The sequence below is a fragment of the Benincasa hispida genome, chromosome 12 (genome assembly GCF_009727055.1).
Source record: "Benincasa hispida cultivar B227 chromosome 12, ASM972705v1, whole genome shotgun sequence".
NCBI lineage: Eukaryota > Viridiplantae > Streptophyta > Magnoliopsida > Cucurbitales > Cucurbitaceae > Benincasa > Benincasa hispida.
Window position 1 is genome coordinate 80,585,373 of NC_052360.1, and position 72,089 is coordinate 80,657,461.

The 72,089-nt window shown below is 34.0% G+C and overlaps 2 protein-coding genes and 2 non-coding genes across 5 annotated transcripts; 3 read left to right on the top strand and 1 right to left on the bottom strand.

Annotated features, from left to right (window-relative positions):
• Window positions 1-21,464: 21,464 nt before the first annotated feature.
• Window positions 21,465-21,579, top strand: LOC120068701. The gene has a single exon (XR_005479329.1). It is a non-coding gene; the product is annotated as a U5 spliceosomal RNA (small nuclear RNA).
• A 1,615-nt stretch (window positions 21,580-23,194) lies between these two features.
• On the top strand, window positions 23,195-23,313 carry LOC120068700. Its single transcript, XR_005479328.1, has one exon. It is a non-coding gene; the product is annotated as a U5 spliceosomal RNA (small nuclear RNA).
• A 23,191-nt stretch (window positions 23,314-46,504) lies between these two features.
• On the top strand, window positions 46,505-50,814 carry LOC120068489 (probable 26S proteasome non-ATPase regulatory subunit 3). 2 transcript variants are annotated; one of them, XM_039020275.1, is made up of 9 exons: window positions 46,505-46,658; window positions 46,757-46,849; window positions 47,038-47,228; window positions 47,345-47,473; window positions 47,781-47,917; window positions 48,091-48,145; window positions 48,225-48,335; window positions 49,433-49,672; window positions 50,086-50,814. In XM_039020275.1, exons 2-9 carry the CDS (start codon window positions 46,768-46,770, stop codon window positions 50,596-50,598), a joined length of 1,458 nt encoding a protein of 485 aa, XP_038876203.1. In that variant the 5' UTR covers window positions 46,505-46,658; window positions 46,757-46,767; the 3' UTR covers window positions 50,599-50,814. The 2 variants fall into 2 exon arrangements, with proteins under 2 accessions (XP_038876203.1, XP_038876204.1); XM_039020276.1 differs by having other exon boundaries at window positions 46,511-46,658; window positions 46,737-46,849.
• A 1,419-nt stretch (window positions 50,815-52,233) lies between these two features.
• LOC120092716 (40S ribosomal protein S13) lies at window positions 52,234-54,853 on the bottom strand. The gene is made up of 5 exons (XM_039050870.1): window positions 54,716-54,853; window positions 54,524-54,596; window positions 53,961-54,099; window positions 53,674-53,860; window positions 52,234-52,459 (listed from the first exon to the last, which is right to left on the bottom strand). Exons 1-5 carry the CDS (start codon window positions 54,736-54,738, stop codon window positions 52,426-52,428), a joined length of 456 nt encoding a protein of 151 aa, XP_038906798.1. The 5' UTR covers window positions 54,739-54,853; the 3' UTR covers window positions 52,234-52,425.
• Window positions 54,854-72,089: the final 17,236 nt, after the last annotated feature.

Sequence of the window (72,089 nt, forward strand, 5' to 3'; positions counted from 1 at the left end):
AATATAATGTATTTGATACATTATAATATAAGGTAATATGAGAGTAATTTGAATATGATTCAAATACTAATTATATGAATGAGATTCATATAATTAAATTTTATATAAATATGATTTATGTTAAATAACATAAATAAGTTTAGAGGAATTAAATATTTGTATATGATCCAAATATCAATTATATGAATGAGATTCATATAAGTGAGTTTATTATAAATGTGATTTATATTAAATGTCATGTATGGTTGAGAGAAAATACATCTGTAGATTATATTATATTTGATACAATATGTAACTATAGATAATGTGTTATATGGGATATAACATATAGTTTATATACATATAATAAAGTTGTTATCATATGTATAATTATTATTAATTTAATTTTATTAAATTAAAATTAATTAATTAAAGGGAGGGAGTTACAACTCGTTCCCCCTAATTTCTCTCAACCAAATACATGATGAGAGGGGTTAGAGAGAGGGATGGTGCAAAATTTCATCTTCCTCCATCAGAGCCCACACCTCCTGCGATTCTCAATCCCCTAGGAGAATATAAGAGGCTTCGTTTGGTAGTGTCCCTTTTGGAGAAGGAGATCTGTTCGTGACTTGGTCGAGGGATTATTGAAGAAAGGGTACTTCAAAGGTAAGGGTTTCTAAATCCCTAAGTTTTTTCTTTATTAATGCATGTTATAATTTATGTAAATGCATATCTTGTTCTTGATTTACTGTAAAACTTACATTCAATGAAAAATGGATTTGGGATGATCTTGCTTTCGCTCAAGGTTCTCTCCTCATAGAGTTTTTTCAATTGGTATCAAAGCCAGGTTGCTGGTTTTCTAATCTCAAATTCTATTTTTTTATTGAATCGATTTTTACAATGTTGGTGGGTTTTACTGCATTCTATTTAAAGTTCATGCAATGAATGGTTTCAATATGAATGTAGTTTTTTTTATGGATGTTTTGGGATAGGATACTTAGTTTTAAGGCTTTATTTCATTTACAAATTTGGTTTGTAAAGGACTCTGTTTTGAGTGTAATTTTGCTATAGAGTTTGTATTTGTTGTTTGAGTCGCTCGTGCTATTCTCGAGAAGCTTCAAAGATATTTTCAGAGCACTGCTTCGATGAAGAAGACGAAGCAATTTTACAAGATGAAGCTTTTGCTAAACGATGAAGAAGACGAAGCTTTTGCTAAACGATCATGTAGCTTTTGCTACATGATCGTGTAGCATTTGCTAAACAATCGTGTAGCTAATGCTACAAGATCGTGTAGATTTTGCTACACGATCGTGTAGCATTTACTATAAGATCACACAACAAGTTTGCTACACGATCACTGTAGAGAGTTCATTGAAGAGCGGTTCAGTTCGAACGGTTCAAGGCTTGGTTCACCTGTCTCGAACTAGATGACTCTTATTTTGAAATAGTTAGCTTTTTAATTTTCCTTTAAGGTGTCCTATCCCGGTCCATTAACTGTTTATTTTAAATATACATATGATGTATGTTATATATTATATGTCGTATTGTATGTCATATAGTTTTAAAACCCACCATAGGTTATGCATTTATATTCATGTATCATTTTATATTATAAGTGTTATAATATATGTATGTGCATGATTTAAATTATATAGCATGCTTATGCATCATATAGTATAAATATTATAGTATATGTATGCATGCATTATAGCATTTCCATGCATCATTTATATTATAATTGTTATAATATATGGTTAAATGTATGTCTGAAAAGTATGCTTTAGTATGATTCCTTACCTAGTTATATAATTGTTATATATAATAGTAAGGAATGGAGATTGCATGAAGCATGACATTACCGTAGGTTAATTTATAAATGTTATGATTAATTGAAGTATGTCAAGTATGAAATGGATGTTTTAATTGTTTCATTTATTTATAATCATTATAACTAAATTAAATTAAAACTAAAATCAATAATTAAGAGTTGCATGCAAACCTTAAGTTATAATCATTTTTTAAAATTGTTTTAAAATATGATTGAGATAGACCGAAGTTCACAAATTTCTAATGAGATTAGAAATTAGATTAATCTTTTTTAATTAGTTTAATAGGATTAAATTGATTTCAATAGAATATTAAATTTGTAGCAAACATATCTATAAGGGACCTTTTGTCTAAGGTGGGTTCTGTCGAGCCTGGGGTACTTAAGATGACGGAAACGTCGCACTCCTACCTGAGACCTACTTGAAAAGGTGAATTAGATAGATTTGCTGCAAGCATGCAATTGTTGATTAACATTTGTTAAAGTGTTTAACGGATATTAATCAAAATTGTTTAAATTTCCAAAGTAAATGTTACTTTTGGGTAAACTTAAACAATCACTTAGTAAAAATAATTGGCCGTATTTTTCCTAAGTAAATTAAACCCTAGGTTGTTAAAATACTCGGTAGGAGGAAAAGATGTATATGATACGTCATTTTTTTCCACTCACATTTCTCCCTTAATATTCACATCGTAAGACTCATGTTTGGCCTTGAGGTGCCTTGGGAGCATCCCCCTTCGGATGGTGTTTGCATGGGTCAATATCAAGGTACATGGAGAGAGTATTTATAGTAAATGGGAGAGGAATGTGTGTCAACATGTCCTATGGTTCTTTCATTAGTTTGCACCATGAGATCTTCTTACACGGCCTTGAGGCGCCCTGGGAGCATCCCCCTTCGGATGGTTTATGCAGTAGGTCAATATTAAGGCAAACTTCAAAAATGGATAGGATCGCTTTAGTTTTTGCCTCAGTCAGTTTTTTCCTTTGATTGGCTCATTGGGGCAGAACTCTAAGGTCTAAAATGGAGGGTCACACTTATGGGAAATTATTAAACAAGTTAATGATTTCTTGACCAAATAAATGATGATTGATTGTTATAGGAATAAGAGTTATTCTGGTGTAATGATTGGGTGAGAGTGTCTCAATTCAGTGAAGGGACAACCGACTATCCTTCGGTGGCTTTTTTTCTAAATCACTGAAGCGTCATTGCAAAATTAGATATTAAATGGGGTTCATTTAGATTTTTCTAAAACTGATTGGATTTTTTTAAGAGTTATGCTAAAATCTAATGTAGATCAATGTGTTTATTTTTCAGCAAATATGTCAAATTGTGTTTTTTCGTTAGTTGCCTTTTTTAGTTTGAACGATTTCAATTACACGACGTGGAAAGAATCCATTAAAACGTTTTTTGTGTTAAACGACTTCAAAATTATCATGACTGTGGATTGTCCTCAAGTATCAACCCTTGATGCACTACGAAATATTCGTGATGCATATGAGGTGTGGACAAAGGCTAATTTAAACCCCCGAGTACACATTTTGGAAAGCATACCTAATGCGTTGGCCAAAAAGTTTGAGAACATGGTCATTGCACATGAGATCATGCAATCAATGCAAGAATTGTTTGAACGAAAGTTCTCACGATTCAAGCAAAACGAGATTTATGACAATGAAACCAGTAGTGTCAATTCCTAAGATAATCTCTAGTCCATATTAAATGTCAAGGGACTAACAGAGAAAACAATTATTGCCAACTCTGATGAAGTTCATCAACAAGGATTGTCCTCTGAGATGAAACTAGGAGTTTATGACTTGGGTTGTGGAACTGATCCCACTACTCTTCAAAAAAGGAAGAACTCTAAAGAAAATAAGTCTAATTTATTTGTCTTGGAGATGTGTTTAGTAGAGAATGATGATTTTGCCTAGATAGTTGATTCAAAAGCTACTAATCACGTGTGTTCTTCCCATCCAGGATTTAATTCCTAGAAACAGTTGGAAGCTGGAGAAATGACTCTTAAAGTCGGTACTGATGAGGTTGTTTTAGCTGTTGTTGTAGGCAGGCTTAAGTTATTTTTGGACAAGAAACAATATATGTTATTAGATGACGTATCTATAGTTCCTCATATCAAGGAAAACCTAATTTTTGTCTCCTGTCTAATTGAACAAAAATATTCCATATCCTTCTTTGAGAATAAAATGTTTATTTGTAAGAATGGAATGGAGTTTTTTTTTTTTGTTCAATGGAAAATAGCTTATATGATTTAAGGTCATTAGTCATAAAAGCCATGCTCAATACTGAAATGTTCAAAATAGCAACAATTGTAAAAAGACCGAAAATTTAACCTAAAGAAATGTCCATCTTTGGCGTCTAAGGTTAGGTCACATCAATCTCAATAAGATTGAGAGGTTGGTGAAAAGTGGAGTTCTAAATGGTTTAGAACTCTATACCAGTATGTGAGTCATGCCTTGAAGGTAAAATGACCAAACGAACTTTTACTAGAAAATGTTATAAAGCCAAAGAAACCTTGGAGCTTAGACATTCAGACCTCTGTAGTCTGATGAATGTAAGAGCACGAGGTGGGTATGAATATTTCATCTCTTTCATAGATGATTATTCTAGATTTGGGTATCTATACCTAATGCAACATAAGTCTTAAGCTCTTGAAAAGTTCAAGGAGTACAAGACTAAAGTTGAAAACTTGTTAGGTAAAAAGATAAAAACACTACGATCTGATCGTGGTGGAGAGTATATAGACTTAAGATTCCAAAACTATATGATAGAACATAGAATCACGTCCCAACTCTCAGCCCCAGGTACACCTTAACAGAATGGTGTATCAGAAAGGAGAAACATAACTCTGTTAGACATGGTTTGGTCTATGATGAGCTATGCTCATCTTCCAGACACATTTTAGGGATATGCATTAAAGACTGTAGTTTATATTTTGAACAACGCTCCCTCAAAGAGTGTTTCTGAAACACCTTTTGAGTTCTGGAGAGGTCGTAAAGGTAGTTTATACCACTTCAGAATTTGGGGATATCCAGCCCATGTGCTAATGGCAAACCCCAAAAAGTTGGAACTTCGTTCAAAAGTATGCCTATTTGTAGGCTACCCAAGGAAACGAGAGGTGGATACTTCTATGATCCAAGTGAGAATAAAGTGTTTGTATCGACAAACGCTACCTTTTTGGAAAAAGACCACATGAGGGATCATAAGCCACGAAGCAACATTGTTTTAAGTGAAATTTCTAATGAATCTACTGAGACTTTAGCAAGAGTTGTTGAAGGGGTCGATACATCAAAAAGAGTTTTTGATGTCATTTCATTGAGTCATCCATCTCAAGGAGTTGAGATTGTCTCGACATAGTGGGAGGGTTATGAACCTGCCTATACGCTACATGGGTTTAACAGAAGCCCAAAATATCATATTTGATGATGGAGTTGAGGATCCATTGTCTTATAAACAAGCAATGGAAGATGTTGACAAGGATGAATGAATTAAAGCCATGAATCAAGAAATGGAGTCCATGTACTTTAATTCTGTCTGGAGCTTGTAGATCAACCTGATGGGGTAAAACTTATAGTAGGTGTATCAACATGAATCAATCAGAAGGATTCATTGAACAAAATCAAGAGCAAAAAGTTTACAAGCTTAATCAATCCATTTATAGACGGAAACAAGCATCTCGATCTTGGAATATAAGATTTGATGTTGTGACCAAATCTTATGGTTTTAATCAAAATGTTGATGAGCCTTGTGTTTACAAGAAAATCATCAATAGCTCAGTAGCTTTTCTCATGTTGTATGTGGATGATATCCTACTAATTGGAAATGACATAGGTTTTCTGACTGATGTAAAAAAATGGCTAGCTACCCAATTCCAAATGAAATATTTGGGAGAGGTGCAGTTTTTTCTAGGGATCGTAAGAACAAAAGGTTGGTTTTGTCTCAAGCATCGTATATTGACAAGATGCTTGTTAGATATTCGACGCACAATTCCAAGAAGGGTTTCTTATCTTTTAGGCATGGAATTGTATTGTCTAAGGAACAATGTCCTAAGACTCCTCAAGAGGTTAAGGAAATGAGACGAATTCCCTATGCATCGGCTGTTGGCAACCTTGTGTATGCAATGTTCTGTACTAGACCTAAAACTTGCTATGTTATAGGGATTGTCAGCCGAGATCAGTCCAATCTAGGATTAGATCACTGGATGATGGTCAAAATGATCCTTAAGTATCTTTAGAGAACGAGGGACTATATGCTTGTGTATGGAGATAAAAATTTGATTCTTACAAGATACACAGACTCTGACTTTCAGACTGATCAGGATTCTCGGAAATCCACATTAGGGTCAGTGTTTACTCTGAATAAAGGAGCTATAGTATGGCGAAGCATCAAGCAAGGATTCATCGCAGACTCCACTATGGAAGCTGAATACGTAGCTATTTGTAAAGTTGTTAAAGAAATTATTTCGCTTAAGAAGTTCCTTACTGATTTGGAAGTTGTTCCAAAATATGTCTTTTCCCATCACACTTTATTGTGATAATAGTGGAGCTGTGGCAAATTCTAAGGAATCTAGGAGTCACCAAAGAGGCAAACATATAGAGCAAAAATATCATTTGATTCGGGAGATTGTGCATCAAGGTGATGTGATTGTCATGAAGATTGCTTCGGAGCACAATGTTGCTGATCCATTTACAAAGGCTCTCACGGCTAACGTGTTCGAGGGTCATCTAGAAAGTCTAGGTCTACGGGATATGTAGCATATTGTCTAGGGCAAGTGGGAGATGTTACATGTTACTGGGTATAGTGTATGCCCTAGTTTTTTGTGATGTTGTACTTTATTTGTATTGTACATTAGGCTCCATAAGCTTTAGGACAATTGAGAGATTGTTGGGATTGGTGTCCTAAATCTCCTTGTAATCTTGTAGTTTGTAAACTTTGTATAAACATATTATTGTTAATAAAATAAGTGTTATTTTATAAGCATATACTCAATCCAATAAACTAAGATCCTATGTTATTTTATGTAATTTAAACAAGTATGTAGAAACATATAAGTGGATCTTGTTTAAATAATAACCTAAATGGTCTGTAGTAAATGGATAATGTTGGGTACCTTATCCTAGTGACACTACGGATACGACCCGTTTTGTAGGTGTTATAAGTGTTGTAAAGTGCTACAAACGATCTGATCCTGATCATTTATGTAGAGACATCTGAGCGGGGGTATCCTATACAAAGAGTTTGTATAAGATCGGACCACGAAATGATTAGTTCCTTTATATAATGTAATTAATTATAGAGACTTACATTTTACTAGGATGACCATAGGTGACATGACATGAATCCTGAGTGAGTTATGAATTCCTACTCAGGAAGGCGGTCCTTTGATTTGTATGGGTGAGAGTGTCCAGATTTCCAACTCAATAAGCCTACCATTTTGGAGATTCGTCTGACTGGGGAGCTGGGAACACAGCTACACGAGACGGAATTCACTCATTCCCCGATGCAGGGGAAAGTAGATAAATTGCTCTTTTAAGGGCTGATTCTGGGGCTTGAACATAGTGGCCACACCCTCTCCTAGCCCGAGAGGGACTTGGTCATATTCGACTATGACTTATTGTTCATTAGAGAGATCATTGATACTTAAGGAGTTAGATGTAACTATAGGGGTAAAACGGTAATTTTGGCCCAGTTGTACTTACGAGCAATTTATGAAGGGTCATCATACTGTTGATTGGTTATATCCAATGGACACCAAAATTTATCTGTAGTTTTAAGAGTGCAGTTGTCGGTCTTTAGTTGAATGATCAACAATTAACGGATGTTGAATAATTTAATTAAAAAGTTTAATTAATTTCCCAAGTACTATTGTAGCTTCAATCTATAGGTCCATATGATCCCCTCTGTAGCTCAACAAGGATTTAATTAAGAATTATTTTTGGATTAATTTGAAGTGTTCAAATTAATTGAGGGATATAATTAATTAAATTAATTATATATGTAATATAATTAATATAATGTATTTGACACATTATAATATAAAGTAATATGAGAGGAATTTGAATATGATTCAAATACTAATTATATGAATGAGATTCATGTAATTAAATTTTATATAAATATGATTTATGTTAAATACTATAAATAAGTTGAGAGGAATTAAATATTTGGATATGATCCAAATATCAATTATATGAATGAAATTCACATAAGTGAGTTTACTATAAATGTGATTTATATTAAATGTCATGTATGATTGAGAGAAAATAGATATATAGGTTATATTGTTTTTGATATAATATGTAACTATAGATGATGTTATATGGCATAAAACATACACTTTATATACATATAATAAGGTTGTTATTATATGTATAATTATTATTAATTTAATTTTATTAAATTAATATTAATTAATTAAAGGGAGGGAATTATAACTCCCTCTCCCTAATTTCTCTCAACCGAATACGTGATGAGAGGGGTTAGAGAGAGGGATGGTGTAAATTTTCATCTTCTTCCATGAAACATTGAGAGAATAATTCTTTCTGGAAAAAAAAAAAACAAAAAGAGAAGAAAAGTTCTTCTCCTCCATCTCCTTCTCTCCATCTCCTTCCTATTGGAACGTACCAATACACAGCAGAAGTTACCAGGATCAATAATCACTTTAGTTCATTAATTTTGGCAAAAATGAAAGCATGCTTCAACAAAAATAAATGGGTTTCATGACATACCTTTGAAGAACTTTCTCTAGGCTTGAAATCAGTTGCTAATCTCCTCTGAATCTTGTTGTAGACCACCCCAAGATCTTTCATACTATCCTCTTGGTACTCTAGATTGAGTAATGAGACTCAAAATAAGCCTGAATTAAGGGAATTTGGAGGCAAGCTCACTGCAGCAACCCGACAGAAGAACAGCTTCTTTTATCGAATTTTTCTGAAAAATTTGTTCGGTTGCATTCTCTTCAAAATACTCTATTCTCTTCAATATATTGCAGACATTCATGCAAAGAGATTTGCTGCATGAGATGCAGCTCATGCTTGGAGTTAATGAAGGTTGAAGAAGTGGGTTGTTCGTGAGCTACTACATGAAGACAATGGAAAATGCTTGATTTCCATTTTGTGTTTTTTCTTTTTTCCAATTTCTCAAATATTGATTTCATAAATCAATTTCTTTTAATAAAATTGAAAATATTATTAATTTTACAAAATTATTTTCATAAATTATTTTTCTTAATAAAATTAATAAATAATTATTTAAACAATTTAAATAATTCTAATTAATTTCATATCAAATATTAAATTAATTTTTACACAATTTCATCTTCAAATATTTAAATCATATTTAAATATATTTCTAAAATTTCATTTAATTCTAATTTGAACACTTCAAATTAACTTATCATGCTATTCTAGAGTTAATCCATTTACGAGCTAATAGGGCGACCTTACGAACCTATAGATCATGAGCTCCAACGATCTGAGATTAATCGACTAAACTCATTAAACCGATCTAACCCTCATTTGTTAATTAATGGGTGATTCCACTAAAACCATAATTGAACTCCCCTCACGGTAGATATATTATGTCCACTCGATATAACCATGATTAGTAAGTTAACCCTTCACCGATTTTTCATATAACGGTTAGGTCGAATCTCTGTTTTACCCCCAAAATTACCTCTTGTTTCTTAAGTCCCACTAATTCCCTAATGAACAATTGATTTGTGATCCAATCAATAAATCGAATCCCTCTCGGGCCAATGAGAGGGTGAGACCTCTTGTTCAAAATCCAGAATCAGCACTTGAAGGGAACAACCTCTCTACTATCTCTAATTGGGTAGGAGTGAATTTCATCTTGCACCCTATGTCCTCAGCTATTCATCCGGGCTTATCCCCAAAATGGTAAGCTTATTGAGTAAAGGCAGTTGGTCTACTCTCATTTACAAGTGGACTGGTTTCGTGGTCCGATCTTGCACAAAACTCATTTGCATAGGACACCCCCACTTCTCATTTCCCAACAAGAACGAATTAGGATCACTTCGTTTGTAGTACTTTACAACTCTTTGTAACAACTACAGAGTAGGCCACATCCAATAATGTTACCAGAATAAGGCACCCAACCTTATTCATATACTATAGATCATTTTGACTATTTACTCGAACCTAATCCACTTGTATGTCTCACATAAAGTTCAAGTACTCATATGATAGTCAAGGACTTAGGTTTATTGGATTTCTAAAAAGTAATATATTGAATTTTCAGAATAAGTTCTATTGTTTACAAACCACGAGTTTTAGGACATAAAACCCAACAAACTCCCACTTAGACTAAAACTCCAGTGATAACTTATATATCTGATATATAAGACTGAGTTTCTAAGTTTTATATAGAGAAATACAATAAACTAGGGCATCCCATACCCATGATTTACCATTTGGTATCCTATACCCGATATTTCTCCCACTTGCCCTAGGTTATCTAATATTCCTAGTTTTACTAGGTGATTCTCAAACACTTTCACCGAGAGAATCATTGTAAACATATTTGTGTACAAATAGGCTTCTTATTAAACTATATGGAGAATGCATCTAATTCTCAATAATGGCCAGGAAGTACACTTTCCTCCCACTACATTTAGGTACTCTCAACTCTTTGATTAAGATGCGTCTGACCTGCCTTAACAACTCTTGTTAACAGTAAAATCTAGAAATCTTTAAACTTATTATACTTCGATCTTAGCCGTTAAATATCTGAATATTTGTAAATGAATTTTAACAATTTGATTCTTAACAGAAGTTTCTATGAGATAGAACAAACATATTTCCTGAAAATGAACATTTCATTAAAAATATGTACAATATGTTCATTACATGTTTACAAAAGCAGGTAATTACATATTCAACAATAACTTCTCCCACTAGATGAGCTGAGCAAATGGTCTCCAGGAACTAAGTAGCCTGTTTACCTTTCTCTGCTCTCTTCTCTGCAAGATATTTAGAGCAATTTCTCTTCCAATGCCCTTGTTTGTTGCAGTGGAAACATTTTCATTTCTCTGCAGCGGTTTTCTTGCTTTTCTTGCCAGTAGGCTTCTTCTTCCCTTTCCCTTTGTCTTTCTTCACTAGAATACTCTTACCTTGCGAAGAGGAGGCAACATCAGGCTTGGAGGACGTTTCTCCCTTCTCAGCAGAAGCAACATTTACTTCTGGTTCCAGACCCTTAGTTCTCTACATAGTATGAAAAGCCTACGGCTCATTCAATAGAGTGGTCAAGTTGTATTCAATTTTATTCATCAATGCATTCATATAGAATTGCAGAAAACTCTTGGAAGAGATTCTAGAATAAAACCAACTTGGCTTCTCTTGTCCATCATAGCGTCGTTTACTTCAGCCACATTAAAGCAGACCATCATGTCCAAGACATGTTCACGAACATTGGTCCCCTCTTTCATGCGATTATTGTAAACGTATTTGATAACATCATGCCTCAGAGTGAAGGACAGTTGTCCAAACATCCCTCTCAAAGATTCTATAATCTTTTTGGCAGTACTCATATCCTCGTGTTTTTTTTGCCAAAACATCAGACAGGCTGGCAAGAATATAAGCACGGGCTTTATCATTTGCCCTGATCCATCTATCAAATGCTTCCCGAACAGTTCGGTTGGAATTAGAGTTAGGAATGGGAGGACATTCCTCCATTAAGACAAATCTCAAATCATCTATTGTAAGTATCATGTTCAAATTCGATTTCCATGTGACATAGTTATCCCCGATCAGTTTGCCCGAAGCCAACAATTGTATAATTGAACTCGTCATTCTGAAATTATAAACAAGTTTTATAAATGAATTGCTTTTAAATCCAATCAAGTTTTAGCAAAGTAATAATGTACCCATAATCATTATTTTTGCAACGATACTTAAGTGATTTAGAACAAATGCTACCATGGGGTAGTCAAGAATTCCTTCACAAAAGCAAGACAGTTCTTTACTAAATATTATCTCCAGAATAACTTATATTCCCATAGTCATTTAGTTATCATTTTTTGTCAAGATCATTACTAACACTTAGTAAGTCTTGTAAGTATAGACCTGCCATTTTCAGATCTTACAGAACGGTATGAGTATGCCTCCGAAATAAAAGACAATACCCAAGATGGAACTATAAGACCTTATTCATTTTACTGAAGCCTATGTTGTTCCAAATCCTATGTTACAACCCTCCGTAGGGATCGTTGCGGTCAACGACTAGCTAGTGCTGCATAAAAACAACAGCAGGCACAACATAGGAATCTCACAGTTCAAACTAATGGAGGAGACCGTAGGACAATGTTGACAGATTTCCTTCACCCACTTACTATGAACGACTTCCCCCATTCATCTTGTTATTGACCCATACAAACACTTTCTGTATGGATCAGTCGAGGTAAAATCGACAAGAAGCCAAGCATGGATCTCACGGTGTGAGCTCTTGAGAACGTGAAAGCTAATAACTTTTATTCTCCCACTGAAGTGTTCTAAATGTTTGGGTAAATTTATACTTAGGTTTTTTCGGCTAATAAAAAACAACCCTAAGTCTAGGTGGTTTCTCCAAGTATAACATTTATAAATGGATTTTAAACCTACAATGTCTAGATGATAAACCGTTTTTATTACCTCATACCACTCACGAATGCTCATAAAACCGGTTACCAACACTCAATTATTCGGCTATAATCCCCAGGTAGGAGGTGTTTCGTAGACTGTCAACTTAAGTACCCCCAGCCTTCGATAGGATTATATATCGGTTGGGTTTGTAACCCTAGTTTTATAAGTTTTAACAACCTATTTTAACTATTAAAACAAGTGGTTAACCTAAGTGAGCATACAACTATTCTTTGTTATGGATTTTAAATGTCTAACCCAATTTTATAACAGCTTACAAAATTTTAGACATGCTAAACATCCACGACAAACAACAAAGGCATTCAATATCTAATATAACTATTATATTAAATAAAAGGAACCCTAACATGCATACTATATATTATAACATTTTATAATATACTTTCAATGCATGTAACATGCTTCCTACGATGGGATTTTAAATCTACATGGCATACTATATGCACATACAAGATTTATTTAATTATAACATACATCATATGCATAAATAATTAAACACAACTGATATGGCTTTAGTTTTGGAAAAAACAAGCAAACAAAAACCTAATTATTACAAAACAACTTCTGAACCACTTCCGGATCGCTCCAAAAATGAACTCTAGTAGCTTGAACTAGACCCAAACCATCTGAACTGAACCAGACAAGTCTAAACCAAACCAGCTAAAAACCATTTAAGGCTGAATCGGACCGGACCTCAAGAAAACCGGTCGAACCGATAACTCTCGCTAATGTTCAACATCTCGCTAAGTCTCGTTGTTTAGCAATGACGACCATCGTCATGCATTTTGCTTGATCGTTAGTGTTTGTGTGATCGTTTAGCAACTATCGCATAGCTCCTGATCAAACTACACGATCGTGTAGTGTCCTCGTACTATCGCATAGTGTCATCGTCTAGTGTCGAAGGAAGCTACACGATCGCTTAGTGTCCAACACTATCGCGCAGCTCCATCGTTGAGCACAGACAATTTACTACACGATCGCTTAGCGCCATCGTCTAACGCCTGAAGTGATCGTTTAGCACACACACAAGGTAAGTGATCGCTTAGTGCTATTGTATAGCAATTGACACATCTCCTAGCTACTGCACATAGGTAAGCGATCAAGTAGTTCTATCGCTTAGCATCTCAACGCATCATTTAGTTCCTGATCAAAGGTAAACGATCGTGGTAAGCGATCGTGCAGCGCTATCATATAGCTCTTCACTGCATCGCTTAGTTCCCACCCGAAACTACACGATCGTGTAGTGCCATCATATAGTAATACAACACATTGCTTAGCCCCCTCAGGTACACGATCATCTAGTGCACAACACCTCAATGATCAATGCCGGAAGCTACATGATCGCTTAGCTTTTCTTCATATCATTTAAACGATCGTTTAGCTACTGAAGCTCAACGACAATATGAATAGAGGCTGATTTTCTGAAATCTGCAACTCGGCCTCTTCATTTGTTTCTTCGATTTACAGCTTAATTTCAACTCTAATGACTCCAAATAAATTACAGACTTTTGGGAACACATAAGCTCATCAAGTAAGAGCCAATTACAAATTTAAACGAGAAATCAAAGAGAAATTAAAGCCAAAACTCAAAGAACCATATCAGTACATCAGTTTCATATTACTCATATAAAACACCTACCAAACCAAAATTAAACTGAATTGAATGCTTATATAATGCTCTGATACCAGTTGTTGGAACGTACCAATGTGCAGCGGAAGTTACCAGGATCCATAAGCACTTTAATTCATTAATTTTGATAAAAATGAAAGCATGCTTCAACAGACATAAATGGGTTTCATGACATACCTTTGAAGAACTTCCTCTAAGCTTGAAAGCCAGCTGCTAATCTTCTCTGAATCTTGTTGTAGACCACCCCAAGATCTTCCCTACTATCCTCTTGGTGCTCTAGATTGAGTAGTGGGGCTCAAAATAAGCCTAAATTAAGGAAATTTAGAGGCAAGCTCACTACAGAAACCCGACAGAAGAACAGTTTCTTCTCTCAAATTTCTTTGAAAATTTTGTTCGGTTGCATTCTCTTCAAAATACTCCATTCTCTTCAATATATTGCAGACATTCATGCAAAGAGATTTGCTGCATGAGATGCAGCTCATGCTTAGAGTTAATGAAGGTTGAAGAAGTGGATTGTTAGTGAGCTACTACATGAAGACAATGGAAAATGCTTGATTTCCATTTTGTGTTTTTTCCTTTTTCCAATTTCTCAAATATGGATTTCATAAATCAATTTCTTTTAATAAAATTGAAAATATTATTAATTTTACAAAATTAATTTCATAAATTAATTTTCTTAATAAAATTAATATATAATTATTTAAACAATTTAAATANTAATATATAATTATTTAAACAATTTAAATAATTCTAATTAATTTAATATCAAATATTAAATTAATTTTTACATAATTCCATCTTCAAATATTTAAATCATATTTAAATATTATTTCTCCAATTTCATCTAATTCTAATTTGAACACTTCGAGTTAACTTATCACGCTATTCAAGAGCTAATCTATTTACGAGCTAGTAGGGGGACCTTGTGGACCTACAGCTCATGGGCTCCAATGATTCGAGATTAATCGACTAAACTCATTAGATCGATTTAACCCCCATTCGTTAACTAATGGGTGATTCCACTCAAACCCCCCATAGCTGAACTCCCCTCACTGTAGATATATTATGTCCACTCGATATAACCATGATTAGTAAGTTAACCTTCATAAGTTGTTCGTAATAACGGCTGGGTCGAAACTCTATTTTACCCCCGAAATTACCTCTTGGTACTTAGTCCCGCTGATCCCCTAATAAACAATTGATTTGTGATCCAATCAACAAATCGAATCCCTCTCGGGCCAATGAGAGGGTGAGGCCTCTTGTTCAAGACCCAGAATCAGCACTTGAAGGGAATCTCTCTACTATCCCTAATTGGGTAAGAGTGAATTCCATCTTGCACCCTATGTCCCCAACTATTCATCCGGTCTTATCCCCAAAATGGTAAGCTTATTAAGGAGAGGTAATTGGTCTACTCTCACCGTTTGCAGATCAAAGGATAATCCCAAACAAACAAGAGTTCATAGTTAGCTCAGGATTAAGGTCAAGTTACCCTGGTCATTGCTTTGAAATAGTCAATTTTAAACAGTAAACAGCGTTACAAAGTAAGAGTGACTGGATTTGTGGTCCGATCTTTCATAAAACTCATTTGCACAGGACACTCCCACTCCTCATGTCCCAACATGAACGAATTAGGATCACTTTGTTTGTAGCACTTTGCAACTCTTTATAACAACTACAGAGTAGGCCGCATCCAATAGTGTTACTAGAATAAGGCATCCTTGGTGGTGTCCCTTTTGGAGAAGAAGATCTGTTCGTGACTTGTTCGAGGGATTCTTGAAGAAAGGGTTTTTCAAAGATAAGGATTTTTGAATCCCTAAGTTTTTCCTTTATTAATGCATGCTATAATTTATGTAAATACATATCTTGTTCTTGATTTAATGTAAAACTTACATTCAATGAAAAATGGATTTGGGACGATCTTGCTTCCGCTCAAGGGTCTCTCCTCATAGAGTTCCTTTAGAGTCATCAAGTATCTACAATGATGAGGAGAATTATTGAGAATTCAAATAGACACTCATTGAAGAACTAAAAGATTCTTCAATCTAATGAATTATCATGTGATGCTTGCTCTCAAAGCAAATTAATAATTAGATCATCACTAGCTAAAGTGGGGACTGAATCACCTGCATTTTTAGAATGAATCCATGCTGATATATGTGGATCTATTAACCCACCAAGTATACCATTTAGATATTACGGTATTAATAAATGCATCTAGTAGATGGTCACACGTGTGCTTATTATCAAGTTAAAATCTTGCATTTGCAAGATTACTTGCTCAAATAATTAAGTTAAGAGCACAATTTCCTGATTATACAATTAAGACCATTCGTCTAGATAATGTTGGTAAATTTACATTCCAAGCTTTTGATAATTATTGTATGTCAATTGAGATAAGTGTTGAACATTCTATAGCTCATGTTCATACACAAAATGGTTTAGCAGAATCATTTATAAAACACTTGCAATTAATTGCAAGATCATTACTTATGAGAGCTAAGCTTCCTTCATTTGTATGTGGACATGCTATTTTGCATGCTCGTCACTTGTACGCATTAGGGCAGTAACTTATCATAAGTACTCACCATTACAATTAGCTTATGGTCATGAGCCAAATATTTCTCATCTAAGATTTCTTGGGTTGCAATATATGTTCTAATTGTTTCACCACAACGCACTAAGATGAGTCTTCAAAGGGGGTTAGGAATATATGTTGAATATGATTCCCCATCAATTATTAAATATCTTGAACCCCCTAATAGGTGATGTATTTACTGCATGATTTGCTGATTGTCATTTTAATAAGACAAATTTTCCAAAATTAGGGGGAGGAATTAAGAACTTGGAAAAAGAAATTACATGAAATGCATCGTTATTGTCTCGTTTAGATACCTGTCCAGATCAATGTGAACTTGAAGTTCAAAAAATAATTTATTTGCAAAATATAACAAATTAATTATCATATGCATTTATAGACGCAAAGAAAGTAACAAGTTTTCACTAATGAGTCTAGAACACAACAAGTTCTAGACAACACAACAAGTGATAAAAAATTGATGATGTAAATACCCATAAAAAATTGATATCCCAACACAACAAGTTTTCACTAATGAGTCTAGAACACGCTAGAAGCGTGGTAAACCAGTGGGTTCCAAAGATAAAAATTTTCAAAAACAAAAAATAATTAATAGTGAAAAAGACTTAGTTGATGATGTAAATACCCATGAAGAAATCTTCGACATGACTAGTGAAGAAGGTGAAATACCTAAAGATAATAATGAGATTTCAATAAATTATGTCATGACAGGAAAAAGATGGAATCGAATTAATGTAATTATTAACAACAATTTTGTGTATAATGTTTCTCTTTATCTTAAAATGAGGATCCTTAACCAAAATCGATTGAAGAATGTTGAAATAGAAAAGACTAGCTTCAGTGGAAAGAAGCAATCGAGGCAGAACTAAACTCACTTTCAAAACGACAAGTTTTTGGACCAGTAGTCCGAACACCAGAAGGTGTCAAACCTGTGGGATACAAATGAGTATTTGTGAGAAAAAGAAATGAAAATAATGAGGTCACACGATACAAAACAAGACTAATTTCACAAGGTTTTTCACATACACCTGTTATTGATTATGAAGAGATATATTCTTCAGTGGTGGATGCAATTACACTAAGATATTTACTTGACTTGACTATGTATGAAAGTCTAAATATGTTATGGATGTAGTCATATTTATATGAATCTCTTGATAATGATATTTATATGAGAATCCCAGAATGATTTAAGGTATTTGAAACATATACATCAAATTCCCGGGAATGGTATTCAATAAAGTTACAGAGATCACTATATAGATTGAAATAATCGGGACGGATGTGGTACAATCGTCTAAGTGAATAATTATTGAAAGAAGGATATTAAAATAATCCAATATGTTTGTGTGTTTTTATAAAGAATCACAATCAGGATTTGCTATTATAATTGTATATGTTGATGACTTGAATATAATTGCAACTCCTAAACAGTTATCAAAGGCAATAGAATATCTTAAGAAAGAATTTGAGATGAAAGATCTTGGAAAAACAAAATTTTGCCTTGGTTTGCAAATTGAGCATTTAGTAGATGGAATACTTATTCATCAGTCAACTTATATAAGAAAAAATTTGAAAAGATTTTATATGGACAAAGTACATCCATTAAATATTCCAATGGAAGTCTATTCATTGGATATAAGGAAAGATATATTTCGACCTCAAGAAGATAATGAAGAACTTCTTGGTCCTGAAGTACCATATCTTAGTGCAATTGATGCACTTATATATCTTGCTAATAATACAGGACTAGATATTGCATTTTCAGTAAATTTATTAGCTAGATATAGTTTTTCTCCTACAAAAAGTCATTGGAACGGAATTAAGCATATATTCTGTTATCTCCGAGGAACAATCAATATGAGTTTGTTTGATTCAAATAAATCAAATTTTGATCTAGTTGGTTATGTAGATTCTGAATATTTATCTGATCCACATAAAACTAGATCTCGAACAGGTCATTTATTCACATGTGGAGGAACTGCTATATCATGGCAATCGGTGAAATAGACCATAACGGCCACTTCCTCAAATCATGCTGAAATTCTTTCAATTCACGAGGCTAGTCAAGAACGTATATGGCTAAACTCAAAGACTCAGCACATTTGTGAAACGTGTGGCTTATCTTCTAATAAAAATCTTCCAACAATATTATACAAAGCCAATACAACTTGCATCGCCCAAATCAAAGGAGGATATATTAAAGCAGATAAAACAAAGCATATTTTACCAAAGCTTTTCTACACTCATGATCTTGAAGAAAATGACGACATCACTGTACATCAAATTTGTTCAAATGATAACCCGATAGACTTATTTATAACGGCATTACCAACCACAATTTTTGAAAAATTGGTGCACAACATTGGAATGCGGCAACTCAGAGATCTTAAGTAATGTTTTCGTGAGGAGGGGTAAATATATTGTATTCTTTTAGGAGTATGTATTATATGAAATATGTACTTTTTTCCTTTACTAGGGTTTTTTCCTCATTGGGTTTTTCCTAGTAAGATTTTAACAATGCATATTTCATATATATATATATATATGGGCATCTAAGGGGGAGTATTATAAATATCATAAAAATATATGCCCAATGCTTAGTATCCTAAAAGCCAGGTGTCATTTTTCATGCGGTCCATGTGGTTTGTAATAATTCATGCTTGGTGTCCCATGTCAGTTCACATCCTACTTATCACTTTGCATATAAATAGTGGCATTTGGTGGATCTTAAAATTATGCACATTGATGAGAATAAAAAGAAAATTTCATATATTTCCTATTTCCATAAAATCATATCTATTATTTCTATTATTCCTATTTCCAGAAAATTATAATTTTAGTTATTTTTAATTTAGTTATTTATAAGTTTAGTTATATTTTATTATTTTATTATTATTATATTATATTTTATATATATATATATATTATATTTTTCTCCATATCCGTTGTGTTTCATTGTGCTCCTCAATTTCACAACAAATGGCTATATTTCATTAACCTAAGGGGGTGTTTGGTTCACCAACATGAGTTGAGTTGAGTTGGTATGTTTTATCAATTCACCTCAACTCACCCCAACTCTCTATTTTTCCAATATTTTAATGGCTTCACCCATCGCCCTACCACACTCTGGGAACTAACTCTGGCGATCAACTTTGGGTTCCGACAACCACCTTCGATGACAACTCTGGCGACTAACTCCGAGTTCCGAAACCACTTCCAATGACAACTCCGTCGATGAAATCTAGACTCCGATAACCACCTCCGATGACATCTCCAACGACTAGCTTTGACAACCTTCGTGTGACCAACTCCGGCAACCAATTCCGAGCTCTAACAACTACCTCTAGTGACTCAACTGCGACGACCACCTTCGCGCTACCAACTCTGATGACCAAATTCAGACTCCGACAACAAACTCCAATGAAAAACACATTCAATGACCACCTTTGAGCGAGCAACTTTAGTGACCAATTTGGGGCTTCGACAACCACCTCCGATGACAAACCTCGAAAACCAACTCTAATACCACCTTCATGTGATTAACACTCGGGCTCTGATAGCCACCTTCGACTACAATCTCCGACAAAAATCATCTTCAATGATCAACTTCGACAACAACCTTCGTTCGACCAACTCCGGGATTTGAAAACCACCTCCGATGACAAACTTTGACAACCAACTCCAATACCACCTTCATGCGACCAACTTAAGGCTCTGACAACCACTTCCGACTACAAATTCTAGTGAAAGCATCTTCAATAATCAACATCGACAACCACTTTCAACTATTATAAGATTGATGACCGTTAAAGTATGTTGTAAGGTTGTTGATGATATAAAAAAATATTATTTTGTCTACACTAAGTTCAATATTTATACGTAAAAATTGTAAAAGTGTATTTTTATTTGATTGAATTCACATTTCAAATGAGTGTTAAGAATATTTAGATGACAAGTAAGTATGTAGTTGAAAAGTATGTAACATATAAAAAAAACATAAAATGAATTTTTTTTCCTGAAATATTTTCCAGTAAGAATTAGTGAAAAATACAGATTTGTTCTCTGATGATCCTCCAAATTTAGAGGAATTGAAAGTGAAATTGTTGAAGAAATGTGGTGACATTACATTGGCGGCTAAGATGATGAGAGATATTTAATAAAAAAAAATCATTATATAGTAAAAATATAAAGCAACAATAGGAGGAAGAAGAAGAAAAAAAATATATAATGAAATTCATGGAGAAAAATTAAGAATCAAAAGTTTTGATTTCTCTTTTTGGTTTCTCATTTTATTTAATCATATTTCTACAATAAATGTAATGGGTTAATTGTTGTTCATTGCCCAAAAAAAAAATAAAGAAATAAAAGTTTTAACCATTAAAAGAAAAAATTTGCAATCCATTTTTTATTCAAATAAAGATGGGTAGAATTACTAAATTAAAATGTTACAAAATAAGAATATTAAAAACATATTATTTAGAATTCAAAAAAATTGCATCACATATCTCAAACCTACGAACTCAATCCTACGCTCCAAACACAGATATAAGAACTTAGGCTTTAATTAAAGTAGCTATGTATTCCAATTTTCCTTAAAAGGGTAGGAAATAGTATAAAATGGAAAAGTGGAATTCTGTTTTGGCCATCAAAGTAGTTGGCCCGTTAACAATAGTAAGCCGAGTAGTTCCCACATCGGCAAAGTTGTAAAATGGGACACGCGTTGGACAGTATAAAATGCCGTTGCAGCGGCATTAATCAAATTACGGAGGCGGGCGGTGCACACAGAGCGAACTACTCTTTCGCCTTTTACTAAAGAATACCGTGTGTTCGACGCATGCACCGGTATACGCCTTTTTATTTCAATTAACTTATTTTTAAAAGGATAAAATCATTATTAACGCCTCGAGGGCAAGGAAACGTAGAGTCCATAGAGGACGGATTTGGAATTTGGATCCGATTGTGCTTCCTTGATTATTCTGAGTTTTCATTTATTTTTCTGTTGTATGTAACTCAATTGCTATCTTATATCCTAAATTCAAGGTTAAATCCAATATATTAAACTCCATCGTATATAACTCATCTCCAATGTATTAAACTCCACTCAATAGGTCAAATACTTTTTTTTTTCTTTTGAAAATTCCATTTTAAATTAATTGATGGATGGATATAAAACTAATTTAGTGAAACAGGTAAAATTTCAACATTAAATAAACCAAATGGAAGGACTTTTTTATCTCCCCCATCTATAGCAATGACATTAGATAAATAACCTCATGTCAGCTAAATTTGTGAAAAAAAAAACATTATCTAAGTTCCTCTCTTTAATTTTCAATTCTTTTTGGCGGCCACATTCTTCCCTTTTCATCAAACTGTAACTTAAAATATAGGTTCTTAATGTTTCATGGTATTGAGGAAATTAAGGTCGATTCAAGAAATAGTTTGGATTCATTACTAAAGTAAATGGCTCCACTCCCCTTTTGTACTTGAAGGCTAGGTTGAAACTTTTGTATGATATTTATGAGATGTTTAAATTATATACTATTCGGCTTATGTATGTTTTCTATGTAACATTCTGACGGATCACGATCACATTTTATTAGAAGAAACCGATAGTTACCCACTTTCATCATGTTGATTCATACTTTTATGAGGGATTTTGTTTGGAGGAATTGTGTCACTGTTACAACTTCTCAATCTTGGGCCAAGCAATTTGTAGGAAAAGATTGAACACCACATATAATCTTGAGCACGGTCTAACTTCCACTTATATTTTAGAATAAAATAGTTTTATGTGAATAGAGACTATTTGAAAAGAAGTACGTGAGTAGAGAAAATATTTAAAAATAAGCATTGTCGGTCACAACCAAAAGAAAAAAAAATCACAACTCTACAAATAGAGAATTATGTATGTCAAGTGACCATGGAAACTTTTTTAAGTGATATCAAGTTGAATATAGGGATCTTGATAATGCAAACCATATTAGAAATTTCATAGATTATGAGCCAAATTATTACATTTCTTGATTAGTGATTTTTTTTTTTCAAGTCTGAACTAATAAACTATACAAGTGATGAAACTATGTAACTAATTAATGTAAAGGAACTTAAGCCAAATTTATTAAAAAAAAAAACATAATCTATCCATGCTAATCTGAAAAGTGGATATCATTTGATTACATGTGTTGTTGACATGTGTTTTATAATCATAATGAAATGTGAGGTTATTAAATTGAATATAATCAAATAATAATTTACATTATCATGGTTAGACCTCATAATTTTGTTGCCTTAATAAATACCATTTTTTTAAAAAAAAATCTTTTGAAAAAAAGAACAATACAAAATTTAAATGATGAATTAACTTGATAATTATAAAATTATTTTGAATTTTAGAATGATGCGAACATGGACACTAAATATGGTTCCCACATCGGTAAAGAGTTCGGACACAACTGATGTGTATAAAAATGTGTTCCCTAGTAAATATCATTAAGAAAGTCGGGCGTTGAGCGCAAAGCGAATTGTTCTTTCACCTTTTACTAAAGAATACCGTGTGCTCCACAAAATCATCGACATACCCCTATTTTTGAAGGAGGTTGTCTTATCTGAGAAATTCCTATAACTTAAATCCTACAAATATTTGTGATCTGTTCTTCCATCTTCTTTTTTATTGACTTCATATTGATAAATGATTTTGATCTGACTAATGAATGAAGGGTGAGTAACACGGTCGAGACCCAATAATACTTTTGAGGAAGATGATCTTGGAAGTGTTGTTGAAAATAAAAGAAAATTTTTGTTTAAAAAGGTAAATTAATTAAAAAAAGTAAATGGGGATTTTTCTCGGGGAATTCCCACCCTAATCCTTAATGGGGTGATGGGCGAGAATTCCGTCTTCATTCCGGTGGATATCTCCACATAGATTATTAGATATACTCCTTTTCATGTATTACAAAACTAGTTAATAATCTTAATAGTTGTCTTTATCGAAGACAATGTCTGTTTCATTTACGTAATTCATTTATATATATATATACACATACCAATCATAAGAAACAACAATGATAAGATAAAATCAGAAATAATAGATAAATGAACTCAGTGTATCAAATAATATAATCATAGTATAAATAGTAGTATCTACTAATGCTCATATGTCCACATGTACATTGAATATTTTTGCAGCCTTTAGTTAGTGATTCGCTATCATAAGATTAGTGTTAATTTGCTCGATTGACACCCTACTATCGAAGGAAATCTATTCACGAGATAAATGAACATCTCTATAAACTAAGCATACTTTTCTAACTACTTATGATGTAACATAAGAAAATGTATAAATTCGATCCTTTAACATTAGAAAAAAAAAACTATAAAAAAGTTATCGAAAGTGGAGCCATGAACCTTACAATACTTTTCAAAATGATTTGATTTTATCTCAAATGGAATCAACATGTGCTCTCTCCCTAGAGATCGGATGTCCTCCATCCTCGTAGTTGTGGTAATAAGAAAAAAGAAAGTAATATTTAAGGGACTAATTCATTGTTTTTATCGAATATTTTTTTGTAGATAATAATGTTGAATTAATCTACATTTAAATATTATCTAAAAACATTCAACAATTGCAAAAGGAGGGAGTGATTCTTGATCTCAAAAGAAGGATAAACTTACTTTGGCATATAAAATATTAAAATTGGCATTTTTCTTGTTGAGTATTGTAGGGATGAGAAATCTTTGACTTCTAAAGAAGAATACCTTTTATGTGTCAACACATTAATACATTTTGGAATGAAAAAGTTATATCAGTCCACCATTTTCATACATCTTATGAAAATCACCCACCAAACTAAAATTAATACAAATTGGGTGCTTAAATCATGCTCTGATACCAATTGTTGGTGGAAGCAATAATCAGTAGAAGAATTCAGGATCATTAAGCACTTTAATTCATTAATTTTAGCATCAAAACAAGCATGTTCATAGAATGTCAAAAGGGTTTTAGAAATACCTTTGAAGAACTCCTTTGATCCACAAATTCAACTCCAATTTTCAGTCCAAATGTATAGTAGACCACCAATAGAACTTTCCTACTATTCTCTTGGATCTTAGATTGAGTTGTGGGACTCAAAATGAACTGAATCGAGGGAATCAAAGAGATGAGAATATTGTGTTTTCTGGTTTCTAAAGAAGAACATTTCTTCAAAAACTTCAATTCTAAATTGATTAGATGGCCATCCATTCTCAGCATTAAGGCTGTCTTTTATTCCACTTCTTCATGCAGTCAAAATGCATAAGAAATGGACAACACCTCCTAATTTGTGAGTGGAATTTGACTCAATTTGTTTTTTTTTAAAAAAAAAGGATAAACCCACTATAGTGGATTTTTCCAAACAACAATTTCTCTTAATTTTGAAACTCTTTTCAAAAATAAATTAAAAATCAGTTTTTAATTCTTTATTAAACTAAAATCTTATTAGTTTTACAAAAATTAATTTAATAACTAATTTTTCAAATAAAATTAATAATTAATTATATTAATTTAATATCAAACATTAAATTAAACACCAATTCCACTATCATGAATCTCTATTCATGAAACTAATATTTGAATCATATTTAAATATTAACCAATTCTCCAATTTCGCTTAATTCTATAATTAAACGTGTAACTATATCACATATAATTACTAATTCCCTTAATTCTAATTTAAACGTTTTAAATTCACTAATCACGCTATTTTAAGGTTTATTTTGTTCGTGAGCTAGTAGGGGACCTAATAGATCTACAGATCATGGGCTCCAATGATCCGAGATTAACCAGCTAAATTCTTTAGACCGAATTAACTACCATTCGTTAACTACCGGATCACTCCACTAAAGCCCAAAAGTTACACTCCCCTCACTATATATATATTGTGTCCACTTGATATAACCATAATTAGTAAATTAACCCTTCTCACGTTGTTTTTAATAATGGTTGGGTCAATAGCTATTTTACCCTCGAGATTACTTCTTGTTTCTTAAGTCCCACAGATCCTCTAATGAATAATTGGTTTGTGATCCAATCATCAAACTGAATCCCTCTCGGGCTACTGAGAGGGTGGGGCCTTTTGTTCAAGATCCGAAGTCAACACTTAAGGGAATAACCTCTCTACTATGCCTAAAAAGTGGATAGATGTGAATTCCATCTTGCACCTTATGTCCCCAACTATCTACCTAGTCTTACCCCTGAAATGGGAAACTTATTGAGCCAACACTATTTGAGTCAACCCTTACCCATGTAAATCTAAGGATAATCCCGAATAAATAGAAGTTCATAGTTAGCTCAAGATTAAGGGTAAGTTACCTAGGTCATCGCTTTGAAATAGTCAATCTAAACAGTAAACAATGTTATAAAGTAATAGTGATTTATTTCTTGGTCTGGTCTTATGCAAACTCATTGATAGGACACCCCCACCCGCATATCTCCACATGAACGATTCAGGATCACATCGTTTGTACTAAATACAAAGTTGGCCGCATCCAATAGTGTTACCAGAATAAGAATAAGGTACCCAACCTTATTCATATACTATATAGACTGTTTTGGTTATTTTATTGAACTTGATCCATCTTTATGTCTCGACATAAAGTCTGAGTATTCATATAATAGACATGGATCTTAGTTTATTAGATTTAGTCTTTAAAAGTGAAATTTACATATTCAACAACAGCTATATTGAATAAACGTCAATAACATTTTTATTGCATATAGAATATGTTTAATAGTATAAACTGCGAGTTTTAGGACATAAACCCAATAACTTTAGCTTTCAAAAAGCTTAGTATCTCCACATAAAATAAGATCGACCTTCGACATCTGCTTTTGATTATCTAAAAGTGACAAGCAATCAACATGAAAGAAAGATGAAAACTTTGAAGGCAAAATCATTTGTGAAGCAAACAATGACAAGAAAATTCACAATATCATCCCTTCACGCATGAAGAGGAAAAAGTTCCTTGACAGTGAAGTCCAAACTCATCATATTGATGAATCCTACAATTGAAGATGAGGATCAAAGCCATGATGAAAATAAAAGCTTCTAAAATATAAATGTAACAACCCCTTATTACAAGAGCCTAAAATGCATGTTGCTCTTGGCCATATGAGCTTAAAAGGTGAACGGGAAAAAAAAAACTTGAACTACGTTACGACTTGATCCATTTTGTCAAGGGTACGTAAGCAACTTCAAAAAAAGTTTTCAATCTATAAAATAAGTAGGAGTGCCACAACCATCTGTGTGGCTCTACAAAATTGATATTGTTCATCTCCATTGAATAATGAAATCCCAAATTGAAAGATTTTGATCTCTATTAGGGGTATCACAAAAAATAGAGGGCAAAGCAGTAAATTCAAGATGTTCATCCCTATTAAGGAGACATAAGACACATACTATATTGAACGAGAGAATACCAAGAAAGGACTTCGCTAGAAAAAAAAATCAATCTTATTTTGGGTGTGTTCACTTCAAATTCAAGGCATCATTCACCTAAAATTTGGCACTTAATTTTCAATGTTGAGGCTTCGTTCCCTTGAAGTGGAGTTTGTTTCCTCTTCAAGTTCAAGATCGAAGGGCGATTTGCTTCATCTTCAAAGTACAAGATTTTAGGCTGACTTGCTTCATCTTCAAAGTTCAAGATCGGAGCCTGCTTCGCTTCATTTGCAAAGTTCAAGATAGCGTCTTCAAGACCTTTTCGGGGACACGTCTTCAAAACCTTTCCATGGTCATGTCTTCAAGATCTTTCTGAGTTCATCCCCATAAGGATCAAGAAGTGACATAATAGGGTTGTCTAGACCTTTCTAGGGCCATTCTTATGTGAACCAAACCATGATATAATGGAGATCAAGGAGTAACATAATAGAGTTGTTTAGACTTTTTTGGGTGTTAGAGTTGATGCTCTAAATCTCGTGAGTTTCGTAGTTGTAAATTATTTGTACATGAATTATTTATTTAATAAAATTAAGTGTTATTTTATTTGATATTTAGTTTGCATTAATCCAAATCCAATAAACTTAGATTCAAGGTTATTTAATGTAACTTAAACATGTATGTGGTTGACGTACAAGTGGATCATGTTTAAGTAATAACCTGAATGGTCTGTCGTATATGGATAAGGTTGGTTACCTTATCCTAGTGACACTACGGATATAGCCCACGTTGTAATTGTTATGTTGTAAAGTATTACAAATGATCTGATCATGATCATTCACGTGGAGACATATGAGTGGGGGTATCTTATACAAATAGTTTGTATAAGACCGGACCATGAAATGATTAGTCTCTCTTTATGACACCGTTACTTAAAGAGACTTACATTTCACTAGGATGACCATAGGTAACTTGACCTTAATACTGAGTGAGTAGTGAACTCATGCCTATGAAGGCGGTCTTTTGATTTGTATGAGTGGGAGTGGTCAGATTCACCGACTCGATATGTCTACCATTTTAGGGATTCGTCCGAGTGGGGAGTTGGGAATGCAACTACAAAATATGGAATTCATTCCTTCCCGGCCATTAGGTAAGTAGATGAATTTCTCCCTTAAAGGCTGATTCTGGGTCTTGAACAATGAGGCGCCCCATCCTCTCGCTGACCAGAGAGGGGTCTAGTTTATAGTTGGACTATAACTAGTTGTTCATTAGAGGGATCAGTGGTACTTAAGGAGTTAGATGTAACTACAGGGAAAAAGGGTAATTTGACTCAGCTGTAGTTACAAGCAATCTGTGAAAGATTGATTTACTATTGATTGGTTATAACCATGGACACATAAATATATCTACAGTCCAAAGAGTGCAGTTACCGGTCTTTAATGGAGTGATCGACCGTTAATGAATGTTGATTAATTTAATTAAAGAGTTCAATTAATTAATCTTGTATCATTGGAGCTTCTAATATGTAAGTTCATAAGGTCTCCTTGCCAACTCAATAAGAGTTAAATAAGAATCAATTAATTTCGGATTACTTTGAGTTGTTCAAATTAATTAAAGGGAATTGATTGTATGAGATGCAATTAATATAATGTATATGAATATATTATAATGTAAAGTTTAACAAGAGAGATAAGTATTTGAATATGATTCAAACATTAATTATATGAATGAGATTCATATAAAGCTATAGGTTAAAATTAATATGAATATGATTCATATTAAAACTATAGGTTATATGAGAGAATATAAAGTTAGATTATATTATATATGATATAATATAAACTATAAGTTATATTATATGAAATATAATATAAAGTTCAATTAATTATATTATTTTTAATATAATTAAATATTGAATAACTCCCTTGGGAGTTAGTCTACGTGATGAAGGGAGTTATGAATACTCTCTTCATTCTATCATATATAGGAGCACATAGAAGTTTTGGAAGATAAGTGAAACACAATGTGTGAAAATCTTAGCATTTCTCCTTCTCCTAAGAACTCTATCAAGAATTCCTTCCAATTCCCTTACCAAAATTAAGTTGATGAACCCACAACTCCGTCTTGATCCTTACCTTGAGAATAGCCAAGGAAGGCTTTGGTGATGGTGTCTAAGAAAAGTTCTTTGTTGTTATTGTATTCGTAAGGAAGATCTCTTTTCGTGACTTTAGGAGAGAAGCACATGAAGAATGATTTCTCCAAGGATAAGTGTTTATTCTTCCCTTTCCTCTCTGTGTGACTAATTTAGAAAGTATGCTTAGAATTTAGACATTTATCCTTTTCGTTCTGTAATTTCTCCGTTTTTAAGTTGCTTTTCAAAAAGGAATTCATTGACACAAAGACGTTCATACACTTCTGCTGAGGATTCGATCCCTTCAATTGGTATCAGAGCCAAATTGTGTCTCTAAATTTCTTTCTAGAAACAAAAATCAAAGGAATGGTGGGTGTTGTACTACATTATGAATGTTGGTTTGCAAATTGAATGTTTTCAATCTTTGGCAGTTGGCACTTTAGATTTACTGCTTTAAATTGTTTAAAGTTGTAAGGGTCTGTTGTTTTGGGCATTTAATTCATGCTATCGAGTCTGTAAGTCCATGTAGATCATGATGTGAGTGTTGCTGAGAAGATCGGTGTAATTTGGAGCAAGAATGGACTCAATTTGAAGCAGAAATTGCATTATGTGCTAGAGTGTAACGGGAGAGTGTTGTGACCCTGCCCTTTACGCTGTAGCACAGAAGGGTCAGCATTGTAATCTCTCCAACTGAGTGTTTCTACACTTAAGCATTTTTCAGACTGTGTCGCAACGCTCCAGCCAAGCACTCCAATGCTAGAGCAATTTTCGTACTAGTGTTGTAACGCTCCAATTGAGCATTGCAACGTTCCGAGCATCAGGCACACACGTTTCCAGACATTTGCCAGGTCATGGGTAGGTAGTTTTGGTGCAGATGCAGTTTAATTATTATATTTATATAGTTGCATGATACTATAAGCATTCATGCATCATATTGAATATAAATGTTATATTATATGATTGCATGTATCATTAACATGTCCATGCATTGTACTATAGTATAAAAGTTATATTATATGGTTGAATGATGGATGCGTTTTATTTTCATTAGTTTATAATATTAGTGTTATATTATATAATGAAAATGAAATTGCATTGAGTATGACATTACTTAGTAAATATAATTGTTATATTTAATTAATGTCATTAGATGCATAGTTATAGGTTTTTATTATTTCATTAATTTATAAGTGGTATAAGTTTGATGATTAGAATAAAAATCTATAATCAAAAGTTGCATGCAAACATAGATTTCAATTAATTTAAATGGTTTGAAATTAATTTACTTAGAATTATGTTAAAGTATTTCTAATATAATTAGAAATAGGTTAATCTTTTATTTTCTTTTTAATGGGATGTTTGGAAATAATAAAAGAGAAAATCTATAAAATAATTGTCGATAAGGACCTTTGTCTATGGAAGGTTCTGTCTAAGGCTGGGGTATTTAAGCTGACGAAAATGAAGCACCCCTATTTGTGAACAAACCTCGAAGGTGAATTAGTTAAATATTTTATAAGCATGCAATACATGATTAAGTTTACTGAAGTGTTTAATGAATTAGAATCATATATTATTAAACTATCCAAAATAGAGTTATATTAGGCCAATTTAATAATAGACTTAGACAAATTATTAGTCGAATTTACATAAGTAAAGAACCCTAGGTTTAAAACACTTAGTGAGAGGAAAATGATGTATGTGATATGTCAATTTCTTTTCACGTTCTCCCTAAAAGTTTACGTCGTGAGATCTATATGCTCGACATCGTGGCGTCATTTGCTTGTGTCCCCCTTCGGAAGGTATTTGCATAGGTCAATACTAAGGTGAATGGAGAAAGTGTTTATAGTAAGGGTGTTTGCATAGGTCAATACTAAGGTGAATGGAGAAAGTGTTTATAGTAAGTAGGAGAGGGATGTGTGTCAACACATCACGCATTCTCTTTCATTAGTTTGTTGTGAAGTTTCATGCTCGGCTTCATGGCACCTTTGCTTGTGTCCCTCTTGAGAAAGTGTTTGCATGAAATTGATCACAAACTCCATAAATAGATAGGATTTCTTTAACTTTTGCCCCAATAATAAGTTTTTCCCTTTGATTGGCTCATTAGGGCGGAACTTTAGGGTCTAAAATGAAAAGGTACACTTACAAGAAATTTTAAGCAAGTTAATAATTTCTTAACTGATTAATGGCGACTAATTATTATAGGAATAAGAGTTATTCTGATATAGTGATTGATTGAGAATGTCTCAATTCAGTGAAGGGATAACTGATCGCTCTTTGTTATTCTAACTCACTGAAGCATCATTGCAAAATTAGATGTCACATAGGGTAGATTAAAATTTTGTTAAATTTGATTGGTTTTAATGGGTAGTGTATATAACTAATATAAATAATTTGTATTGTTTCAACAAACTTCAATAGAACTAGCACTACAATCAACTAGAGATGTCCACGGGGTAGGACGGGACTGGGGATGCCATTCCCCATCCCCATCCCCGCTCCCCATTTCATTCTCCATCCCCGTGAAATTTCCTGCGAGGATCGGGTTCCCCGTGGGGAATTTTTTTCCATTACCTTTTTTGTTTTTGTAAAAACGAATTAATTTAAGTCACTATGTAAGCAAATTTTAATTAAATAATTAACTTTATCACTAAATTGTTTATTATGGTTAGTTTTATATGAAAATTTTGAATTTAAAGATAAATTACTCAAATTTTGACCTAAAAAAGCTAATTAGTTTTTTTTTATAAGAAATAAATAAATAAAAATCAAAATATTCACATATATAATCTAAATTTAAACATTCAATTTAAACATATTCATTATCTTTCCCAATAAATAATCAAAATTTAAATTTAAATGTAATATTTATATAATAATAATATAACATAACATTAGATAACTATACTATATAAATATGTAAAAGCTAATCGAGGCGGGGACGAGGAACGGGGCGGGGTCGAGGACGGGGACGGGGAATTTTTCCCCCACTCCCTCCCCCATTCCCCACCTAATCAGGGAATTCCCGCCCCGTTCGGGGTAGGGCCCCGTCCCCGTGGAAAAATTGGACATCTCTACAATCAACCTTCTAAGTGTTGATATATTAACTGGTGATAATTACACTAGTTGAAAAAATACAATCAATATTGTACTAATCATCGATTACCTAATATTTGTTTTGCTTGAGGAATGTCCTCAGGCCTTAGCTTAAAATGTAGCTCGAAATGTTTGTGATGCATACGAGAGATGGGTAAATGCAAATGAGAAGGCTCGAATGTACATTTTTGCCAGCTTGTCTGAAGTTTTGGCAAAGAAGCATGAGCCCATAGTCACTGCACGCGAGATTATGGATTTTTTGTGAGAGATGTTTGGACAACTGTTGCGTTGAAAATGGAGAATAAATATGCGTGCATCTTATGATATGCATTGATCTCCATGCGTCGATGATCATGCGTTGGACTAAGAAATATGCAAGATATGTTTGAGTATATGTGATGACCATGCGTTCCTACCACAAGTTTTCTTGCTCTCTAGCCAAGTATAACGAGAATGCAAGTTTCTCGAGGTAATCCAAGGTCAAACTCAGGGACTTGTAACTAAATTTTGTTTGTGAAGTAATGCATTTGAGACGTTGGATAAAATTAAAAAGCTAAAAGTTAAAGGATTATGCACTACTCCTACTCTTAACTAAACAGATTGAGCAATGGAAGTTTAACTACGAGAATTGATAGAGATGCAGCAGTCGTCAACACATAATAATGTTCATTATGTTAGGTCGCCTGAGTAATCCCAGCTCGCCACACTAACGCATCGCGCACCCCTCGATGGCTGGCTGTATGCTAATATCTTTATAATGCATGGTTGCGTCAAGCATAAGATCGTGTCTATCTCTAAGAACAATGCATACTTTGCTTTAGTGTGTCACTACTCACCCTCTTAGGCTGTTAGTTATGGCTAATCAGCTCATAGACAAGCATTGTAACAGCCCATAGACAAGCGTTGCAACAGCCTCACACCAAGTGAAGAGGATTAACTCATTATACTCGCACAACGCACACCTTTCAGTGGGTTGCTACATGCATCCTATCTCTAGACTACACTATTGAGTGTGTGATCACCTTTAATAACTAAACGATGAAAGTAAACGATCGCATAGATAAAGAAGATGAAGAAGATTGCGTTGAAGGAATTAAGATATGCATTGATTACAAAATGTCTTAATATCTTAAGTTAAAATGTAATACAATACAGGGGCAAGAGGAGAAATGGAAGGCTTGATGAAAAAAATCTCTTGCTTTTCATCTGAAATGCGTCAAGGCTGTTGGTGGCACCATGGATGGACGGTGGAGATGTCTCTCTCGAGCTCTATCTCCGTCGAAAGCTCAGGTCGTCACTCGGAATGGTTTGTAGAGTTGAAGAATCCTCAAAGAAAATCTCGCTCATGCTCTCATCTGTGATCGCAAGCATCTGCTTTAAGACAGAAGCTCAAATGCCTTGAAGTGAAGGTCCAAGGTGCTATTTATAGAGTTTAAACACCGACAACATTCATGATTACGTTATGCCTCATTGCTGCCTTTGTCGCAGTATGGGCAATGTCACATCATCTTATCTTTTTTATGCTCCCAAGGTATACGTTTGGGCTTTTTTCTTTTCAATTGCCAATGCATTCCATATACCTTGCGAGCAATCTTTTACCACGATTATCACTCTGTGGACGTAACATTCCATGCAGCGAACCAATCTTTGTGACAATCATCTCATGCGATCATCCTTGCGGCGGTATGGGACTGATGCATGCGATCAATTCCTGTAATATCTGCAATAGACACTTTGACACGGAATAATGCATGGTATAAGGTTAATGAGGATTTTTTGTGCTGATTGACGCAAGCTCACTTTTTTACATGAATTCTTAGTATTATCAACGCATATTCTGCTTATTAGCCCTCATAATTCTAAGAAAAAGACTACAATAGCTTGTATTTCTACGAGCTATCAACAACCATCCTCACAGCTCAAGCACAATGCTCTTAAGTTCATTTTTAATGCCTGTATGAAAGAGAGGACATCTGTCAGAGAACACATTCTCAACATGATGGTCCATTTTAATGTGGCTGAAATGAACAGGGTCGTCATCGATGAGGCCATTCAAGTTAGCTTTATTTTGAAAACTCTGCCATAGTTTCCTTCAGTTTCGTAGTAACGTTGTTATAAACAAGCTAGACTATACCTTGACCACCCTCTTTTATAAGCTACAAACTTATCAATCCTTGACGAAAGTCAAGGAATAGAAGGAAGAGGCAAATGCTGCCACTTCCTCCAATAAGTTCTTGAGAAGTTCGACCACTGAAACTAAGTTTTTGCCTTTTTCATCTAGCACTAAAAAAAAGAAGAATGGAGGTTAGGGGAATAAAGTTAACCCCGTTGTGGCCAAGAGAGGCAGGAAGACCAACCACAAAGGAAAATATATCCATTGCAACCAAGTGGGACACTAGAAACGGAACTGTCCCAAGTATTTGACGAAGAAAAAGAAGACGAAACAAGGAAAATATGATTAACTAGTTTTGAAAATATGTTTAGTGGAGAATCATGATTCAGCCTGGATAATTGATTCAAGGGTCACTAATCATCTTTGTTCTTCTTATCAAGGATTTATTTCCTGGCAATAGCTCAGAACTAGTGAGATGACAGTGCGGGTTGGAACAAGGCATGTCGTCTTAGTAGTTGCAATGGTTGGTATAAAACTGCAATTTCAGAAATCCTTTATTTTATTAAACAATGTTTATGTGGTTTCGAGTTTGAAAAAAAACCTAATTTCTCTAAAGGCTTGGCTTGAACAAAATTATATTATTTCTTTTCTTGTAAATAAAGTGTTTATTATAAGAATAGTATAAATATTTGTTCTGCGAACCTAGAGAGTAGTTTATATGTGCTAAGGTTGTTGGCATCAAAAGCACAGTTAAATATTGAAATGTTCATAACTACAACAACTCAATATAAAAGAAAAAAAAAATCTCCTAAAGATTATACTCATCTTTGGTATCTAAAATTAGGTCATATAAATCTCAATAGGATTGAGAGGTTAGTTAAGAGTAGACTTTTAAACGAGTTAGAAGAAAACTTTTTACCAGTATGTGAATCATGTCTTTGAAGGCAAAATGACAAAAAGACCTTCTACTGGAAAAGGTCATAGAGACAAAGAATCTTTGGAACTTGTACATTCAGATTTTGTGGTCCTATGAATGTTAAGGCAAGAGGAGGTTTCTATATTTCATCTCTTTTATAAATGATTATTCGAAATATGGGCATGTTTACCTAATGAAACATAACTCTGAAGGTCTTGACATATTCAAAGAGTACAAGGTTAAGGTTGTGAATGCATTAGGTAAAACCATTAAAACATTTCGATCAAATCGAGGTGGAGAGTATATAGATTTAAGATTCCAGGACTTTGTGATAGAACATGGAATCACATCCCAACTCTCGACACCTGGTACACCTCAACAAAATGGTGTATCAAAAAGGAGAAATAAAACCTTGTTGGACATGATTCAATTTATGATGAGTTGTTCTTAATTACCTAATTCGTTATTTTGAACAACATCCAAGAGCGTTTCTGAAATACCTTTGGCATTATGGAGAGGTCGTAAAAGTAGTTTACGACACTTCAGAATCTGAGGTTGCCCAACATATGTGCTTGAGAGAAATCCTAAGAAATTGGAGTTTTGTTCAAAATTGTGCCTATTTGTAGGCTATCCCAAGGAAACAAAGAGTGGTTACTTCTATGATCCTAAAGAGAATAAAGTATTTGTATCGACAAATGTTACTTTCTTAGAAGAGGACTACCTCACAGAGTATAAGTCTTATAGTAAAAATGTGTTGAATGAACTTTCCAATGAGGTTTTGCAATTTAATCCTAGGTGAGCATGCAACTTTTACCTTTGTTATAGATTTTAAAGTCTAGGTTATTTTATAACAATTATAAAATAAAATTATAACCATTATAACCCTAGAATCATACATCTATAACATACATTCATACTTGATTATCAAGCTTTAATATAACACTTTATATTAAAAAAAATTTAACATGCATACTATATACATTATAACAATTATAACATATATCAAATACATGTACATGTTAACCTATAGTGGGATTTTAAATCTATATGGTATACTATATGCATAACAAGATTCAAAAATTAATCAAAACATACATCAACATGCATAATTAATTAAACACCCTAAAATGGATTGGTTTTGACTCTTAAATTAAGCTAAAAACTAAATTATTACAATAATAATTTTGTGTAGTACAAAAAATCACTCTCGAACCGGCCTAAAAACTCCTGAACCGGCCTAAAAAACTCCAAAAACCAGGTCAAACCAGCTCAACTGGACCGGTCCAGACCGTCTGGTCAACACTTGCTGGCGCAGTCAACGGACACTGAAGCGCGGGTTGGCTGGAGCAAGCGGAGCAAGCGAGCGTGCGGGTTACACGAAGCGGAGCGGGTGGGCACGAACCGGGTCGGTGGGTCTGGTGGCTTCTCTCAGGTCTGGGAGCAATTTCGAGTCTGTGAGCTTTTTTTTCTCCAAAGTTGAAGTTGTCCTCTTTCCCGGAACCGAGCAATTACATCATAATTTCAACTTTAATGACTCTAGCAAATTTACAGACCCTTTTCACACATTAATGCTCATAAACATGTGAGCAATTACAAATTAATACTACAAAAAAAAAAAAAAACTTAATTTAATTGCCAAAACCTAAAAACCATTTTAGTTTTCAATCTCAATTTTATCTAATAAATTGAAACCCATCACATGCAATTAAGTAAAATTAAAACATGCTCTGATACCACATGATGGAAAAATAGGCATGTGCAGCGGAAATGAGGATGAATTTTACTCTAATTGCATAAATTAAACATACAACCCTAAATTAATTAATTAGGATTTTTTTTTTTTGAAATCTTACCTTTGAAGCTCCCGAAACTCATCTATCTCTGCTCGAACACGAATCGGACAACCACTAGAGCTGACCTACTATCCTCTGGACTTAGAACCGAGTTGTAGGACCCGATGGATGAAAAACCCGAGAGAGAGAAATAGATGGAAATAGAAGAATGAATTTTAGGTTGGGTTTGGTTTTTTTTTTTCAGCCCAATTTTTTAAAAACTATTTTTTGCAAAATGTCAAAAGTTTTTAATCCAAATTCAAAAGCCTATATTTATAGAAAAGGGCCATGCAAAATTGCATGAAACAACTTCATAAAAATCCAACACCCAGAATCCACTATCTAAGTGGGCTTAATGTTTCCACTATATGCCAACACCTAGCCTACTATTTTGTTAGTGGAATTATCCAACAAAAGTTTGGATTTTCCTACTAACTTTAGTCAAAGAGAAAAATAGTCATTTGGTCAAAATCAAACTTTGACCGAAAAGTCAATATTTTGACTTTTTATGATTTTCTGTGTTGACTAGTTTTGACCTCCCGAGCATGAATTCACATTCATTTTCTCGAAATTCAAATCACATTTGAATATAAGGTTGGTCAAAGTTTGACTTTTCAAAGTCAAAAGTCAACTCTTTGACTTTTTACATCTTTGACCATTTCCATTATTTCCGAGCTTCCAAATATGAACGTATTCATATTCTTGATATTTAAATCACATTTAAATATTAAAGTTGTATCTCTAAACTGAAAAATCGACCACTATATCACATATACTTGTCAGTTTCTCTCTCTTCACCTAATTCGAACAATTCGAATTATTCTATCATATTGTTCTAAGTTTATTCCTATGAGCTAGTAGGGGAACCTAATGAACCTATAGATCATGGGCTTCAACGATCCGAGATTAGCTGGCTAAACTCTTTAGATGGAGCTAATCAACATTCGTTAACTTACAGGTCATTCCACTATAGTCCCATAGTTGCACTCCCCTCACTATACATATATTTGTGTCCATATAATATAACCATGATTAGTAAGTTAATCCTTCACAAGTTGTTCGTAATCTTGGTTGGGTCATAAAAATCGTTTTACCCCCGAGACTACATATTATTCCTTAAGTTCCACTGATCCTCTAATGAACAATTGGTTTAAGGTCCAACCTATAAACTGAACCCCTCTCGAGCAAAGTAGAGGGTGGGGCCCCTTGTTCAAGATCTGGATTCAGTACTAAAGGGAACAACCTATCTACTATCCCTATAATGGGTAGGAGTGAATTCCATCTTGCACCCTATGTTCCCAACTATCCACCTGATCTTACCCTTGAAATAGGAGGCTTATTGGGCCAACGATAATGAGCCCTAACCTATGTAGATCTAAGGATAATTCCGAGTGAACAGGAGTTTATAGTTAGCTCAGGATTAAGATTAAGTTACCTAAGTCATCAATTAATGAAATAGTCAGTTTTATACATTAAACGACATTTAGAACGTAAAAATTGACTCTTTTATGGTTCAGCCTTATCTAAACTCTTTACATAGAATACCCCCATTTTCATGTCTCCACATGAACGGTTTAGGATTACACCATTTGTATTAACTACAAAATGGGCCGCATCCATAGTGTCCTCAGAATAAGGCGCCCAATCTTATTCATATATTATAGACCATTTTGGCTATATATTTGAACTTGATTCACATTTGTGTTACTACATAAAGTTCAAACTTAAACTTAATAGCCTTGGATCCTTAGTTTATTGGATTCATGAATATAGAATTTAAATTTACTAAAGATTTTCAATAACAGCTTTATTGAACAAGAATATGATATTACAAGCTACGAGTTTTAGGACATAAAATCCAACAATAATATATTATATAATTAATTATAAATATGATTTATAATTAAAACTATATAATATGTGAGAGAAATATTTGAAAGAGATTCAAATATTATTTATATAAATAAGATTTTTATAAAATCTGTAGGTTAAAATTTAATGTGAATATGATTCACATTAAAACTATAGGTTATAAGAAAGAGTTGCATTATTATATGATTATAATGCATATTATATAGCTTGTTAATTATATAATTAATCGTATAATATATTATATTATTATTTATTTAATAATACAATTATAATTCTCCATGATAGGGGAGTTATTTTTTCAAATCGTGAGAGGAAATTATTGTAACTCCCTCTCCCTCACTCTTTTCTTATACAGTTTTTTAAGAAAACACTAGCATGATCGTTTTTTTGCTGCCTGGAAAATTAAGAAGAAGCTCTCTCACTTACAATCTCCCCTGTAAAATTTCCTCTACCAGAAACCAAGTTTAGAGCCCATACATCCAACTCTTTGTTCCAAGAGAACAAAAATGTCTCTGAATGGTAGTGTGTTCATTCCTACTGTGTACATGTTTTTGGAAAGTTTTGTTGTTCGAGTAAAGAGGTGTTATTGTCCAATACAAAGAGGATTTTTGTGAAGAAGTGAAACTTCAAGGGTTAGTCTCCTTTTCTCTAAATCTCTCAGTAGTATGCATGCTTAAGCTTTATGAATGTTTATCTTGATAATTTTTTATTATTGTTTTCTCTAAATTTCACTGTCCATCAATTGAATTTCAAATTGTACGGTGTTCAAATGCTTCCTCTATGAATTCGATTCCTTCCATTAGTATTAGAGCCATTTCATACAATTTGTTTTTCAATTTGACATAAAATTAAGAGAAACGGTGGGTTTTGTACTACATTTTGGTCGTGGATTACAAATTGGATGTTTTCAAAAATTTGGCACTTAGATTTACTGATATAATCTGATTAAAGTTGTAAAGGCTTGTTGTTTTTTGGCATTTAATTATGCTATCGAGTCTGTAAGTCCATGTCTTGAATCTTTGGCAAGAGTTGCTGGAGAAGGCAAGCAAATTTGGAGCATTTCTAGTGAAAAATCAAAGCAAAATAGTAGCTTCTGGCCTAGAGAGTCGTGGCACTCTTGCCGAAGTGCAGCGGTGCTTGGAGAATTTCGTGTAGAGTGTTGCGGCGTGAAAGAGTTAACAACATGCATGTAAAAGCAATTTCGATCTTAAGCACTCTAACTACATTAATTTAGAATTCAAGCTTGCATGTTCATATCATGAAATTAGGGTTTTAGAAATCAACAATTTGAGAACTCCAAATTGATGCAGTCCTCAGCTTAATTCAGATCATGAACATTTCGTGGACTACCGCTAGAGTCTTTCCTGCTATTCTTTGGCCTCATAACGGATTGTGGGATCCAATTTGTGAAGAAATTTAAGGGAATTTTGAGAGAGTTGATAATTTTGGTGTGTGAATGTTAAGAACAAAATTTTTCTTCAAAAATGCAAATTGCATGAGAAAAAATTATAAAGCAAACAATTCTTCTATTTAAAGAAGAATCCATGCAAAACAAAATGCACCGAAAATTGACACCAAATTAACATTAATTTAATGGGATTAAAGGTGTTAATCAAAGTGGAGAACGTTGGAACTTTCCACTATCTCCAATTTCATTCAAAATTGAAATATTAAAAATTCAATTTTGAAATGAAATTTAATTTTTAAATAAAAATAATTTCTTTTAAACTAATTTTAAATATAATTAATTAAATAATTTAATTAATCAAATTAATTTAATATCAAATATTAAATTAATAAAACACCAATCTCGAACGTGAATCCTCATTCACACGAATAGTATTTAAATCCTATTTAAATATTCTTCAACTCTCTAATTTGTTTAATTCAACAATTAAACATCAATTATATCGCATCTAATTAACGATAATTCCCTAAACTGAATTTGAATGTTTCAAATTCTCTCATCACACTGTTCTAATGTTTAGTCTCATACGAGCTAGTAGGGGAACCGAATGGACCTACAGATTATGAGCTCTAAAGATCTGAGATTAACCGGCTAAACTTTTTAACCTAACTAACCAACATTCATTAATTACCCGGACACTCTACTAATGCTCAGTAGTTGCACTATCCTCATTGTAGATATGTTTATGTCCACTTGATTTAACCATCATTAGTAAGTCGATCCTTCATAGGTTGTTCGTAATTACAACTAGGTCAAAATTATCGTTTTTACCCCTGTAATTACATCTTGTTCCTTAAGTCCCACTGATCTTCTAATGAACAATTTGTTTGTGATTCAACCAAAAAATTGAGTCCCTCTCATGCCAATGAGAGGGTGGGGCCTCTTGTTCAAGATTCAGAATTAGCACTTAAAAGAACAACCAATCTATTATCCCTAGAATCAGGTTGGAGTGAATTCCATCTTGCAAGACTATGTCCTCATCTATCTACCCGGTCTTACCCCTAAAATGGAAGGCTTATTGAGTCGACAATATCGAGCCACTCTCACCCATATATATTAAAGGATAATTCCAAATAAACAAGAGTTCATAGTTAGCTCAAGATTAAGATCGAGTTACCTAGGCCATCGAATTGAAATAGTCAGTTTTAACAGTAGACTATGTTGTAAATTAAAAGTGACTATTTCGTGGTCCGGTCTTATGCAAACCTATTGCATATGACGCCTCCACTCGCATGTCTCCACATGAACGATTTAGGATCACATCACTTGTATCAAATACAAAGTGGGTTGCATCCATAGTGTCCCAAAGTTAAGGTACCCAACCTTCTCCCTATACTTTAGACCATTTTGGCTATTACTCAAACTTGATCCAGTTTTATATCTCTACATAAAATCCAGGTATTCATACTATAGTCAGAGGTTCTTATTTTGTTAGACTCAGGGTTAAAAGGGTTCATGTTCACCTTCTTCTATTCTTAATAATGATGAATAATGATGAAGGATGATGAATGCTAATGAGAGTGAATGATTATGATGAGGAATGATAAGAATATTTAATCTATCTCTTGGTATGAAGAAGATGTTATGTGTTGGACTGATAATATGTGTGCACACCTTACTAATGCATACAAGTCTTCTCAAGCTAGATCGAAGTATAAATCTAGCCTAAGTGTCCTGGTAAGTTCTATTGGGTTTTATGCCCTAAAACTCGTAGATAGTAAATGTTATTAATTGACCGTCATCAATAAAGAGTTATAGATGTTAATTCAATAAATGTTATTGTTTGTGTCATTTGTCTATTTTTTTTTCCTTAATAATCCTAAATCCAATAAACTAACACCCAATACTTCCTTATGTGTCTTGAATGGTGATCAATGTTCAAGATACAGCCTGAAGGGTCTATAGTATAAGGATAAGTCTGGGTACCTTATCCTGGTAACACTATGGATACGACCCACTTTATATTTGATAGAAACACAATGATCTAACACATTTATATAGTTGACATGAGAGTGGGGTATATCCTATGCAATGAGTTTACATAAGACCGAATTGTGAAATAGTAACCACTAGATGTAACATTGTTAACTAGTTAGGTTCCTATTTCAATAGGATGACCTAGGCAACTTAATCTTACTCCTGAGTATATTATGAACTCCTGTTCACGAGGGATTTTCCTTTGATTTGTATGGATGATGGTAGCCAGTTCGCCGACCCAATATGCCTACCATTTTGGAGACAAGACCGAGTGGGGAGCTGAGAACATAATAATACGAGATGGAATTCACTCTTTCCCGTCTTAAGGGTAAGTAGATGAGTGATCCCTTAAGTGGTGTCTATGGGACTTGAACAAAAGGCTCTCCTCTCTAATTGGCCCAAGAGAGGTTTCTATTTATTGTTTAGACCATTAATAGGTTGTTCATTAGAGGAGCACTAGTACTTAAGGGGTCAGAGGTAACCCAAGGGTAAAACGATTATTTGACCCAGTTGGAGTTACGAACACTCGTGAAGGACTAACTTGTCATTATTGGTCTATATCCATGGACATAGAAATATATCTGTAGTGAGAAGAGTATAGTTATGGGTCTTTAATGAAGTGTGCCCACAGTTAACAAATATTGATTAACTTGGTTAATGAGTTTAGCCAATTAATCTCATATCATTGGAACTTTTGATCTACAGGTCCATCGGTCCCTTTGTTTGCTCATTAGAGGATATCTAAGAGGGATGATTTGAATTATTCAAATTAATTTAAGGAAATCATATATTGATGTGATTAATATATAATTGATTATGGATATGATCTATAATTCAAATTAAATTGAAAAGTGATATTTGAATAAGATTCAATTAATTAATTCAAGAGAATTACATTCACAAAGAATTAATTAATAGAGAGGTATTGCACATATACCTACGATGTTTATGATGATTAACTATATATATATATATAATTTGATTTAATGTATAAATAGTTATTTAATTAATGTGAAAATTAAATTAAATAAGTATTATTTAATTGTGCTAATTAATTAAATAAGTATTATTTAATTAATTAATTGTGGAAGAGGAAAATAGGAAAATGATTAGGAAAAAGGTTTGGTCTTTCTCTATATAAAGACCTCCCTATGGTCCCTTTGGGACACACTGATAGTACACAAGTATTATTGTGCAAAATTTTTTCCTAAGCCACAAAAAAAATTCTCTCTACTCCTCAAAAGCCTTTTCTCCTTTTCCTCTCCTAATAATTGAATACCACTTATCCTTCTATTGGAATCCTAGAGAATAATGAGGTTACTCTTGTGGTTATGTTCAAGATTGTTCAAGAAATCATTCGTGTTCAAGATCGTTGGAGGAATCGTTCGTTGGAACTTCGAGAGGATCATTCTTGGAACTTGGGAATCTACAAAGGTAAGAATGGTTCTAATATTTTTCCCTAAAGCATGCTATTTTACATGTTCTATTTTAATACAATGAATTTGTTTATGTAAAAATTGAATTACGGGATGCAAGGCATTCTTCACTTCTGCTGCGGGATTCGATCCCTTCAAGTCTAGGGTCGAAAGCAAGGATTCTAAAGTTGCTAATGCAAGGTTGGCCCTTGAATCTGTTGTAGATGGTTCCTAATTACTTGATAGATGATGGTAATTCTAACTACTGGTCGCATGCTAGAGGTTAAAGGAGTTCAAAGAGATAAAAATGGGTCGTGGATGAATGAATTATGTGTAGGTGGTATGCATTGATTTCCTAGTGGGAACAACAAGCCTATATGAGCCAATGATAATGAATACGGAGATGGTATAAATGTTTGCTAAATCTAAATGTATATGTGATGCGTGAAAAATATGTTCTTTAGTTTATGTTCAATATCTCTCGTTGCAATAGCCACACTTAATCCTATCTCTAGGGTACATGTGTTGGTTGCAAAGAACAGACAAAAGACATGAACAATTTTATCCCTAAAATTAACTCCACACCCTAACTTGATGCGTTCAACAATTAATTACTCTCTCAAGTGACTTAACTGTTTTTTTTTTTTACTTTAATCAAGTAGATTCAAGCATGAATTTTATGCATTCATCAAGTCAGAAAGTTCACAAGCACAAATAACTTAGGAAATAAACAAATGGAGATATGGAGAATGATCGAAAATGAGATTAAATTAAAGATATAAGTTTGATACAAATACTTAATTTAGTTAGTGGAGTGATAAATGAGAATGTAAGGAAAAATGAATAAATGAATAAGTCAAGTTGCAAAGTTCAATCTCTTGTCCTCTTTGGCTTGTTTTTAATGCTTGCTTTAGCTAACATGATGAAGGTGTTGAATGAGATGTCTCTCTCGAGCTTTTCTCCCGCAGCACCTCTTTATTAATAGTGGAAGATGGTGATCGTCCCTCATATTTCTTGCTTGCAGACAGCAGAGGTGAAAACTAACTACTTTGTTAACTGTCTACTGTCTAATTCTCTCTTGTCTAACTCTTTCTCTTGTAGGTAGCTTCTCCTTATATAGGCAATCACTTAGCCACTTGATGATGTGATTGCATTAAATTTCATACCTTGAGACAGTCGCCTGCTACTCTGCTTCAATTAGACGCCGTCAGTCAAATGTCCATGCCTGCAAGTTGATGATGTTGATGTAGTTCGTAAAAGTCGAATGTATCTTCCATGCATCGACTAGTTTGGATGCATACCCCTTGTGTTGGCCTTACCTATAACCATTAGTAGATTTTTTTCTAATTTTAGCATTACAATACGTTAGTAAAGCAGTTTTTTCATTTAAAGGATACTTTTGTATGAGTTTATCATATATGTAGAATTCATGCATTTTTCTTTTAACAAGAGTGCATTTACAATACTAATAACCCAAATTGTTCCAACTTTGAGGGATCGTATCGAGTAATTAAAGTCACTAAGGCTCAACCCAATTCAAGCCCATGGTGATTATTTGGGCCAACTTGGCCCATGTCCAACTTCAGCTCAAGCTCAATATTTGGGACTAAAGCAACTGGGTCCAAGCCCATGTAAGACTCATGGGAAGCCTCTATAAATAGAGGTTTTACCTCTTCATTTTTGGGGATTTTTTTGGAAGGATTAAAAGCTGAAGCTTTGAAACTCTGAAGATTGAAATTCAAAAGCTCTAAAGATCAAAAGGTTGATGCTTTAAAGATCTGAAGAACACAACTCCCTTAAAGATCAAAAGACATACTAAAGCTCTGAAGTTGGAGCTCCCAAGATCCTAATACTGAAGCTCCCAAGTCTTTAAGACCAAAGTTGTTAAGCTCTCAAGTGTCGAAGGTTGAAGCTTTTCAAGTTCCAAAGACTGAAGCACTCAAGTTCTGAAGAACTGAAAATTGAAACTATTAGAAGCTTCAAAGATTAGAAGATTTCAACAAACTGATTGACCATATCTTCACAACCTACAAGCTGAAGATTCAATCTCCTCAAACTCAAGGAAAAGCTCACAAGCCGATCAACAAACCAGAGGCTTATCCAACCCGATCAACAAGCCAGAGACCGATCCAAGCTAATAAAAAAGCCAGAGCCCAATCCAAGCAAATCAACAAGCCACAAGTCGATCCAAACCGATCGACACACCCAAAGACTACACCAAGCTAATCAATAACTCCAAAGGTCGATCCTCCTAATAAATCATCAAACCCAAGAAGATTAACAAACTTAAGGATTAAAGTTTACTTTTCGAGAGAAATAATCAAAGGGACTATGTATTAGAGATTGTACTCACTATATTGAAGAAATTAATACAAATACAAAGTTTAAATTTCACAAAATCAATGTCTCCAAAAATCTCGTCGAAGAATATGTATATTATTAATAGGTACCGAACTAAAAAAATGTGGAATAAGGTAACATAATTACTTTTTGGGGGAAAATATTGTTTTTTTTTAATTATAATTTAAAATATATACAAAACAATGTTTTCTAAATTAACCCGGTAAAAAAGTCAAGGCGACGTCGTTTAGATCTCTTATTCTCGCTTTCTTTACCATTTCTCCTCTCTTCTCAGTTTCACTGAGGATTTGTCTTGCTGAAGAAGAAATTTGCAGAAAACCCTTGCTTCTTCATCTTTGCACAGCAAAGATCTTGTTCTTTCTCTCGATTTGAGGTCAGATCCATCAGAACTATCAATTTTCTTCTTCCTTTTCGTTACTCCACCAAAATTTTTGTTCATTTACTTTTGTAGTTTGTGGGATTTTCATACAGTAGTCGCGAAGATGACCCAAGACGCCGAGATGAAAGAGCTTCCTGCTCCATTGTCGTCTTCTTCCTCTTCAGCTTCCCCCTCAACTCTACAGAGTAAGTAAATTTTACCCATATTTTCTCATTCTTGCTTTTCTGCATTGTTTATTTGAATGCGACTCTTTACTGGTATTTTAGGGATTGGGATATCTTTCGATATATTAGATGTTTAGTCTTTAGAGAATCATTCAATTCTTTAGAGTTCTTTGTTTTGAGATTTATTCGTGATTTCATTTGTCAAACAGATTTGAAAGAGATTGTGTCGCTCACTGAGACCGGTGCCTATGCCCGGGAGGTTCGGCGCATTGTTCGTGCCATTCGTCTAACTATGGCGTTGAGGCGGAAGTTGAAGGCTTCTGTCCTTTCTCAATTTCTGAATCTTGTTTTCCCCTCTGGGTCCGAGGTTCACACTAGGTTATCGTCATTTCTTCCAAAGGTACTTAGAAATCATTAGTTAGTTTTTTCTTTTGTTACTGAGTGGGTATGATCAGTGTAAGTTATGGTTCTTGGTGGTAGTGTTCTGAGTCTTCTAATTATTGCATAATTGCTCAGGAGGATGACTGCGAAATGGATGTTGACACCGCAACACAAGCTCCTGCCAAACACCCTTTGCCCGAGATAGAGATATTTTGCTACTTAATTGTGCTAATATTTTTGATTGATCAGAAGAAATATGACGATGTAAGCTTTTATGCAAATGAATTAGTGTTTTTCTCTTATCTCTGAATGACACTATTTAGCTTCCCCCACTGGAACTCTTTTCTACTATCTTCACTTTGTTTTCATATATTAGTACTGTCAAACTCCCATTTTATTAAATGATTTATTGTCTGCTTTCTGTGCAAGATTGAAATTGTGTCAAGTTGCATTTGAAACGCGTGAATTTATTAACTTATATTTTTCCTTTTTCTTTAAAAAAAAATGGTGTTTTTCTTATTTTGCCCTTTAACTTTTGGCTGGCTATCCTTACACTCACTGAACATTTCAGGCTAAGGTTTGTGCCTCAGCAAGCATTGCACGGCTTAAGAACCTTAATAGGAGAACAGTCGACGTTTTAGCATCCAGGCTCTACTTCTATTACTCCCTCAGCTATGAACTCACTGGTGATCTTTCTGAAATAAGGGGGTGAGTTTATCATCTAAATTGTAATAGGGTGGGGGTAGTTAATTTTTTATGCCTCTGTATGGGTCCAGTGGTTTTAATTTGGAGTATAGAAATGAGGATGAATGTGTATTTGAATAGATTTCTCTACTGTATATAGATCTTTATCTTATAACATGGGAAATGTTGATTGACAGTAACCTCCTAGCCCTGCATCGCATTGCAACCTTGCGCCGTGATGAATTGGGTCAGGTAGTTCTTCAAATCTTTTCAGTACATACCACCATGAGTTTATTATGGCACCTTATGCATGGACAACAATGTGATGTAGGAAACCCTCCTTAACCTTCTACTTCGTAATTACCTCCACTACAACCTCTATGATCAAGCAGAGAAGTTGAGGTCCAAGGCACCCCGGTTTGAAGCTCACTCAAATCAGCAGGCAAGTCTTATGTTCCTAGTTTTGTTTTAATCTTTTTCTTTATTCTAAGGAAATAAGTATCTGTGGGTTCTAAAAATTCTTTTATGATTTATCAGATCTCAGGCAGCATTGTGTTCAATGGAATGCTTGTAATAGTCTAATAGATGTAAAGGTTTACTTGAACAGAATCTGTTATAGTTTGTACAACTGTGTTATTGAGTTCTAGAAGATAGTCTAATAGATGTAACCCAACCATCATTTAAATAGTTTAGAGCTTGTATGGTATGCAATTTAAATTATGTTTTATGTTTTTAGATTCATTGAGTCAAATGGATTCAACAAATATATATTTGGCAGATTTGTTCTCGAAAACTGTTTTTGGATTCTATGTACAAAATAGTGAAAATTATGAAAACAATATTTCTGTTTTTAGTGGTCATATCTTGAATTTGAAATTTTAAAACGCATGCTTACACTAGATAAAAACAAAGTCTTTAATAATAGTATTTCATGCTATATGCTAATTTCATTTTTGTTACATTGAAATAGGCATAATTTAATATATTATAAAGCATATGATATTGTAAAATTATAATTATTCAACATTTCTAACATAAAACTTGTTTGTAAACTATTTTATAATAGTTCATATTCAACCTAATATTTTCTTGATAATGACAACTTTTTTTTATTGTTTATGCTTATAGAAAAAACTATATTTGTAGTTTTAAAATATATTATCAAATACATGTTGAACAACTGCTTAAATTGGGATACAATTTCCAAACCTGCTACCAGATATGTATGTCTGGAAACACGGAAAAAATAAGATTCAACTTTCTTCTTCATCGAATCCTTTATTTTCATGTTTATATTTTTAGATAACAAAACTCACCCTTGGGTAACTTGATGTTGAAATTGATAAAGTTGACATGATTTGCCATATGCTTATGAAGTTTTAGTATATGGCATTGTCTTCGTATGTGAAATCATAATAATCTAGGCATCATATTTTGAAAGCGATGTTTTTTTGAGGTTGACTTTCTTGCCTGCTTTAGTATTAGAACTTCAGTTATAAGCTAGAATGCAAGATATCTTATAATGATTGGTTATTACAGTTCTGTAGGTACCTGTTTTACCTTGGCAAGATCAGGACCATTCAGCTGGAGTATACAGATGCAAAGGAGTCTCTTCTACAAGCTGCTCGGAAAGCACCCATTGCAGCTCTTGGTTTTCGAGTGCAATGCAACAAATGGGCAATCATTGTTCGCTTGCTGCTAGGAGAAATCCCGGAGAGGACCGTTTTCATGCAGAAAGGCATGGAGACAGCTCTGAGGCCATACTTTGAACTTACAAATGTAATTTTTATTGGTTAATTTTGATACTTCACAGTTATTTTCTTTCATTAAATTTAAAGTTTGTGGTATCATTTCTTTTCCCTCAACAAAAATGAAGTATCTGTTTCTTACTAAAGGTGAGGTTTTGGTAGGCCCCCGGTGATGAATGTATATTGTAGGAAGAGGATGGGGGAATCAGGGAATGTTGTGGTAATGTGTGATTCTTGTTAGTGGGCCCATAGGTTAGTTGCTGATTGGTTATAGGTAGTACATACGAATGGGAAGATACATACAGCTGGAGGAATAACATATACCGGCTTAAGTATTAATTTTGGTTTTGAATTTTCTATAGTTCGTCATCTAGTCAAGATAATGGCAGTGTGATTTCAGTTTATTCTGTTTTTTTTTTTAAATAACAATGCTTTTCTTTTCAGGCTGTGAGAATTGGCGACTTGGAGCTTTTCAGGACCGTTGCTGACAAGTTCTCGAGTACTTTCAGCTCAGATCGAACCAACAACTTGATCGTGAGGCTGCGACATAATGTCATTAGGACTGGGCTTCGCAACATTAGCATTTCTTATTCACGTATTTCTCTGGTCGACATTGCTAAAAAGCTTAGGTTGGACTCACCAAATCCTGTTGCTGATGCTGAGAGTATTGTCTCCAAGGCAATCCGAGATGGAGCAATTGATGCAACAGTCGATCATGCAAACGGATGGATGGTATCAAAGGAGACTGGCGATATTTACTCTACCAATGAGCCTCAGATTGCTTTCAACTCAAGGATTGCGTTTTGCCTGAATATGCATAATGATGCAGTTCGTGCCCTTCGGTTTCCACCAAATTCACACAAGGAAAAAGAAAGCGCTGAGAAAAGGAGAGAAAGGCAACAGCAGGAGCAAGAACTTGCAAAACACATAGCCGAAGAAGATGATGACGACTTTTAGCTGCTTATTTAATCTGGGGGAAATGGTACGAATCCTTGGTGCATTAATGAAATAATACAGTTTTATTTAGAATTTCTGGGGAGAAATTTTTTGATGCATTGGTTCAGATGGCCCTCACTGTTTTCTTTATAATCAATTATTTGTGTTTGTAATGCCGGCTGCAACTCTTTTCACTTATGGAATGCCCTTGAGATGTCTTATACTTACCCTTCTCAATTGTAACTTGAGCTTTGGGATTGCATCTGCAAGTAGAAAATTTGTTGAGAAATCGTCAGACAGATTTAGGAAAACTATTTTTACAAATTTTTAAAAAAGATGTTAGTTTTGTAAGGTAAAAATTTAAATGTGTTATTTTTTTTACAATTTTTCACGATTGTTCTCGTAGTTGATATAACTTTTGCTGGTTTTACTTTTACTTGCAATTAATTTCATCATTGGATTTGGTAAAAATTAAAATACGACCATATCTTGAAATCAGTGTTCTAAAATAACAGTTTTTTCTTTCCTTTAAAAAAGGAAAAAAAGAATATTAAGAGTGCATGGGGAGTGCCCTGATCAGCCTACATTCGTTATTTTTACCAACCAATTTATGCTTAAGACTGGCTCTCTTAAGTTAGTAGCCATGACGGTCTGATCCCATTTTCGTTTTTCCTTTTTTTTTTTTTTTTTTTTTTTTACTCACCTTGAATTTAAGGTTTAAAATATCAATATTTTAATTCTAAAAACAAAAATCGATGAAAATATCAATGTTGATAAATACATTTGACAAAAAAAATCAATTAAAAAGTTTACAAGGATATTTAAATGAATAAAAAAAAATTAATTTTTAAGCAACATATTTATTATTTATATTTTATTTGTATAAGGGACCTTTTGTAGCTTATTTAAAAATGTCAATGTCGAACCTAAAAAATTGTAAAAAAATATTGATAAGGATATCGACACGACAACAAAAATTTAATTCGTCCCTTCTAAAGAAAGTTCTTATAAATAGAAAATTCTCAAAAATATTTATACTTCAACAAAAAAAAAAAATTCAAAAGTATTTTTGTACAAATATATTTTAAAAAGCCTCCTTCTAACTTCTAATTCTTTCATTTTCTCAATTTTTACCTCTACATTATAGATGAATATAGATGAAGTGATTTTCGAGATGGGACCAATGAGAAGAAATAACATAATACCCAAACGAGGCTTCAGCTGACAAAGTTTTGCATTAGTCTTTAGGCAACTTCTCAAACTAAATAAATAAAATGAAAGATCCCGATATAAAATATTATTTCTTACGGTGAAAAGTAATTTAAATATTTCTTATGGCGTTCTAGATATCATTGAGAAGAGTATTGACAAATTCATCATCAGATTATAAAATAGAGCATAGTTTTATCGAAACTAAGAGTTATAAACAAATGTCGGAACAATAAGCTCAGCCTTGTATCGATTTAAAAATACTGTTTCGAAAAGAAAATCCATCTCAACTAGCACTAATCGAGTCAAACACCTTCTAAGCTAAATACTAAAAATTCAAACCGTTTCAGTATTGGTTATTTTTCCTTAATCAATTTCAAAAACATTATTTTCGATTAAAAACTTGAGCTGAATTTGAAACACTTAAACTTGCACCCATACGAGCAATTTAACAGGTAACAGTCATTCAGAAGCATTGCAGAAATCAAATATGCAATAAGAGTAACAAAACTTCAATGACTCCAAAGTGAGGCACAAGATGGATAACTGCCAGGTTCAGTATTCATAAAGTATTAAACATAGTACTAAACGATAAAGTTGAATCCCCAAAATAACTCCGTAATCACCAAAAACTTGCTTCTAAGCCACGAGGGTGCTGGCCGTGGTGGATTCACTGTAAAAAAAACACCCACATTCAATTAGACAGTTCAGTATTGAAGGACAAAGCTTTAGACAATTTCACATCCAAACTAAGTAAACAACAAATAAGTATCAGCAAAAATATCACAAACCAACAAGTTTATATGTCATCAACATTTTGTTTAAGACCCTCAAAGGTGTCTGTCTAAATTTGAGAAGTTGGGAGATACACACACTTACAAGTTGTTTGGGCCTCATAGCCCACTTCATGTTTGGGACTCCAATTATATTATAGTTGGTGTTTGCAATTATTATAACCTACAATTAACTATCGTAGTACTATTTCAAATCAAATCCCTCTTCATTACATTGTTTACGATTTCCTACTCATCATCCTTCTCCCTCTTTGTTATCATGTTTACTATTTCCTACCTAGACTAAAATAGTCTGTACCCCAAATTAATATAACCTAGGGGACTATCCTAAGACTGATAACCACCTCTTGCTACAGTAAATATTATTTTGTAATCTCCAATTAGCTACGGTCAACAATATTTCAAAACCTCCATTTTCTACAGTTTTTACTGTTTTACCTTCATCATTTTTTTATTGTTTACTATAATGTTTACTATTTTCTTCTCAAACTAAAAGAGTTTATATCTCAAACACATATCATTATAACCGAAACTAAAATAATCTACACCTAAGACACAAACTATTATAACTCAACTATAATAACCTATGACTATAATAATCAATTTCTTGCTCCAAATGCCCCCCTATAGACTTTTATAACCTACTGATTATAACCAACTCAGTGCCCCAGCCTACAGCCAAATAACTTCTTAACCACTGTTTTATCTTATTGCTGGCTTTGAGATCGCCTAACCATCCTCGGGAGTTTAGAAACATCACAAAGCTAGATTTTAGTTCATATTATGAGATAAATCTAGTTGTTGCCACGCACCTATACCTCCCCCTATGATTAAATCAATCCCCCACCATCCCCAGTTGTTGCACTAAAAAAAAGAAAGATCCAGTTGCTGTTTTGATACTGAACCGACCAGGTATTCACTGGTTATCATACTTCATACCTAATTTTTCTTTTGACCTTCTCTTTACAGAAGCTGACTGGCAATTTAGAAGCTAAAGATCAGCAGCATGTGAGAATCTGAGCTTAATCTAAGCAACATTTTCATGCAAAGTGCAGTAAATAATTCACGTTCTTCTGTGCCTCAAAATACTTACTACTTCCAAACAGGGGGAAGCTTCTTTGTCTTCTTGTAATACCGGGCCAGGCGATGGATCCTGCTCTCCACTAAAATCAACCTGAATTTGGAATCCTTGTCTTTCCTGTTCCTCTCCAAATGCTTTCTGATTGAAACAGCTTTCTTAATGAGATGGTAAAGATCCTCCGGGATTTCAGGAGCTAGACCTGAGGCGAGGAAGACAAAAATGGCCATAAAAATCACAGAATCCTTCGACTCAAGTATAAAAGAGGAAATTCAGTGAGGAAGGATAGATGGGGGGCTCACCATGAGCCTTTAATATGCGCAAAATTTTGCTTCCAGTAACACTTTTGACCTGAGCAATGCCATGAGAATCACGGAGAATAACACCAATTTGAGATGGTGTCAAACCCTTCTTGGCAAATTTGCAAATGTTTTCGGCAACCTGCAAGGTTATTAGAAAAGACATTCATTTCTACAGATGGTACAGAATTTAACCTTCTTATTGAGAATGACTAATATTTAAAATGACATTCAAGAGCAACCATCAAAATTTGGCGCTCAGATGATACTCAAAAACATGTCACCATATACTCCACTAAAATTAACTGCAATTTCAAATTTTTGTGCCAATCACATGAACCATCTTCGTGATCAAAGAATAAGAACCTAGGGCATTTTCCAGCTGAAGAACTGAAACATTATAAGAACATTGAAAACCTCAATATTAACTCATGATTAAATTAGCTGAAATCTACATTTTATCAGACATTTTCGATTCAATAGTTTTCTATTCCTGGTCAATTATAACGATCGAAGCCCAATCCAAAATAATAAATAAAAATAACAAGTTGGCGAGGAATTCTCACATCCTGAGCAGAGATCTTCAACCAACTAGGCGGCGTCCTCTTGTAAGGCAGTGCCGAAGCTGAAATACCCTTACTGCAAATGCAAAGAAGCAGAGTAAATAAAAAAGAAGAAAAACCATTTGGAAGTTGTAATAAACAGATTTTTCGATGAAGCTTAAAAGCAAGATTTCTTCATTGAAAGTAAATACGAACCCTCGACTGTGCATACGACCCATTGCGACGGCGCGTAGGGAAGAGACGGCTTGCGATACTCAGAGGTTGAACTACAACTTCGCCTTCTCCTTTGCTGAAACGAAACACTGCAAAACAATGGCGGCTATTAGGGTTTTGAGTTTCATTTGAGAAATTTGGGCTGGGCCTACGGGCCAGCCCGGTCCATAATCAATCTTTTTTATTTTTTTTTTTTTTCAAGAAAACAAAAGTTAGTTATCAAAATACCATAGGTTTCAATTATGGTTATAGAATATGAAAATTTTCATTTTTATTGTTAGAACTTTGATTTCTTTAAATATATATATTCGATAACATAAAGAGTTAAAATTGATGTGATTACTAATGTGTAAGATTCAAAAATCTTACGTGATATTATTTACAACTACATATAAAATTAAGACGAATGAATAAAGAATTTTGGTGAATCACAAATTGCCAAATCATCCATCAAATTGATGATGGATTTATAAATTATTGAATTTGGGACTAATTACAAATTGACATGTTTCTCAAATTTATATTGAAGACAAAAATTGGTAGATTCCAATAATGTTATACGTTTTCGTCAAAGATATTTGCTTGAACAAGGTAGCTCATTCTAATTGAGTTATAATATTTGGGTTCAGATTCAATTGAGACAAAAGAAAGAGGGGGATGAATTTTATAGTATGACAAAAATATACCCCATGTTGAAAAAATGACAAGAAAAATAGTTACATATAACATGCAAGTGTTATACAATAATAACATATACCAATTTTGCAAATGATCAAATATCAGAGTTTGAAGTATGATTAAACAAATCAACACAAGTCAAATAATTTCACGAACTACAATTCTTTAAAAACTTCGTGTGAACAATTATCATTGTGTTTCAATTTTTTTAATCGAGAAACAAGGATTAACTGTTAAAATAATTTATATAACTAATTTATACACATTTAGTTGCCACATCAATTTATACAATTGGCTTGTAAATGATGTAACATATGTCTTCCAAACAATACACTTTAGTTGTTGTGTCAATTTTCATCTAATTTTAATTATTAGAAAAATGTTTCGAAAGATACTTTTTGAAACATATTCTAAAGTGTAAGAGTATAAATTGAAAGTTTCAAAAGTTTAGACAAATTGAGCCTTACATTAAAATTGAAGGATGTTTTGAAATATCAATATTCGTAATTTCCAACGTTAAATTTATAAGTATTCCAGTAACATAATGATAATGATGATAATTTTTTTTACGACAATATTTGAAGTGAGAATCAATCCTCCAACTTGAAAGTATAGCATAAATTTTAAACAATTTGAACTATTTTCATGTTGACTATATTATAGAGAGAGACATGATTTTTTAAGTGAAATCATATTTAAAATTACACTTGTTTGTAAAATCGAGTTAATAATAGCTTTTAAGATTGTTTTCCTAAAGTATTATAACAAATGGAGAGGAAAAGTTTCTGCCATATCAATTAATGTGGGAAATTCCTCTTTAAGTAATACAAATTGTGAACTGAATCATAACAAAAAAAAAATGTACAGCTGGAAGATAACCAAAATAACAGTTGTGAAAAAAAAAAAAGCTAATTAACAAAATACATTTGAGTATCATAGTACACCCTCGACCATGGAGATCAAAAATTCGCATCTTGACCAAAAAATCTTGAAGAAAGGGGATGATAAAGTCTTGGTAAAAATATCTGCAAGCTGTGAGGAAGTTAATTGGTAAAAAGTTTAAAAAATCTACACAAAATTATATCTTGAATAAAGTGGCAGTCAATCTCAATATGCTTTGTTCATTTATGGAATGTAGATTTGAAGTAATGACTATCGCAGTTTGATTACACAATATATAATGCTAGAAATAAAAGAGATATCTTCAAATCAGTAAGTAAATGACTAATCCATATTAACTCATTACACTTGCTAATGCTCGTTATTCAACTTCAGCAGAGGATTTGAAACAGCAGCTTGCTGTTTAGCCTTCCATGAAACCATTGAGTTGTCTAAGAAAATACAAAAACAAGTGACAGATTGACGAGTGTCAGGAAAGGATCTCCAATTGGAATCAACAAATCTTTAGAACTAACATTATCTTGATCTTTGAGAGACTGAAATGAAAAATATTCCTCGTGGAAAATTACATCTCGAGAATTAAAAGTTGCTTTGTTGATATGTTGTATAATTTGTAGCCCTTTACCTCAAGTGGATAACCAAGAAAAAATCATGAAACAGCTTGTGGATCAAATTTAAAATGTTGAGCAACCAAGGTAGTATAATGTATTTGATACATTATAATATAAAATTTATTTTAAGAGGAAATAAATATTTGAATATAATTCAAATATTAATTATACGGATTAGATTCATATAATTTAATTTAATATAAATTTAATTTATTAAATATCGTAAATTATTGAGAGAATTTTAAAATATAAGTTATATTATATTTGATATAACCTAAACTATAAGTTATATGTTATATTAGATATAACATATAACATAATATGTATATTATATGGTAAGGTGGTTACTATTTAAATACATATTAAATAAATTAAAATTAGTTTTAATTTATATTTTTAAATTTTGAATTTAAATTAAAAGGAGAGAATTATTTTAATAACCTTCATCCTCTATTTTCTCTCTTTAATTATACGTGGGTTTGTGGTTGTTGGATATTCTTCTCTCTGCTAAAATCCAGGGAAGTGATATAATTTTGGCCATCAATCGATCTTGACCCCAAGAATCATCTGGAAAAAAAATAGTTCTCTCTCAATTTTCTCCTTCTATCTCTACTCCTAAAATTAATTTTACAGAGCTCCACACACTCTTGTGGTTCTCATCCCCTAAGGAGAATATGGAGGTCTCAATATTGGTGGTATCCAACCAAATTGAGATTTGGTGTTGCTATATTTTTTGGGTGTTCGTGACCAATCGAAAGAAATTTGTGAAGATTTTGTGTCTTCAAAGGTTAGTATCCTAAATTCCTTCTCTACTATTTTTAAGAAACATGCTGTAAAATTAAATTTTCTCATTTAGAATTCATAATTAAGTTTTTGTAATTTTAATTTTTGTGAAAATTGAAAATTGAGATTGATCCCCGCTTTCGCATCGGACCTCACAGTCCTTCAGTATTTGTACCCTCATTAAATTACATAAGAGCATGCTCATGCATCATATGTTTGATATTGCGATCAAACCTTATAGCTTTGACTAGGATAAGCCTTGTGTCCACAAGAAAATCATCAACAGTTCAATAGTTTTCCTAGTATTATATGTAGATGATTTTCTACTCATTGGGAACGATGTAGGTTTACTGACTTCAGTTAAGAACTGGCTAGCAACCCAATTCCAAATGAAATATTTGGGAGAGGCTCAGTTTATTCTTGGTATTCAGATCTTTCGGGATCCAAAGAACAAAGTCCTAGCGTTGTCTCAAGCATTATACATTAACAAGATGTTGATCAAGTACTCGATGCAAAACTTCAAAAGGAGCCTACTACCTTTTCGACATGGAGTTACATTGTCTAAAGAACAGTGTCCTAAGACACCTCAAGAGGTTGAGGAAATGAAACGGATCCTCTATGTATCTGCCGTTGGCAGTTTGATGTATGCAATGTTATATACTAGACCTGACATCTGCAATGTTATGAGGATAGTCAGTAGATATCAGTCTAATCCAGGACAGGGTCATTGGACTACCGTCAAGAACATCCTCAAATATCTTCAGAGACTAAGGGACTACATGCTTGTGTATGTATCTAAGGATTTGATTCTTACTAGATACATGGTCTCTGATTTTCAGACTGATACGGATTCTCGGAAATCCACTTCAGGATCAGTGTTCACTCTTAATGGAGGGGTTGTAGTATGCCGAAGAACTAAGCAGGTGTGCATCGCTAACTCGACTATGGAAATCAAGTATGCAGCGGCTTGTGAAGCTATTAAGGAGGCTATTTGGCTCCAGAAGTTCCTGACTGATCTGGAAGTTGTTTCAGACATGTCTAGGCCCATCAACCTTTATTGTGATAATAGTGTTGTTGTGGCAAACTCCAGGGAGCCTAGGAGTCACAAGTGCGACAAACATATAGAGCGGAAGTATCATCTCATCCACGAGAATGTGCATCGAGGGGACATGATAGTCACGAAGATAGCTTCGGAACACAACGTTGCTAACCCATTTACGAAGGCTCTCACTGCTACAATTTTTAGGGTCACCTATAGAGCATGGGTCTATGGGTCCGACCACGGCTAGACTAGGGCCTTAATGTCCTGGTTTGTACTTGTATTTATCTTATACACCCATTCGCTTTAGGACAAATGGGAGATTGTTGGATTTGATACCCTAAATCTCGTAGAGTCTTGTAGTTTGTTAACGTATGTATGAACAAACATTTGTGATGTAATAATATGAGATATTTTTTTCACTATTGTTTATGAAATATGAGTTATTTTAGATGTACTAACCACAAATCAATAAACTAAGATCTCTGGTTATCGTTGTCACTTAAGCATGTATGTGGAGACATACAAGTAGATCATGCCTTAAGTGATAACCTAAATGGTCTGTAGTATATGAATATAGGAGGGAAAACTTATCCTGGTGACACTACGGATACGGCCTGCCTTATAGATGTTACAAGTGTTGTAAAGTGCTAAAGATGGTCTGGTCCTGATCATTCATGTAGAGACATGCGAGCGGGGGTATCCTACACAAAGGAGTTTGTATACGATCGGACCATGAAATGTTAAGTCTCGTTATATAATGTCATTCATGACAAAGACTTTCATTTCACTAGGATGACCATAGATAACATGACCTTAATCCTGAGTGAGTTGGGAAAGGGCAGTCCTTTAATTTACATGGGTGCGAGTGGCCAGATTGCAGACTCAAACCTACCACTTTGAGGATTCGTCTGATTGAGGAGCTGGGAACTCTGCTACACAAGACAAAATTCACTCCTTCCTTGAAGCTGAGGTAAGTAGATAGATTACTCTCTTAAGGGCTGATTTCGGGGCTTGAACAATGTGGTGTTACACACTTTCTCATGGCTCGAGAAGTTTTCACCCATAGTAGGACTATGATGTATTGTTCATTAGAGAATTCAATGGTACTTATGGAGTTAGATGTAACTACAGGGCAAAAATAGTAAATTGACCCAATCGTACTTACGAGCGATCTATGAAGGGTTATCGTACTTAAACATTTACAATCAAACATAAATGATTATGCATTAAAGATAAATTAAAGCATTCTTCTTAATTAAATACAAAGAATCAAGTGACAATACCTTTGAAGAACTCTTTTTTCATGTATTTCCCTCGATCATTCAGCAACGCATTGAACAGCACGAACATAATGAGCAACTGGAACTTCCTTAATCTCCAACGAGTAAAACTCGATCCTCGAATAGAACTAGACACCACCAAAAGATTACCTTGGTATTCTCAGTGTGAGAATCCAAGAGTTGAGGGCTCTGTATGATTTTGCATAGAGGGATAGAGGAATGGAGGAGGAAGAGACGATCGAGTATTGGAAAGAACGATCGTGTAGCAAATGGAAGTCTATCGCATAGACTCGACACTCGATCGTGTAGTAAACGAGTATTATCGTATAGTAAACTCGATCCCTATCGTTTAGTCTCTCGATTAGTAATCTGATTACTTGTGAGTTTCATTGTCTTGAGAATTTTTTAAATCATATTTTTTTTATCTCACAGTTAGCCATAAAACTGTGTAACCACCCACTAAGGGTGGTTATTGGAGAAAAAGAATTATCAATTATCTCATAATTAGTAAATTATAAATAAATATAATAACTGCCTTATAATATTATACTTATTGAAGGAACTCTTATACAAAAGTACCTCTGAGCGGAAGCGAGATCGTTCGATCTCATTGTGATAGAATTAACGCATTCAAAATCTAACAGAATAGATATGCAATATTCAACAAATTATCGACATGCTTTGAAAACTAAACAACACGAGAACAAGAAACGTACCAGTTGAAGAACCCTTCTTCGCCTTAGAACTGTTTCTTACCAAAGACTGCTCCTCTCACTCTCGTTAAGAATATCCAAGTAATCATCCACCAAAACTCGGTCGTCTACCCATGAAAAGCCTTCACACGAACACAGCAATGGGGAGGACACCACCACTTACAACCTTCGGTATTCTCGGTGTGAGAATCCAGGAGGTGTGGGCTCTATTGTATTTGGTAGAGGGAATGAGGAAAAGAAGATCGTATACCATGACCAAGAAAGTGGGAGAAAGATAATGTCTATCATATAGACAATGCTTGATCGTTTAGGAAGAGGTACACAATAGTTTAGTAAATAGGCCACGATCGTTTAGTAAACGCTCGGGCGTGCAATTGTTTAGAAAATTCTCTGGGATCGTTTAATGAGCTATGTGCGTGTATACAATTGTTTAGAAACTTTGAGCTATCGTGTAGGCTCTCAGTTTGCTATGCGATCGGCAGTATACACCAAACGTGAGCGAATGACCGATCTCTTGCAAAATGAAAACAATTTTCATTTTATTCTTCAGTTATGAAAACTGAATGAAACCTTCAACTATCACATGGTTATGAAGAAAATGCCGGCATAATTATCCTATAATTGTCCAAAAATAAATAATAAAGATAATAATATTATATTCATTAACCTATGGTTTAATATCACATCAAATGCAGCACATGAACCATAGTCTTTTCTCCTCCACTAGATATAAATCATATTTATTTCATTTTCCTCCAAAAAAATGTATCTCATACATAATGCCAATTTTATCATATATAATTAACAAATTCAATCATATCATATATAATCAAAATCCCTCTTGTCAATTCGAACACTTCAAACTGACCCAAAAACTGATTCTCAATTGAATCCATTGAGCAACCAAGGGGACCTTATGGACCTATTGCTCGAAGCTCCAACAATACGTGAACCACGAGATCCACCATCCGTTAACTGCCAGACATTCCGATAAAGACTATAACACTTCGTGGTTCGATCTTATCATGAACGACGTTATATAACGAGACTATAACACTTTGTGGTCTGGTCTTATACAAACTCTTTGTATAGGACGCCCCCGCTCTCGTGTCCTCACATGAATGATCGGGATCAAATCATTTGTAGCAAGTCACAAAACTTGTAACTATTCTACAAAGTGGGCCACATCCATAGCGTTACCAGGATAAGGTTTCCCTTCTATATCCATATACTACAAACCATTTTGGTTATCACTTAAGACATAATCTACTTGTATGTCTCCACATACATGCTTAAGTTACAAATGATAGGGATCTTTGTTTATTCGTTTGTCGTAAACCAAATAAAACATCCAATGTTCATAGATAAGAAGTGAATAAAATATCATATATTATACATCACAAGCATTTGTTTAAAATTGTGTTTACAAACTATAGGACATGAGAGTTTAGGGTATCATCTCCAACATTTATAACCTATAGTTTTAATATTACATCATATGCAACATATAAACCATAGTTCTTTTTCTATTTTTTGAAATTTAATATAAATCATATTTATATTAATTCCTCCAATCAATGTAAGAAATACATCATATCAATTATATCATATATAATTGAATTAATTTAATTAGATCATATACAATCAAATTCCCTCTTGTTAATTTTAACATTTCAAACTAACCTAAAAACTGATTCTCAACTTGATTCCGTTGAGCTACCAAGGGGACCTTATGGACCTATAGCTTGAAGCTCCAACCATACGTGAATAACTGACTAAACTCTTTAATCACGATATCCACCATCCGTTAACTATCGGGTACTCCACTAAAGACCGACACCTGCACTTTTCACACTACAGATATATTTATGTGTTCATTGTATATAACCAATCAACAGTACGATGACCCTTCACAAATCGCCCGTAAGTACAGTTGAGCCAAATTACCGTTTTGCCCCTGTAGTTACATCTAACTCCTTAAGTACCACTAATTCATCTAATGAACAATAGATCATAGTCCTACTATGGCTAAACCCTTCTCAGGCCAAGAAAGGTGTGGCGCCACATTGTTCATGCCCCGAAATTAGCCCTTTAGGGAGCAATTTTACTTACCCCTGCTTCGGGGAAAGAGTGAATTCCATCTTGTGTAGCTGAGTTCCCAACTCCCGACCCCAAAATGGTAGGCTTGTTGAGTCGGTGATCTGGCCATTCTCACCCATACAAATTAAAGGAACGCCCTCATTGGCAGGAGTTCACAACTCACTCAGAATTAAGGTCATGTTTCCTATGGTCATCCTAGTGAAATGAAAATCTCAATTATGAACAAGGTTATATAACAAGACTAAACATTTCATGATCCGGTCTTATACAAACTCCTTTGTATAGAATATCCCCACTCGCATGTCTAATACATGAATGACCAGGATCAGATCATTTGTAGCACTTTACAACATTTGTAACACCTACAAAGTAAGGCACACTCATAGTGTCATTAGGATAAGGTATCCCTCCTTTATCCATATACTACAGACCATTTAGGTTATCACTTAAAGCATGGTCCACTTGTATGTCTCCACATACATGCTTAAGTTACAACGATAACCATGGATCTTAGTTTATTGGTTTGTGGTTAATGTAACTAAAATATCTCATTTTTCATAGACTGAGGTGAATAAAATATCATATATTATAAATCACAAAGTGTTTGTTCATACATTTGCTTACAAACTACATAACCCTACGAGATTTAGTGCATCAACCCCAACAATCTCCCACTTGTCCTAAAGTTAGTGGGGTGTACAAGATAATTGTTGGGTTTTATGTCCTAAAACTCGTGGTTTGTAAAAACTTATTCTGAAAATTCAATAAGTTATTATTGAATATATGTATTGCTTATTAGAAATCCAATAAACCTAAAAGACCCTTACTATTATATGAGTACTTGAACTTTATGTGGAGACATAAAAATGGATTAGTTTCAAGTAAATAGTCAAAATGATTTATAGTATATGAATAAGATTGGGTGCCTTATTCTAGTAACACTATTGGATGCGGCCTACTCTGTAGTTGTTACAAAGAGTTGTAAAATACTACAAACAAAGTGATCCTAATTTTTACATGTTATGACATGAGGAATGGGGGCGTTCTGTGCAAATCGATTTGTACAAGATCGGACCACGATATCAGTCACACTTACTTTATAACGTTGTTTACTATTTAAGACTGACTATTTCAAAGCGATGACCTAGGTAACTTGACCTTAATCCTAAAGCTAACTATGAACTCCTGTTTATTTGGGATTATCCTTAGATTTGCATAGGTGAGGGCTGGCTTAATAGCGTCGGCTCAATAAACCTCCATTTCAGGGGTAAGACCAGGTAAATAGCTAGGGACATAGAGTGCAAGAAGGAATTCANAATAAACCTCCATTTCAGGGGTAAGACCAGGTAAATAGCTAGGGACATAGAGTGCAAGAAGGAATTCACTCTTACCCGCTTTTAGGGATAGTAGAGAGGTTGTTCCCTTAAGTGCTGACTCTGGGTCTTGAACAAGGGGACCCACCCTCTCATTGGCCTAAGAGGGACTCGGTTTGTTGTTGGATCACAAATCAATTGTTCATTAGAGAACCAGTGGGACTTAATGAACAAGAGGTGATCTTAGGGGTAAACTTATTACGAACAACCGAGATCATGAACAACCTGTGAAGGGTAAACTTACTAATCATGGTTATATCGAGTGGACATAATATATCTACAATGAAGGGAGTTCAATTATAGGCTTTAGTGGAGTGACCCATTAGTTAATGAATGGGGGTTAATTCGGTATAATGAGTTTAGCCATTTAATCTCGGATCGTTGGAGCTCATGATCTATAGGTCTGCGAGGTCCCCCTACTAGCTCATAAATGGATTAGCTTTAGAATAGCGTGATAAGTTAATTTGAAACATTCAAATTAGAATTAAAGAAATTAGTAATTATATGAAATATAATTACACACTTAATTTTAAGAATTAAACGGAATTGGAGAATTAATATTTAAATATGATTTAAATATATGAAGGCAGGTTTGTGTAACATTAATTTAATATTTGATACTAAATTAATTAGAATTAATTAAATTGTGTAATTAATCATTTATTAATTTTATTAGAAAAATTAATTTTGCAAAATTAATACTATTTTCAATTTTAGAAATCAAATTGATTTTTGAAATCATTTTGGTAAAAATTGAAAAGTTGGAATGTTGGTTTTTTCCAATAACACCTTCAACTTGCTCACACAAAACCCACCTATTTTTTGCTTCAATAACTACAAGCATGAGCTGCATCTCATGTAACCATCTTCTTTGTATGAAAGTTCTACAATTTATTGAGAAGATTGGAGTGGAATTGAGGCATGCATCCTTAGAGTTTTTGCTGGAAAATTCGAGTTGAAGAAGTTGTTCTTCACGAGGGGTTGTAGCAGTGAGTTCTTCTCGAAGTTGCCTTCATTCAAGCTTATTTTGAGTCCCACAACTTAATCTAATGCTCCAAGAGAATATGAGGAAGATCTTGAGGTAGTCTACAACAAGATTTGGAGAAGTTTGCAATTGAGAAGCAAGATTTGAAGAAGTTCTATAAAGGTATGGCTTGAAACCTTCTTGTTTTCGTATGAACATGCTTTTGTCAAAATTAATGAATTAGAGTGTTTATTGATCCTTGCTGTTTCCGCTGCTTACTGATATACTCCAACAATAATCCAATTACAAGTATACAAAACAATAAACTAGGGCATAAATGCCCAGTACAACATCTCCCACTTGCCTTAGTGCAACCGTGGTTTGTCTCGTAGACCCATACTCTGTAGGTGACCCTCAAACACTGTAGCCGCAAGGGCCTTCGTAAACGGATCAACAACGTTGTGCTCTAAAGCTATCTTTGTGATAATCACGTCTCCTTGATGCACAATCTCTCAAATGAGATTGTATTTCCGCTCAATGTGCTTGCCACGCTTATGATTCCGAAGCTCATAGGAATTCACCACAGCACCACTATTATCACAATAAAGGGTGATGAGCCTAGACATGTCTGGAACAACTTTCATATCAGTCTGGAACTTCTTGAGCCAAACGATCTCCTCAGCAGCTTCACAAGTCGTAACATACTCGACCTCAATGGTGGAGTCAGCGATGCACCCCTGCTTGATGTTTCGCCATACTACAGTCCCTCTGTTAAGAGTGAACACTTATCCTGAAGTGGATTTTTGGAAATCCTTATCAACCTAAAAATCAAAGTCTGTGTATCCTGTAAGGATCAAATCCTTAGAACCATACACAAGCATGTCGTTCTCCGAAGATACTTGAAGATGTTCTTGACATTTGTCCAATGGCCTTATCCTAGGTTAGACTAATATCTACTAACTATCCCCATAGTATAGCAGATGTCAAATCTAATACATAACATCGCATACATCAATTGCCTACGGCAGATGCATAGGGGACCCATCTCATTTTCTCAACCTTTTGAGGTGTCTTTGGATACTGTTCCTTAGACAATGTAACTCCGTGCTGGAAAGGAAATAGGCCCCTTTTGGAGTTTTGCATCAAGTACTTGATCAACATCTTGTCAATGTATGATACTTGAGACAGTGCTAGCATTTTGTTCTTTCGATCCCGAAAGATCTGGATCCCAAGAACAAACTGAGTCTCTCCCAAATCTTTCACTTGAAATTGGATCGCTAACCAATTCATAACTGAAGTCAATAAGCTTACATCATTCCCAATGAGTAGGATATCGTCTACATATAACACTAGGAAACTACTAAACTGTTGATGATTTTCTTGTAGACACAAGGCTCATCAACGTTTTGGTCAAAGCCATAATATTTGATCGTAATATCGAACCTTATGTTCCAAGATTGAGATGCCTATTTCAATCCATAAATGTACCGAATCAGCATGCAAACAGTTTGCTCTTGATCTTGGGATATGAATCCCTCGGGGTGCACCATATAAATGGTCTCCTCAAGATTTCCATTCAGAAAAGTAGTCTTGACATCTATTTTTCATATTTCATAGTCATAATATGAGGCAATGGATAGAAGGATGCGGATAGACTTCAGTATAGCAACAGGTGAGAAAGTCTCATCATAGTCAACTTTCTTTACCTGGGTATAACCCTTTACCACGAGTCTAGCCTTAAAGGTTTGCACCTTCCCATCAACACCTCGTTTCCTCTTGTAGATCCATTTACAACCTATATGTTTAACCCCATCAAGTTGATCAATAAGATCCCAAACTGAGTTAAAGTACAAAGACTCCATCTCGAGATCCATGGCTTTGACCCATTCATCTCTGTCAACAGCCTCCATTTCCTTCTTGTAAGACAATAGATTCTCAACCTCGCCATTAGCTACCATAGCTAGGATTTCAGTTAAACCCATATAGCGAATAAGTGGGTTCGTAACCCTCCCACTACGTCGTGGTTTCCTCAACACTTGAGGTGGATTTGACTGACTAGATGAACTTACATCAATAACTCTTGTTGAGGTAGTAGGCTCTTCAACAACTCTTGTTGAAGTTTCCGTAGTTTCTCTAGAAAGCTCATTCAACACAATTTTACTTGTAGAACTGTGCTCCCTTATATGATCATTCTCAAGAAAAATAGCGTTTATCGATACAAATACCTTGTTTTCCTTAGGATCATAAAAGTAACCCCCTCGTATCCCTTTGGGGTAGTCGACAAATAGGCACAACCTCGAATGTGATTCCAATTCCTTAAGATTAGCCTCAAGCACATGTGTTGGGTAACCTCAGATGCGGAAGTGATGTAAAATAGCTTTATGCTCGTTCCACAACTCCAATGGTGTTCTGGAAACACTCTTGAAAGGAACACAGTTTAGGATGTAAGTTGCTGTCTCTACTGCAAAACCCCAAAATGGGTCCGATAAGGAAGCATAACTCATCATCAACCAAACCATATCCAACAAGGTTCAATTTCTCCTCTCTGATACACCATTCTGCTGAGGTGTACCAGGTGTTGAGAGTTGGGATACGATTCCATGCTCTATCAAATAGTTCTGGAACTCAGAATCCAAAACTCTCCATCTCGATCAGATCGAAGTGTTTTAATCATTTTACTTAATGCATTTTCAACTTCAGCCTCGAACTTTTTGAACTTTTCAAATGACTCAGACTTATGTTGCATTAAATAAACATACCCATACCTTGAATGGTTATCAATAAAAGTGATGAAGTATTCATTGCCTTCTCTGGCTCGCACATTCATCAGACCACAAAGGTCTGAATGCATTAACTCTAGAGGCTCTTTGGCTCTATAACCTTTTCCAGTAAAAGGTCTTTTAGTCATTTTACCTTCAAGGCATAACTCGCATACAGGTAAAATTTTTTCTTCAAACTCATTTAGAAGTCCATTCTTCATCAATCTCTCAATCTTATTGAGATTAATGTGCTCTAAACGCAGGTGCCAAAGTTGAAACTTTAAGTTGTTTGTTTTGAGTTACGACAGCTTTAAACATCTCTATGTTATTGAGGGAATTTATTGCCAAGGGCCTTAGCATAAACAAATTGTTTTTCAGTTGAGCCGAACATATAACAACACCATTTTTCAAAATAAACACTTTATTGACTGAAAAGTTCAAGGTGTAATTACATTCAAGCAATGACTTTATAGAAATTAAGTTCCTCTTTAACTTGGGAACTACATACACTTCATTCAAAATGATAAACCTATTCTGTAAAGTAGGGTTGGCAAAAAAAACTTGCGAGGCCCTGACCTGTTTAGGTTGGGGATTCCCCGGTTTGATTAGGGGTGGGGTCAAACTAGGAAAAAATTTTGGGCCACCCGTCGCGGGACGAGACGAGGATGGGGGGTATCACTGCCCCACCCCACCCCGACCCCAACCCAATTTGATATATTTATATTTTTGTAAATATATATTTATAATATATATAAAATAATTTATTTATATATATGTTTAAAATATGTTGTGTTGGAGTCCAATATTAAATATCCAAATTCTAACTCTAACCCCAAGAAGCCAAGCACAAACTTAAAAAACTAAAAAAAAGGCCCTAAATTGAAATATGACCTATCCGTAACATGTCGTATGTCATGTGTGTGCCCTATGCCATCTGATTTCTGCAGTGTGAACTTGAAGAAGACCACTTCCACTTCAAAGTTCAAGTCTTCAAGTCTTCAAGCGTGAAGACCATTTGCCATGAAGAAGACCTACCTGCCATCACCGTGTGTGTGCTTGTGCCGAGTGATTCGTGAAAATCCCTTCCCTTCAAGCCAAGCATGATTCGTGAAGAGTAAAGACCCCTTTCCTTCAAGTCGAGCGTGAACTTGAAGACCGTTCAAGCATGAAGATCACTGCCGTTCACACTTCAGGTGCCGTAAAGAAGACCTACCTGTCGTCGACGTATCCATTCAGGTCTTCTCCTTCACGTCGACGACCTGTTCTTTAGGCGTCCATTCAAGTTCGAGCCATTACCATCCGACTTCCGAGAGGTGACATCTAGAAAGGTAATACATGAGATTAGTTTTAAAAGTAGATAAGATGATTGGTAAGGATATATTTTGATTGTGTTGTTTTGTTTTTCATTTGAAAAAAAAAAGACTTGTGATGCTGCCCTAGACAAACGTCTGCCGAGATTTGTCCATTCAAGTCGCTGCCGTCTGACATCTATTGTTGCTCAAGCCGGTAAAATTTTTATAAAAATTAGTAAACAATAATAATAATTTCATGTGTATTGATATTAAATGATTTGAGTCTTTGTGTATGTTTGAATGCTTTGAACTTTAGGCTTGAATATGTTTGAAAAGTATGTTTCAATGCTTTGAATTTTGGGGTTGAATATGTTTGAAAATGCTTTGAGTCTTTGTGTATGTTTGAATTCTTGAATTTTAGGTTGAATATGTGCTTTGAGTCTTTTTAAATGCTTTTGGGGGTTTGAATTTTAATTTTAAGACATTTCATAATTCTAAGAAATTGTTTGAATGCTTTGAATATTGGGGTTAAATGCTTTGAAAATTAAGTCCAAGTCTAAAGAGGGCTTTTTTAAATTAAACCTTTGATAAGTTGAAAAAAAAAGTCTTCATCACTTTCTACAAATAAAGATTCTCCAAGTCCAATCCTAGATCCAACCCCAAATTTAACTACATACTCCTCGAATGATGATAATTTAAATGTGTATAATTGTGTTATTCTTGGTGAGGATATTGAGAAAGAATTTTTAAAGAGGAGATTGACATTGGTTGTTTCGAACCATTTTAAAAAACAAAAAGTAGATGGAGTAGACAAGGCGATTTGTAATTATTGCAAACGAAAATTAGGTGGTGAAAGTAAAAATGGAACCAAACATTTCCATGACCATATTAAGATATGCCCATATAAAGGACAAAAGGACATATGACAATCTCTATTGAATCCTAACAGAGAGAAGAACAATACATTAGGTTTATATAATTTTGATCAGGAAGTTGCAAAAAAAGCATTAGCTAGGATGATAATAAAACATGAATATCCTCTCTCAATAGTTGAACATGAAGGTTTTAGGGAATCTTGTAATGTCATCCAACCATTATTTAAGACGGTATCAAGAAACACAATAAAGAAGGAGATTTTAAAATTTATGAGACTGAAAAGCTGAAAATCGTGACATTATTGAATGAGATCAAAGGAAAAATTACCCTTACAACGGACATGTGGACTTCCAACCACCAAACAAAAGGTTATATGGTTGTCACTGCACATTTTGTTGATGATAGTTGGGTTTTGCAAAACAAAATAATCAGGTTTATATATGTCCCTTCTCCACACACTTCTAAGATACTTCATGAAGAAATAATGGAATGTCTGTTAGACTGGAATATTGATAGAAAATTGTCATCTGTAACTGTAGATAATTGTAGTACAAATGACTCCATGGTTAATATGTTTGTTGATACTTTGTGTGGAAACTTATCATTGGATGGGAGTTTACTTCATATGCGGTGTTGTGCTCATATTTTGAACTTAATTGTGAAAGATGGGTTGGCAGTGATAGGAGATGGGATCGAAAGAATATGTAGTAGTGTGTCTTTTTTGGGTGCATACATAAAAAAAGAAGGAGAAAATTGAGAAAACTGCTCGTCAGTTGAATGTTTATAATGGTCAGATGTTGATTCTTGATTGTTGTACTAGGTGGAATTCTACATATTTTAGGTTAGCCACTGCATTGAAGTACAAGGCTGGTTTTTATTGATTAAAACAACGAGAACCAAAGTACAAGTGTTTGCCTTTGGATCAAGATTAGTATTTGATGCGTGGAAAATGGAGCGTAAATATGTGTGCGTCTTATGATATGCGTTGATCTCCATGTGTCGATAGTCATGCGTTGGACTAAGAAATATGCAATATGTGTTTAAGAATATATGTGATGACCATGCATTCCTGCCACAAGTTTTCTTACTCTCTTACCAAGTATAACGAGATCACAAGTTTCTCGGGGTGATCCAAGGTCGAACTCAGGGACTTGTGACTGAATGTTGCGAAGTAATGTGTTTTCCGCAATGAATAAAAGAATAATTAAGTTAAAGGACTATGCACTACTCCTACTCTTAATTAAACAGATTAAGAAATGGAAGTATGACTATGAGAGTTGGTAGAGACGCGGCAACTGTTAACGGATAATAAGATGCATGGAAAAATAGATAAAATGGTGGAGGGGATAACTTCACTGCATCATTAAGCTTGATTACAAGGGTAACCCTAGCCAGCACAAGTTATGCAATCATGCTATACACAAATATACGCATGCGATGCATATACGAAAATGTCGATAGAACTTATTTCTAAGTTTCTATTCTTGCTTATGCGCACATAAGACAAGATGACCGTATACCACCATATCCTATTTCTAGGGTGCATGCGATGTGTAAATAGCAGATAGAACTTATGTCTAAGTTTCTACTTCTTGCTTATGCGATTCTAATCCGACTCTCTCAAGCCTAGATTCTATCTTTAGACTACTCTTTCAAGTATGTCCAAAGGGTGAATGGTGTACATAAGACAAGATGATCACATAAAGCATGGTTGACATAAGATTATTCCTATCTCTAGGAACACTGCTTACTTTGCTTAATACGTTCCACTACTACTTACCCTCTCGGGCAGTTAGTCATCGCTGATCAGCTTATAGACAAGCGTTGATACAGCCTCACACCAAGCAAAGAGGATTTACTCACAATACTCGCACATCGCGCACCTCTCGGTGGTTTATTACATGTTTCATATGTCTATGTCGCATGATTAAGTATACAATACTCTTGCAATCTTACTTAGTTCATTGCAATGAAAGTAAGGGATG

What these genes read in the sequence shown, in the direction of transcription:
- LOC120068489 (XM_039020275.1), top strand. Translation starts at nt 46,768, where the DNA reads ATGACCCAAGACGCCGAGATGAAAGAGCTTCCTGCTCCATTGTCGTCT. An exon ending in TATCGTCATTTCTTCCAAAG is followed by an intron (nt 47,229 to 47,344) that starts GTACTTAGAAAT and finishes ATAATTGCTCAG; the next exon opens with GAGGATGACTGCGAAATGGA. An exon ending in ATCAGAAGAAATATGACGAT is followed by an intron (nt 47,474 to 47,780) that starts GTAAGCTTTTAT and finishes TGAACATTTCAG; the next exon opens with GCTAAGGTTTGTGCCTCAGC.
- LOC120092716 (XM_039050870.1), bottom strand. Translation starts at nt 54,738, where the DNA reads ATGGGTCGTATGCACAGTCGAGG. An exon ending in TGAAGATCTCTGCTCAGGAT is followed by an intron (nt 54,100 to 54,523) that starts GTGAGAATTCCT and finishes ATAACCTTGCAG; the next exon opens with GTTGCCGAAAACATTTGCAA. An exon ending in GCGCATATTAAAGGCTCATG is followed by an intron (nt 53,861 to 53,960) that starts GTGAGCCCCCCA and finishes TCCTCGCCTCAG; the next exon opens with GTCTAGCTCCTGAAATCCCG.